The sequence below is a fragment of the Chroicocephalus ridibundus genome, chromosome 2 (assembly GCF_963924245.1).
Source record: "Chroicocephalus ridibundus chromosome 2, bChrRid1.1, whole genome shotgun sequence".
Taxonomy (NCBI): domain Eukaryota; kingdom Metazoa; phylum Chordata; class Aves; order Charadriiformes; family Laridae; genus Chroicocephalus; species Chroicocephalus ridibundus.
Window position 1 is genome coordinate 5,468,787 of NC_086285.1, and position 71,699 is coordinate 5,540,485.

Here is a 71,699-nt window from a genome sequence, read left to right on the forward strand (position 1 = left end):
CATCAGGGTTGGCTCCCAGCAACGGAACTGGGGGAAAGACACTGATCTGTGCGGTGCTTTGGGTCAGACCCTGCACATGTCCTTCATGTCAAGGGCTCCCAGCCCAGCTTTCCCAGCCTCCCTGATGGTCCTGGATGGGCTCGTGTCTCTCCTCATGTTTTCAGCCCCTGGGATGGTGATATTTTGTGGGTACTGGTGCTTGGATGAGTTTCTCCTGTGGGGCAATCCAGGGTGCCGATGCCTTCGGCGGCGGCAGAGAGCAGCTCGCCACCACCTCTCTCCGCCAGCGTTTTCCGAGCGCTTGGCATGGCGCCCGGCTGCCTTTCACTGCTGCCTTTTCATTCGCGTTAATTCACTGCGTTTCCTTTCTTGCTCCTTGCGAGGAACAGAGGGAGAGCTTGTTCCAGCAGACGGGCCCCATCCGCTCCACCCGGCTCTGCTGGAGCAAGGGCTGGAAAAGAGGGATGGAGGCGAAGGGGTATCTCCCACCCCTCCGGGGCCCCTGCGTGCTGCCTGCGTGCTGCTTCCCAGCAAATACGGTAAGCGTTCAGCCTAAAAATGTAAGTCTGATCTCATGACACAGGGTGGCCCTGCATTCCTCACCTCTGACATAACCCGCTGGGAGTGTGCTCCGCAGAAAAACACAAACAAGATGTACTGGCGGGCTGGCGGCGGGGGCCAGGCGGCTGGCAGATGTGCTCCAGAGCCCCCGCCGCAGCCCCCCGGGTACCGCAGCCCCGCTCCAGCACAACCCGTCCCCTCCCAGGGAGGGCAAAAAACCGCAGCCCGTGCTGGGGGGCCGGGGCCGGCCATTGCCTCTTGCAGCCGGCGATGGGGGGGTGCGCGCCCCAGCCTCCCCCCCTTCCCCGGTGGGAAGGTAACTTGCTGAGGTTCAGTATCATCCAGGGAGGCAGCTGAGCTCCCCTGGGATTTTGCTTGGTGAATGGCTGAGGGCGTTTTTAAGGACCTGCGGTGCTTTTGCGGCTGGTTGGTGGTTGTTATTTTTTGCCTTGTTTTTGTTTCTTGCATCTGAGTCTCTCTGGGACAGGCGCTGCTCTGGGTCTGCCGTGGCCGTGGCTGGTGTGGCTGCTCCAGCACTAGCCTCCCATCCCTGTTAGAATCATAGAATGGTTTGGGTTGGAAGGGACCTTAAAGATCATCTCGTTGGGGTTAGCACCCCCCACCTCTCATCACCAGGTCTGCAGTGATGCCATCGGCCCCGTCTGCTCTGGGTGCATCGTGCCCAGGTGCAAGCTGTGCCCCACAGGGCTTGGCACCCACAGCCTTGGGTGACACGGGACGGTGATTCCTGCCTGCACCCAGACGGGGCACTGGGATTACATGATTTGCCAGGGATCACGCGGAGAAGCAGGGCAGGGAAACGCTCCTGGTCCGGCTGCCATGAGGCTGACTTTCCTCCCAGGGAAGGGCCAAACCCTTCTGCAAGTACAGCCTTGTCTGAAGGAGGGGGCAGATCCTGCTCGGGGGGGAGCTGCCCTCCCAGCTCACCCAGCCATGCCGCACCGCTTGTTTAACTTTCTTTTGCAAATGCCCTAAACCTTGACAATGACCTGTTTTCCCTTCTGTTGCACAAAGTTGCTTTCCTAGAAAGAAGCTTTGTAACGCACAGTCCGTCCGGCCTGGCTCTTCTCCCTGTATGTCAAAGCAACATTTAGATGCCCAGCAGGTTTAGTTTAGCTCAAACACGCCCAAAGCCCACACGCGGGTGAGTTGGGAGACTCGGTCGGATGCCACCTGAAACTATCCTGAGACTGCCAGCCCAGGTTGCGGAGGAATCAGATAAGTCAGCTTTCAAATCCACTCCTCAAACTTACTTTTTCTCATTTGTGCTTTTCATCCTTGTGTCCCTGCTGCAGTGTTCAACAAAGCTTGGAGAAAGCTTTTCTTTCCTCCAGACATTTCTCCCCTGTTTCTGTCCTCACCTTTCACTGGCAGTGAAAACATATTTTTCTTTTTAATTTCACATTTTTAAAAAGAGATTTTTTTTTAGAAAATAATTCTTCTCCTTCCTCCATAATACAGGACTGCTGCTCCTCTGGCAGAGGATGGTTTGCAAGAGAAAACAAGAGAAACAATGGTAACAAGAAACAATGGTAACAAGAGAAACAATAGTTCAGATTTGCTTCTTCAGAGTACACATTTGATCCCAGATCCCAGAGGAGGAGAATGCCTTTTCTCATGGAGCCAAGCCTCTTGTCCGCCAGCCCTGTGCCTTGGGGCACTCCATCCTTTCCTTTTTCTCGGGGAGGTGCCCTGGCCGTGCTCAAGCTGTCAGTTGCATAGGGTTGTCTTCTTCTCCTCACACTGGTGATCACATCAGCTCCTTCTATGATTTCTACTCCATCTCTAATCTACAGCCCAGCTTTTTAAGCTTGTTTATTTTAACGTGCCAGGCTGTAACCTGAAGCTAGAGAAATAAATTCAGCCTAACAAGTTCCCCTTGGCCAGCTGAGAGCACAGGTTAGAGATTAATCCAACAGCAGCAGATGGTCTGGGTTGAACGCTTGCTGCTTGCCCACGGCTGCTCCTTCCCGTCCCCTCAGTACCTGCAGCCTGGCTTGGCATCTGACCGTGTCCTCACCTGGGAGAGCTGTTCTATGCAAAAACAAAATGCACAACTTGAAGCCTGATCTACCAGGGACAGGGTCTGGTTGTGAAACAGCTCATGCACCCACCGACACCTACACACGTGCACACATGTGTTTTCCAACAGGGGAAGTCACCAGACTTCAAATCACTGCCAGTGGCTCCTAACGTCCCAGTTATCTTGTCCATCCAGGACAAGGATGCTGGTGAGGACACGGTTTAAACTGGACAGGCTGTTCTCCAGGTCTTATCCCCGGTTCAAATGAGCCTGAGATGATACAGTGAGTGGAGACACTGGGGTAGGTAACAGGTCCCCTAGCTCCTCGGGAAGCCGTATGACTGGTATTTAAAGGACTGAGTGTTCCTTTGAGTGACCTGGTCTTCCCTGGATGTAAGGCTTCAGGAAAGACATGGACCTGTTGAAGCGGGTCCAGAGAAGGGCCACAAAGATTCTCAAAGGGCTGGAGCACCTCTCCTATGAGGACAGGCTTCAAGAGGTGGGGTTGTTCAGCCCGGAGGAGAGAAGGCTCCGGGGAGACCTTATTGCGGCTTTTCAGTACTTAAAGGGAGCTTTCAAGAAAGATGGGGACAGACTTTTTAGCAGGGCCTGTTGCAATAGAACAAGGGGTAATGGTTTTAAACTAGAAGAGGGAAGATTTAGACTAGATTTAAGGAGAAAACTTTTTACCATGAGAGTGGTGAAACACTGGCCCAGGTTGCCCAGAGAGGTAGTAGATGTCCCACCCCTGGAAACATTCAGGGTCAGGTTGGACGGGGCTCTGCGCAACCTGATCTAGTTGAAGATGTCCCTGCTCATGGTGGCGGGGGCTGGGATCATTTCCAACCCCATCTGATGGTACGTTTGCAGTCCTGGAGAGCTGAAGCCTACAAGGTTTGTCCAAATGGGCAGCTGGGTAGAGAGGGGAGGGGAAAAGAGACACAGAGAGGGAGATTTATTATTTACTGGGGACAAGAGAACCCATCCAGGGGTTCAACCTAGAATCACTGAATAGTTTGGATCGGAAGGGACCTTTAAAGGTCATCTAGTCCAACCCCTATGTTAACATCCCTTTGTTAACTATATAAGCCCTGCCTGGAAAACCCAAGGACTAAAGGCCCCTCGACTGGACCTATTCATTGAGCTTTGGTAGCCCTGCAAATAATCTTCCCAGGTTTGCAGGCAAGTTTTGAATGTGGCATTAGGCTGAGGTGACATAAATACAAGTGGCCTTCAAGAGGGTGTTATCCAGTCAGGGTATTTTATTTTTTACCTGCTTCTAAATGCACACTGAATGCAAACAAGTAAGCGGCTGGCCGGTGGGCTGATGTCTGTGCTTGCTTATACAGGGATTATTGGGCACCTGGGATTTTCAGTGGCACGACACTGATAGGAATAATAGACAGTGAGCGTCTTTGGGGATCTTGGCTGTGAGCAGAATCAAGCTTCTGAGCCCCTGGTGATGGACTGCTTCAGTGTCTCCATCACATGCTGAAATAAAACATCTCAGTCAGCTGTACCACAGTGATATTTATTTTTTGTGGTCAATGTGCTGTACACAGTACTTTTGCCCATAGCGATGAACTGCAGTCCATCTGCAGAGACAGAAGCTGAAATTTGGGTGCCATGAACAGACCAGGGCCAGGATGTTGGCAAGTACCTTTACCACCGAGACAGCACTAATATATTTCCAGTTTCATCAGTTTTCTCCATTTTAAAGCTGAAACTCTTGGAGTCAGCAAGTAGGGGAACACCAATGTTAGAATTTAAAAAAAAAAGAAAGAGAAAAAGGCAAAGAAAAAGAAAAACTAAATAAAAAAAGAAAAAAAGGAAAAGGAAAAACGAAAAAAAAGGAAAGGAAAAACGAAAAAAAAGGAAAAAGAAAAAGAAAAAGAAAAAGAAAAAGAAAAAGAAAAAGAAAAAGAAAAAGAAAAAGAAAAAGAAAAAGAAAAAGAAAAAGAAAAAGAAAAAGAAAAAGAAAAAGAAAAAGAAAGAAAAAGAAGAAAGAAAAAGAAAGAAAAAGTCTTCTTTTGAGATCCCAAAAGGCACAGCAACCAGAGGGAAATAAACCACGTCCCAGGGTCGTTATCTTGCTGTAATTCCGTGCACAGCTACAGGATAAATAGCCTATTCCTGGAAGTGCTCTTCCCGTGGTTGCATCTATGATCTTATATTTAAGGTCAGATTACCTGACTTAACAAACTGAGGAGTATCAGCGGGCTCACGGTAACTAACCAATTTCACGCAGGAGTAATGTCATGCCTCCCAACCTTCTGCCTCGCTTTCTGAAATCATCTCCCCTAAACCAGTAATTCTCAAACCCCAGCGCCTGGGCTGTGACCCAACGGTGTAAGGAGCATCTTAAAAGACAGCCCCCAAAATATTGAGGCATAAGCTAAAAACCTATGCTTGGTCTCCTTACCAAGCCTGACATTTCCTTTCACATTCACTTCAAGGGTGCAAGAAAGAAAACACAGCCCTGTCTACAGCTGCTGCTGGACAGAAAAGTCCCTTTACCGCCTCCTCCATCGGGCAGGAAGGACCTTCAGATTGACGCTGGAAAGTCACGTAATTCATTGCTATTTGTTCTCCACAAAACTGCAGCCCGCTGCTTCCCAAGGCTGACGACGCAGCCCCTCTGGGCTCACTCAGGAGATGTCATGGACTTGCTGCCATCCGCAGGTTTCTCTGATGAGGAGAAGCCAGCTGGCAAGCTGCTGGTCCTCGTACAACTTGTGCGTTGGGAAAGCTGTTCAGCTTTACCAGAGAGCAGGAAACCAGCACAGCATCTTGAGCCCAGGATGAAAACAGTGGCACTGCAAAGGTCTATCATTTTTAATTTTTCACTCATTTCCTCTTTCAAAACCTGAAAGTGACAATGATTGGGTTTTTTCCTCCCTGGGTTTTTTCCTCCCTATGTTTTTTCAGAGCAGTAGACATGCAGCAGTGCGTACAGGAGTCAATGAGGTTTGTGCTGTTGGTTGATCCAGGAAAGGACTGATGTGGATAGCAAGGCAGTTTTCAAGATCTGTAAGGAGAATTGCATGGCCAGTATCATTGTATTCAAATAGTAAATCGGTTTCTAAGCCTCCTATAGAGTACTAAAATACTACCCTGGTCACCAGAGGACCTGGGATGTATGTCATGGAAGAGGAGACCTGGAGCTAGCAATCCTGACACCCTCAGCTTGGTTGTGCCAGATGTGACACAGAAGGCTGGAAAACCTCGGGTAATGGCTTGGACCACATTAAAAACACTTCCTATGGAGTCTGATAAAGCCTTAAACATCAGCAGGGCTGGAGGACGGGTGCGAGCGGTATCATCCAGAACAGCGATGGACCCGGCGTGCTCTGCAGCCAGTGGGGAGCTGCAGGACCTTGTCCAAACAATCCTTAGATGGTGCTTTTATTTCTTCCCACTGATGGTGTACAGAACTAGGGGTCTGGCAGCCTTGGAAATGCAAAGTCCTGAAGTAATTGTGGTTTTCATGATAACAGCAGGTATCCAAGTCTGTAACAAGCTCCACAGCTGGCAGTATGGGGAGGGCGCTGGTGGGCAAATTTCTCCCAGCCCTACACAGTGACCCGTTCTCCCTGATGTTTGCAGCTGGAAAACTGCGAAGAGAAAAGCCTCATAGTCCAATATCCGAAGTCATTTGACACAAAATAAGGCAATTAAGGACCGGAAACACTTCCAAACAAAGCGCTACGGAGACATGACGATGTTGTTCCTTTTGTCTGGACCTGAGCCCGGGGCCTGTGACTAGACCCGTCGTATACCCACACCTTCAAAGCCAGAGCCTGGGCTCTGCTCCTGTTCTCCTATCGCAGGGTGAGAGCTTTCCTGGAGCCACCGAAAGGGCCCGAACACTTTCTTCTGTAATCTGTCATGGCTGTCAGGATGCCAAGAGACATGCCAGACCTAGACCCTGGGCCAAAATAGCTGTGTAGACATGCCCAGAAAGGAGAGCTGGCACAAGGTATTGTATAAAGTGAGATATGTGAAGCCGCAGGCAAATAGTTTGGTAATCACATGGGTAGGTTAGGCTTGGCAGAGGGCAGAGCATGTCTGCTCGTAAAGAAAGGAAGAGGAAAAAACTTTTTAGGTTGGAGTCCTTCTTAGTAAGAGGTCAGGAGAGCTTCAAGGGCTTAAACAAAAATAATTGCCCCAGAAGGTTGAAGTGGAGGACTCCGTGATGTCCCAGTCAGGCCATAAACACCTTTTCAGAAGAGGTTTTCCCAGAAAAAAAAGTTCACATTCCCAATAATGAATCCCATTTCACGACAAGGTTCAGGAGTGACAGGAGGAAGAAGCGTACACTTTGCTCAATGTTTGTGCAGGGGGATGCTCCACGTGTCTCTTCACCCCAGGGTTGACCTAGAAAGTTAAACCTCAAAGGATGGGAGAGGACAATTGAGTCCCACAGATGGGGTTAACTATGGCAGAGGGAGTCAGCGAGGCAGACCATGGACACACTGCACAAAAGCATTGCACTTAATTAGCTCAGGCAAGGTGGGGGTATATTCCCGAAGAGGTTGTTATCGTTCCTCGCGGCCATCCAGTCCCCTGCTGAACATTTTTGATCAAAGTCTTTCCAAGCCGATCTATTTTCAGCCCAACCCACTCAATACCTTGATTGCTACACAGCTCTTTTAGCTGCTCTTAGGTAAACACGCTGCCGCTCCTTGGCATTTTGCCTTGCTAAAACCAAAAATACAAGTGGCACAGAAAATAAGAGAAGCTGTTCTCCTTCGCCAGGAAAAATGATGCTATTTCTGAAATAAACTGTTTTTAATACACCTCACCGGCCATGCACGTATATGTGTATGTATAAATATACTTGAACTAGAGGTCCAGCTGTTGGCATCATGTATGCCTTTATGGAGACAGAAACAGAGAGAGAGTTATGTACGTACAAACCCAGAGACACCTTCAGCCTGTGTGTCTGAATGCAGAGTCTTTGTTATGCTGAGATATCAGGGTCTGACTCCCGTTAAGACAGGTTCTCATGTACCGGTCCCAGCTCAAACCAGTGGGGTGTGGTTTGTTCGGTAGAGCTGCCTTTGCTGTGGATGTCCCTAGGGAGGGTGACCACCACGATGCCCATGCTGGGGTGTGCTTTGCACCCCACGGTGGAGCGGGGGGTGCAGAACAGCTACTCTGGGGACCCCTCTGAGCTAAAGAGCCCTAACCTCACTGCTGGTGGCTGTGCACAACACATCAGAGTTGTCCATTCCTGGCTTGCATCCTTGGTTCTCCATGGGTTGAGTTTGCCCCACTGGAGATGAAGCACGGCACAGGAAGCATTACACAGGTCCTCCCTCAGTCAGCATCTGTGGGGCTGAACCCGAGCAGGCTTGAGCAGATCAAAATCAGAGCTCAGTCCACGGCAGACCTTGTTTTTGTGGAATGACAGTGACATTGGCCAGAGCTTGAAGTCACGTTTTCAGTTTTCCCCTTAGTAAGTAAACACAGAGAAGTCAACAACAGATGGAGCATCGCATGGAGTTACGCAGGTCAGCACAGACTTCAGAAAACCCATGCGTCTGAAGAAGAAATAATTTGGAGGGGGGAGCAGCTGGGAGATTATTCTGACATTGAGAAAGACAGCAAAAAATACCGGCGTGAGCTGCCTCCTCTGCAATATGCAGCTGAAGGTTTTGGTTTTGTGGAATAAGGCAAAGATGGGAAGATAACAAAGCAAGCTCCTGGGTAGGAAGGGGATTTTTTTTTTGTTTTTTTCTTTGGCTGGAGACCAGAGAATGCAAGAAAAAAGGTGTTAAACTGATAATGAAGTGGGCAGGAGTAAAGCAGGCAAATGCAAAACAAAACCAGATTTTGTGTGACAAGCGCAGGTTGAAGCGACACGGCAGAGAAGGAGGAGAGCTTTTTCAGTAGTTTATATAGTATGGCGGGGAGTCTGGGGTGACAAACGAGGGATTCAGGCAAGTGGAGTGCTGCAGTAATGGGCTGTTACTTGTGGAGGAAGACAGAAGGGAGGAAAGGGAGCAGAGGACACCCATTAATAAAAAACCCACATTCCATTTAAGATTTATTGATAGCTCAGAGCCAGAGAGTCTTTCATGCCTTCGCATCTCTGAGCTAACATTACCCGAGAGTCGGTAGTGGCAGGGATCCGTTGTGAGCCATTGAATTCAAGTGGAGAAGAGCTCCAGCCTTTAACAGGCAGAAATGAAAAGAGTTTGGTTAATAGAGATTTCAGCCCGAGAAACCTGTGCTGTAATAGCGGAATAGCATTAGTGTTCCTAAGAACACGGCCGGTCATTTCTGAGCACGCAATATCATGCATCGGAAATGAAATCACTCAGTTGAGGACCTCAGCATGGCGGCTGTGGATGAATTCAACACTGGACGAAAAACTAATGGTTGCCTTGGGACCGGTGTTTACTAGCTGGTGACATTCAAAGAGAGGACAGTCCCATCTGGTCATGGGGAGAGCAGTGATGGTGCAAAAGGATAAAGTGATCCCTGTGGACTAGCAGCACATCCCCCAGAGGAGGGTCAGAAAGGACCGGTTTCGTCTTGGAGGTGGAGGGTTGAGTCAGTACGAGAGGAATGCAGAAGTAAGGTTGCTAAGTAAGGTGTTAATGAAACAGGCACTGCGAGGTTCCGTTAAAAACAACGCTGGGAAGTTGGGAATGGTGAGTCACCAAAATAATGAGGGTTGCCTCCGCGAGGAGAGGGTAGAGGATACGGGGCTGCCTAATCTAGAGGAGAAAAATGTGACAATGGCAGAGAGCTGGAAAGCTGAGGTCCAGGTGAATTTGCCTCAGAAAGGAGGCAGGATTTTTTTCAATAGAGGTGGTGACAAATGATTAGGACGCACTTTAAAGGGCAGCATTATATGTTCCTGCACACCCAACCTTGCATACAGCTTGGCAGGACACAAAGGAAGAGGCACCTTGGAGGCACCGTAATTCATTGGGTCCATTTTGGATTTCTGCTGGAAGATGGGGTGAGTGTGTCCTGGCCTCCATCGACTGCTCCATCAGGATTTCAACAGATTTAGCTAGATGAATCCTGTACCTGATATTTTTGCTCCCATGGCAAATTGAGCTTTAAGCCAGAAGAGGAGGTCCCCAGAGGGGCAACTGGTATCTTTAATAGCCTGTGACTGGTCAGAGGTTGGGATTTTCCTGGCTCCAGCCCGTGCATCCCCGCTCACGCTGCGTGAGACATGCTGGAGGTAATGCCAGGCAATGTACCTATCGACAGCTCTTCATGCTGAGCAAATATTTGTCTTATCATGGTTTTAATGTGCCCATCTCGGTGATAGCTAAATGTCAACCACAAAATAAAGCAGCGCTGCCTGGGAGAGACCCCGCTCTCTGCCACGCGTTGCTGGTGCAGCTCAAGGTTTTATCAGTATGTCGGGTGCAAAGTCTGACTGTGAAGCAACATGAAAAAACCCTTGATTTCCAAAGGTGCCGTTTGAGGGGAATTTGGGACATTTTGGCCCATTGAGGCTGCTGTTGCAGCATTGGGTATGATCACTGAGCCCCAGCCCCCAGATTTGCATTGCTTCTCTCTCTTGTTCCCAGTGGCTCTGTCATTTCTGACACCGATTTGTTCTCTGGTGTTTGAAGACAAGTTTCTCGTCCGGTGACGGAGTGTCCCCCCGTCCGGAAGGGGCTGCCACGGGGAGCCGCGGCTCCGCTGTGACATTTGGAGTGACCGGGAGGTCGCTCAGCCAGAAGGAAACAAAGGCAGCGACCGTCCTGCAGCGCACAGCAGCCACAGAGCCACCCCTGCGGAGGGGAAAGCACGGGCAGTACATTTAAGACCTGCATTTTGCTTCATACCACATTCCTTCTACTTTCTATAAAATATGTTTTAAAATCACTGGCAGATTTTTTTTCCCCTTTCTCCTTTTCTTTGTTCTTTTCTTTTCTTTTCTTTTCTTTTCTTTTCTTTTCTTTTCTTTTCTTTTCTTTTCTTTTCTTTTCTTTTCTTTTCTTTTCTTTTCTTTTCTTTTCTTTTCTTTTCTTTTCTTTTCTTTTCTTTTCTTTTCTTTTCTTTTCTTTTCTTTTCTTTTCTTTTCTTTTCTTTTCTTTCCTTTTCTTTCCTTTTCTTTTCTTTCCTTTTCTTTCCTTTTCTTTTCTTTCCTTTTCTTTTCTTTCCTTTTCTTTTCTTTCCTTTTCTTTTCTTTCCTTTTCTTTTCTTTCCTTTTCTTTTCTTTCCTTTTCTTTTTCCTTTTCTTTTTCTTTTCTTTTCTTTTCTTTTCTTTTCTTTTCTTTTCTTTTCTTTTCTTTTCTTTTCTTTTCTTTTCTTTTCTTTTCTTTTCTTTTCTTTTCTTTTCTTTTCTTTTCTTTTCTTTTCTTTTCTTTTCTTTTCTTTTCTTTTCTTTTCTTTTTTCTTTTCTCTCTCTTCTCTTCTCTTCTCTTCTCTTCTCTTCTCTTCTCTTCTCTTCTCTTCTCTTCTCTTCTCTTCTCTTCTCTTCTCTTCTCTTCTCTTCTCTTCTCTTCTCTTCTCTTCTCTTCTCTTCTCTTCTCTTCTCTTCTCTCCCTTTCCTTCTCTCTTCTTTTCTCCTCTCCAGTGCCCTCCTCTCCTCTCTCTCCCAGGTGAAAAATAAGGACTATGAGGGCTGTGCCTCCATGGACCTGGCTATGTGCTGTGGACGGAGGAGCCAGGGCAGCAGCAGGGAGGGCTGACCTTGCAGCACAGGGGGAAGTTGCCAGCTCCGGTTTGATGGCAGCCAGTGTTTGTGTTACAGCAAGGAGAGGGAGAGGCAGTTCTGGGAAAGGGCTGGGGAGAGGTGGGCGGTGAAGGAAAAGAAAATGGCAAAGAGCTTGAGAGGGATGCAGCAGGGCTGAGATCTCTTGTGCACCTGCCTCTCTCTCGACTGGGTGTAAAGTCTCCATTTCTCAGGCAATTGTAACTCTCTGGGGAAAGGAGAGAAAGACAATCCATGGAGATGGTCTGGGACATCTCCAAAATGAAGCCAAATTCTGCTGGAAAAGTCTGTAAAAACCCAGTACTGTAAGGGGGACTGAGACCCTGCTGTAGGATTCTTGGGGCTGTATTAGAAATCTGGAGAAAGACATTCACAGCGGACTGAGTTCATTCCGATCTTCACTTGCCACATCTTCGTCATCCGTAACACCATGCAACCAAGGACCCCGGTGAGCACATTGACTTGTGCTCTTAGAATCAGAGAATAAATCAGATTGGAAGGGTCCTCAGGAGATCCCCTAGCCAAATCTTCTGCAAGAAACCACGAGGCACTCAGTGTTAGGGAGGTTTCCTCCTCTCAGTTGGCAAGAACTGCTGTATGCGTGTTGATTTTATTAACAATTTGTATCTGCTGTTTCAGGCTGTACCTAGTTATACAGCCAGACTCTGCCCCTGACCCTTGCAAGCTGCTGTGCACGTTCTGCACGCTTGGGTGACTTCAAGACAGGATCCATTCTTGCATATGAAGAGAGGAATCACTGCTGCTCAAGCTGAAAGCATAATCTCCTTTTAGCCATGGTTAAAGGAGAATCAAAAGCCAAGAATAAGGGGAAAACAGAGTCATTTACTGAGTGACTATGGCTGTAAGTTAGACATTAAGAGTATGGGCATGAGATCCATGTCCGAGGTGTCTCAGGCTATTAATGACTTACCATGTCCCACACCAGCCTGCTCAATTTGGTGGCTTTCCCAGCCTCACTGCCTCTGCTCCCGTCCCCTTCCATACTGCCCTGAAGCTCCCTCTTGGGGCTGAGGACCATTCACTCTCCCTGGCCCCCTAACTCAAACTCCGTGACTTTCTCCTCCTGCCCTGGGAGACCTTCTCCTCAACTTCTGCTTTGGTTTAAAAATGGTTTAAAAATATTTCCGTATATACACAATGTGTTTGCAACATCATCCTTTGAGTCAGAATGTTGTTTGTTGTTGCAACCTCTGTTCATGTGGTACCTTCCTCTTCCTTTGCCTCTTCTTACGCTTTCTCCCCGTGACACACTTTACCTTGGAAAGGGCTCTTCTTTGCAACTAATCAAAATAAGGAGAGGGAAAAAAGCTTTGGTAGGTTTTACTGTTCTTTTTTTTTTTCTCCAAAGTATTTGGAAAGGTTTGCGGTGGTTGTTGCCTTTTAAAACTGTTATGGCAAATTTCAATACTGAAGCTTTCCATCCTGGTAATGGGGGTTTTGCCAGAAAAAGAGGGGGCAGGGAAGCCTGAAGGAGCAGTGAAATTTTTGTTTTCCACCTTTGCATATTGCATAAAGAAACCCAGACAGCTTTTACCAACATTTTAACTTGCGGAAAGACAATTTGTCGGTGATGCACGGGGTCTGTTTTTACTTTAGATGGAGAATAAAAGCAAAGTCTTCGCCACGGCGGTGTGCTTACCACTTCCACCACAGGCTGCGCCCGCCCGGAGGACAAGGAGCTGCGTGCAGGTCTGCTCCTTAGCAGCGGAGCGCGGTGTTGCCGTAGCACCAACAGTGTTCTGAATTCAGGTCTGTACTCCACGTCTTCCTTTGCTAAGTATAATTCAAACTTCAGGCTGCCAGGCAGGAAGCAGGCACACAACAATAGTGTGCAAAACCAGAGTTCAGGGCTTCCAGCTCCAAACTCTGCAACCCAGGATTCCTGCTTCCTGGGATCGTGTGAGGATGCTCTTCCCGATGCCTGGTCCATCCCTGTGCTGTACATGGAAAGACTTCCATAACTTTCAGCAGACTCTGAAATGCCCAGGACAGGTGTGCTGCAGCTGGCACTGAAACGCTCGCAGGAGCAGCCGGATTATTATGGGCATTGCCTCGAGGGACACAAAGTTCACCATGGCTCCAGCTTTTGGAATCCTAACTGTGCTCTTGCTGGGAGGTTACTTAGGCTGTGGTTTCACAGGCATCTCATGGAATCGCAGAAAACAGGGTGCACAAAGTGATACCAGATGTCTATGAGCTGAACCCCGCCTCTGACTGAGGGTGGTGAAGCACTGGAGTCACCGCAGGAAAAATCTTGGATCTCGATCACCAGAGGTTTCTATGGATAAGGAGCAGAAATGTCCATCAGGAGCGACACAGGCTGAGTCAATCCTACACGAGGACAAAAACCGAGTTCTGCCTCCACAGAGTCCGAAGGGCTGTGCACGAGCTCAGGGTCTGCCTTCCCATGGTGGCCACTGGAGACCCGGGTGGGATTCAGGGACCCATACATAGACATTGGGGTCTGTTGGAGATGACATCAGGGATCCCACTGTGACTCTAACCTGTACCCTTCTGGCCTCGGGGTACAATTATCTCAGCCAAACAGGGTGACTGTGCCAGTCAGCACTTGACTGTTGGAGGCTGTGGAGGAGTTTCCTGACCTGTGGCTCTTGGAGAGATAATCTGGACAAGCCAACATACACCATCAGCAAGCCAGTTACTCCTGTCAGAGGGAGATGGGAGACAGAAGGTGGCATAGGAGGAGCCCAGGAGGAAAGCCCACCCAAGAACCACAGGTGAGGGCACCCATAATACACAGAGGAGGGCAAGCTGGAGAAGCAGCACCCTTGCAGATGTCAGTGCAGCTGTGTGTAATCTCCAACGGCATCGTACAAGCCACGCATGGCCTGACCCAAAGCCCTTTGGAGCAAATAAGGAAGAGCGTTGCTTCCAGGAACAACCTGGATGGGGTGCAATCAGGGAGAAGGGCAAGGAAAGTTGTGCAACCATCTGCCAAACACTTGTCTGGGAGAAAATAAATGCCAAGCAGCGCTTGTTCCCTCCTCTGCTTCCATCCCCTCCTTCAGGGAGATGTGTCCCAAAGGGAAAATCTGATAGTTTTGGATTGGGCCTTCTGAATGGAAACTGGACGTGGCGGCAAGGCGGCCAGCCCTCTGCCTGATGCCCGTGCTGGGGACGCGGCACATGGCTGGGTTCAATTAAAACATTTCACAGCAGTGAGAGCGACGGGGATCAGAGGCGGCAGAAGCAGGCTGACCTATTCGCAGACAAATTAGCCTTATAAATAAAATGAATGTGTGCGGGACAAACAGTGAGCCTGTCAACCGAGCAAGCCATGCTGGAGCGCTGGGAAATATTTTATTGGGAAATAAAGTCTTAAATGCCATTCTCCATGCATGGATGGGGGCTGTGTGGCTTTTCATCAGCGAGCCCCTGCCTGCCCGCCCTCCCCGCTGCCTGCTCCTGCATATTGATTCATGGCTGAACGGGAACCTTCAATTCCCTTTGGTAGCTTTGGAGAGCGTGATTGACACCCCGCAGCACAGGGGCTGACTTCAGCTCCTGCAGTGCCCAGAAACACAGAGAGCAGAACCGAGGGCCGCAGGGACATCACTGAGGAGTCATGTCCTTGCCAGGCCAGGCTGCAAGAGCTCTGGTGCTTCCCGCACCTCCACCACGCCATCTTCCCTCCACTGGCACCATTTTCATGGGCTCGGAGGGGACAAACCCTTCCCAGACACGTTTTTGCCAGCTCCATCCTCTTATCCTTCTCTTCTTGCCCAGCATCGAGGGGGAAAAAAAAAAAAGAGAAAAAAAACTAAAAGAAAGGGCTGAATTCCCATCTTTTTCCCATCAAGTTGATTCATCCTGCAAAGGACTCAGCCCCTGTCATCCTCTCTGAGGACGTGGGGACTGGAGGTGTGCAGCGGGGCCAGCCCCAACCTCCCGAAACCCCAGCACAGACCAGGTGGGTGTAAAAGAAGCTCTGCTGCCGCCTCCAACCCCGGCAGACATTTAATGGCACTTGTACCAGTGCTAATTACATCTTAACATTTTCCCTCTGTGTTTTGGTGTTTATTTTGGAAAAGCTCCTCCCTGGAGTCATTTTCTTCCTCAGCTTTAAAACAACAACAGTAACACCGCCGCGCTTGCTTTTCCCTTGGCTGTTTCCCTCATTATTATAACTCTGCCATTCTGCTCCTGTACAGTCAGCAGAGGAGTTCAATCAGGCTGATGAGTAAAACCGCATAATTTTATGGCTGCATATCAACTGCCTGTTATTGAACTAATCAATCAGCTTCAGTGCAGCTACCAGTACAGCACAGGAGAGGACAAGGCAGAGGAATTGCTATGCTGTTATTTTTCCAAAAGGACGAAAAAAAAAAAACACCAAAATAATTCCCATCTGGCCAACCAAATTCTTCAGCTTGCTTTTCTTTGCTGGAAGAAATGACTCCAGTGAGTTATGGAGTAGGTGACCTGCAGACAGGTAGCTGGCAGGGGAGTTTGCACTCAGCCATTGTCGCGCTCCAAACCCTAGGAAAGTCACCAGGTGCTCTCTTACCACGTCTCGCAGTGACCCCACTACAGACGCCTCCGACCTCCTCCAGCAAAACATTTAGACAAATGTTAAGTTAATCCCCTTGAAGCCAGTAAGGCCATCGCTTATACACGTTTGCTGCACAGCACACAATTTTGGCTTTGGGGTCAGCAGCCAGGTAAGAAGGTAGAGAGCTGATTTCCAGTGACCTTACCCCCGGTAGTCATCTCCCCTGGTGGCCCTGGTGAGACTTATGGGATGGCAGAAGTAAGGAAAAGATGCATGGACCTCCTTTCCAGGGAGGACGTTCACTACTTGGAAATGCAGGACTTCATCATCCTGTCTGGGGCACGGCATATGGGACAAGGTCTGCTTCTGAAAGGCTGCCAAGGGACTAAGGGACAGTCAGTTCTTCATGTCCCTGAAGGGCAGTACAAGTAGTGCAAGGATGAGGGGTAATGGCTTCAAACTGGAAGAGGGCAGATTTAGATTGGATATCAGGAAGAAATTCTTTATCGTGAGGGTGGTGAGACACTGGCCCAGGTTGCCCAGAGAAGCTGTGGCTGCCCCATCCCTGGAGGTGTTCAAGGCCAGGCTGGATGGGGCTTTGAGCAACCTGGTCTGGTGGGAGGTGTCCCTGCCCAGGGCTGGGGGCTGGAACTGGGTGATCTTTAAGGTGCCTTCCAACGCAAACCAGTCTGTGATTATGGTTCTAAGTATGGGGCTACATTGCACCAAGAGAAATTTAGGCTATGCATCAGGCAAAGCTTCCTGCTGGACAGGGGCGAGCAGTCACCAGGACACATTTCCAGGAGGCTGTGGAGGTCTCTCAGAGCAAGTGCTAGATGTTGCTTCATCTATAGCAACATCTCTTAGGGTTGGTCCTGGCGTGGTTTTGCTTGAAGCCACAGATGGACATGATGGCCTTGGAGGTCCCTTGCAGCTCTGAGTCCATGGGAAAGAACAACCCATCTTTCCTTGTCTTCCAAGAGAAGGAGGAGAAGGTGTAACAGGGCTTTGAACCTCAGAGCAAGTCAGTGGGATCTTCTGTGCAGTGGGAGGGACGGAAAGAAGGGAGGAAGGAAGGGAACGAGGAAAGAAGGGAGGGAGGGAGGGAGGAAGGAAGGAAGGTAGGTCAAGGACAGGGAGGAAGGAAGGAAGGAAGGAAGGAAAGAAGGGAGGAAGGAAGGAGGGAAGGAAGGAAGGAAGGAAGGAAGGAAGGAAGGAAGGAAGGAAGGAAGGAAGGAAGGAAGGAAGGAAGGAAGGAAGGTCAAGGACAAGCAGACCACTCGCCACTTTGTCCCTCTCCTGCTGCAGCTGGCACACCTTGCGCTGGCACACCTTGTGCTTCCCTCTCTCAGCCATGGTCCCCCCATCTTTTACAGATAAATTGAAAAAGTGAAGTGGAGCACAACAGAGCAGGCGAGGCTCGCTGTACCACGTCCTCTAAACGCTGCAAGGCTTTAGCCTGGACGTGCTTCCTCGGACCCACGGAGGAAAGGAAGGACGTCCTCAGCCAGGCGGAGCATCCTTCCCCAGTTAACTGTATTCACTTATACAGATTAAATTGCACTGGCTCCTTCTTGGCTTATTATTTATCACTCATTTTACTGTCTCATCCACAGGTGCAGACTGTTCTGCGCCGGGCGCCGTGGAAGCCTACAAATAAATACGGTCGCTGCGCTGGAGCTTGCAGCACCGGCTGACCGGGATTGACTGGGTGTGGATCCAACCCAAAGCTCTTCCCCAGGCGGGGAAGGCAGCCCTGCGAGCCCTGCATCCCGCCGTCCCGGGGCTCGGCAGCGGGGGCTGCGGGCTGACAGCTGACGTCCTCCCCGGGGCCCGTTTCCTCCGGCTGCTGCCAAACCCTTCGCCGAGCGCGTCTCGAAATGAATTTTCTGGAAAACAAATTAAAGGAGGGTTTGCGTCGCGCAGCAGACAGCCCGACCCGCGCTGACGAATCCTGCCTGTGTTTCGGGCTGCGCCGCACGCACCACGTTGCTCAAAGCTGCTGCCGCTGCTGCTGCGCTGGAGTTTGCGGCTCGTCACCTAAATATACTGCAACGGTAAAGTGATCAAAGCAGCTAAATATTATTGTCTGCTCTCTGATGGGCGGTGTGGAGTATGGTCTCCCGGAAACCTCCGGTTACTTCGTTTTTTCCCTGTGTGAAACCACAGACAAACAAAACTGGGGATGGGGGGGCGGAGGGGGGGAAGGCGGGGATGGGGGAAGAAAAGGAGACTTCAGTGGGTGTTAAGGCAGCACAGTCGAGGTCTTGGGATTCAGGAAATTCCAGTCCCTGCAGGCTGCTGGTTGGAGCGCACGGACAACGGTGGCAGGAGGGGAGAGGACAGGCTGCCAGCTGGGGAACGATCCGGGGTCAGGCTGGGACCACAGCGATCTGGGCCCCCTCCCCAGCGCTGCCACATCCTCCTCGTCCAGCCTTGAGCATATCTCTTCAGGTTGTTTTGGTAGGAATCATCGCCCCCCGCCATCACCCCTATCCATCAAGAGCTTCCTTAGGAAACCCAGTTTGTCCCCAACCCCCTCCCTGATGTGGATGCTCCTAAATAAACCAAGCAGGGCTGAGTTCACCATGGGCCGTGTGAGGGCATGGCAGGGGCAGGACCGGCGCTGGGATGGGGATGGGGTCTCCGGTCAAGCAGGGTGCACCATGCGGGCCCAACACCTTTGCTTGTGCAAAGCCTTCAGCCATCAGTTCCCCCCCCCCGTAAATCTTTATTCAGGTGAGCTCATCGGCGCTGCCATGGAAAACAAGCCCTGCTGCAAATGAGTAGTCATGAATAATCATGCTGGCTATTTTGAAAAGCTTTTTATCCTTCACGTAAGAGATCCAGGGAGAAGTGCTGTTTTTAAACAGAAGCTGCTCCTTTGAAATGCTTGGTTCGGTCTCCGATGAAGAGAGGTGGCATCGTGACAGCCGAGTCCCCTGCCGTGCTGCTGCAGGGTCAGCCAGGGAAAGAGGGAGGACGGTGCAGCGGTCACCACACCAGCTCCTGATCATCATCTCATCTGTGGGACGCTGGACTTTCCCTGCCCTGTCTCAGCTCCCCAGCTGCAAGATGGGAACAAGAGCAACATGCACAGACATTACGGTTTTACAGCTGTTAAAAGGTGATGCTCTTCTCTGCTACTGTGGGGAAGAAGCCTGAAACTGAAGGAATACAAATAACTTTTTCACGAATGAAAACCAAAACCCCAACCCCTACTTGTGCATTTAACAAGGCTCTGCTGAGAGGCTGCTTGTTGCCTGATTTCATTCAAGCTGGGTACAACCCACCTATTATTTCATAGAATCATAGAATAGAACCCTAGAATGGGTTGGGTTGGAAGGGACACTAAAGATCATCTAGTTCCAACCCCCCTGCCCTGGGCAGGGGCACCTCCCACCAGACCAGGCTGCTCAAAGCCCTATCCAGCCTGGCCTTGAACACCTCCAGGGATGGGGCATCCACAACCTCCCTGGGCAACCTGGGCCAGTGTCTCACCATCCTCACAGTAAAGAATTTCTTCCTAATATCTAATATAAATCTCTCCTCTTTCAGTTTGAAACCGTTACCCCGTGTCCTATCATTCCACTCCCTGATCAAGAGTCCCTCCCCATCCTTCCCGTAGGCCCCCTTCAGGTACTGAAGGCACTAGAAGGTCTCCATGGAGCCTTCTCTTCTCCAGGCTGAACAACCCCAACTCTCTCAGCCTGTCCTCACAGCAGAGGTGCTCCAGCCCTCTGAGCATCCTCGTGGCCCTCCACTGGACCCGTTCCAACAGGTCCATGTCCTTCTTGTGCTGAGGGCTCCAGAGCTGGACCCAGTACTCCAGGTGGGGTCTCACCAGAGCAGAGCAGAGGGGCAGAATCACCTCACTCGACCTGCTGCTCAACCTTCTATATTTATACAGAGAATTATTTTTTTTTTCCCCTAGTTCCTTCTCTCACTGCCTAATACACCCCAACCAGGAACTAAGGATACAAATGCAAACCCTCCCCTTCTTCTTTCATTTCCTTCTCATGAGCACTCACTCCAGCTCTCCAGCCTGCCTTTGAGTCAAACCCAAGTGAAAACCGAAAAAAGGCCTGTTAGCTGAGAAAAGGTGAAAAATGAAAATGGAGAAAGTGCTTGCCCTTGCTGTAGTTAAGCCTGTAGCAAAATATTTCCTTTGCTACCTATTTATTAGTATTCTGGTACACCAGGGAAAGGGTTATCAAAACAGTTACTGGACCATGGGAAAACTATTTTATTTTTTTTTGCTGAGAATAAGGGATTTTTGGAGAGCCGCCTCCTGTAGCTTTATGCCGCTTTGAGGAATATTTTCATATTCTCATTTGCAATGCAGGACGACTGTCGCGTTGGGCCGCGCGGTGCATGTCTGGTCTACACGGAGCAGAGACGTGCAGGGCATGTTCTCAGTGTGATCCCCTTTCATTACACCTCCCCTTGAACCCAAACATCTGCCATCACGACCAGTGATTTGAACCAAACGAGCCACCTTGAGAAAATAAAAGCAGACCTGACTGATGTTAGCGAAAAGGAGTAAAAGCACGGGTGGTGACATGTAAGCTGAGAGAAAGTGGGAGGAAGAAAAATGCGAAGAGCAAATAGCTGGAGAATGAATGACCCAATGACCACAAAGCAGCAGCCCCTTATTTACGAGTGGCAAAAAACCCCCCAGAGAGCTGGTAAAATTTGCAGATGGTATGAAAATATGAAAATGAGATTGGTGGTTAGTAGCAATGGGTGCAGGCTGGTTGCGCAGGCAGGTGTCGGTGGCTGAAGAGGGAACTTCTGGATAACCTATTTAAGTGTGTCCACAGGAAAAGTCAGATGTTTTGGAGCAAGGGATGTGGGTCACACCTAGGAGATGGGGGGATACATCCTGGAAAGTGGTGACTCAGAACCGAGTCGAGCAGTCCTGGTAGACAATTGCTCGTGTATGAACTCCCAGCATCGCCTTAGCCAAGAAGGTTGGAGTAATCCTTGGCTGCACAGCCAGCAAATATGAAGTGGGAGTGCTGAAGCAATATTATCTCTGTAGGCAGCATTAATGAGACCATTTCTGAAAAGTTATGTCTAGCCCTGATGCTCACATGTCCAGAAAAAGATCTTAAGGAAACAGCAGAGGTTTGGAGAAATCCTGCCAGAGTGATTTCAGGCATTGTAAACCTGCTTTAGAGTGAAAAAAACATATCCAGGAAAAAAATGAAGAAGTGACTTTACTCCAGGTTACCAATACCGGTGCAGGTACAAATGCTGGAAACTACATCAAAACAAGTTGTAATGAGATGGAGTCTGAGCAATTCACATTAAATCCAGGTGAAAGATCTGAAACAGTTTCAATGAGGTCACGTTTCCCCCACCAAGCCCAGACAACCACCCATCATCCAACGTGGCTAAAGGTTGGCAGATTTCTGGTGCCGGCTACTCATGAAGGTGGCTAAGATCATGTCTCTGACGCGGTAATTTGCTGACCCCATGTTTAGAAGAGTAAATAGGACTGGCTTTTGGTGGAAAAGGTTGAGGCTATGCTATCGGTATGATCCAGAGATGTGGATGGACCTACCGCAAATGCTATAGGTCATCGTTCTGGGGAGATGTGGTGGGACTGGGTGAATCACAGCACACAAAGTCACTTTGTGTGTTGAACAGAAGGCTGAGTGAGGGAGACTTTTCTTAGATTACTCAGCCAAAAAGGTAGCAACCAAGGTAATTGGGCAAAAAAGCTCTTTTTTTTTGGCTAACTGTTAAAAAACATGGAGTAAAACAGATGGATCAAAAGCTTGTTGACATTGATGGGGATCTTTCCAAGCGACTTCAGTGGGGTTTTGGCTTAGGTACATATGCTCTTGGATATCAGTAGGCTGATCTCAACAGCAAGTGAAATGGCCCCTGGATGTCACTGCTGTGCTACAGTAGAGCAGCAGAAGAGTCTTATTCTATGGGATGTAAAGAAGATGGAGTTAAGACCCAGAGAGAAGGTCTGGATAACTGGAGGCGTTGGCTCAGGCCTTTGGTCTGCCTCCAGCACAGATTGCAAATGACTGCAAGTTATCATCTGACAGATGCTCCGTCATGGCTCCAGTCCATTCCCTACTGCACAAGTGTATGCATCACAACTCGCGCTGCCGTCAAGCCTGCGTGGTCAAACCGGCCTTGGCTGCTGATTTTTTTGCAGTTTCGCCTCATTCCTTTTTCAAACTCCTCCCTTATCCATGAAAAAAAATAACAAAAACCAACAAACCAAAAACCAAAACATCAAAACAACCCACTATCCACCATAATTTTAACTGATTTCTGTATAAGGTCTGAGCCATACAGTCGCATAGGAGATGTAGGAAACCAATTCATACATGTCTCCTTCAGTTTACAAATTTTAGTGTGAGTGATGCTGCTATTCTTAGCAGGTTGATAACAATGAAACCTAATGATGGCATTTAAACATATTATTTCTATGAACAGCTTGCCTGGGGTTCAATTTGGCAATATTTAAACATCGCATTTTTATCAACAATTTGCCCGAGGTTCAGTTTGATGGAAAACCTTCAGATGCGTTGCTTGCTCCTGGGAAGGGGCAGGACTTGATTATTTGGGGTGGAGGAGAGATAAGAAACGAAATTCCTCCCATTACCCCCCACAATAATTCTCATCAGAAAAATACATGTAGTCAGCACAAGAACTTGTGGGAAGCGCAAACTATCAGGGTGGAATACAATAGTTTGAATTTAATCTCAGAATAAGCAAGACGAGGAAGAGTGGGCCGATTGCATCACTCGTTTTCCTGATGGCTGCACTAAAAACCTTTAATTTAGCTCTGAAATTTCTGCTGAATTCTTGTCCTCTGCACTGAAAGTAAAACAGCCTTGCTTCGAAATTGACTTTGACTTTGCAAACAAGTCTGCAGGAACTTCTACCCAGCTGACCGCTGTCATTTATTTAAGCAGCTCAGCACAGGATTAAGTAGTCCTGGAGCCTGGGACAGCCTTTTATCTTGAAAAGTGACTGTTCCAGGTAAGAAACAGAGAGGAAGCAGTGGGAGATGTGGGATTTCTCTCACCTGACTTCATATATCCACAATACAGACAATTCCAGCACCCCAGGCTCCCTTTGTAGTCAGCAGAAACAGGCACTTTTAGGGCATGATTCATCTGCCCTATTTTCAAAATCTGTGCCGGGTTTGTGATGAATTGCAACCAGGACTCCAGAGCCTGCGCAATTAAAGGCCTCATCCAACTGTCCCCAAATACACTGTACTTGGAGATGTCCTGGGTCCCCCAGTCCTCCAGCTTCTGCTCCCATGTGGCTCCTCCCCTGACCCAGCATCGTCCCCGCTGGGGGGACATCTCTGGTTCCTCAAGTGGTCCGAGAGGGCACGAGATGCCTGCAAGCCTGCATGGCTTCTCACTTTTGCTTTATTAAAGTTGTAACCCCTAAAATCCCCGAGCTTTATCACCTACTACTGGTTATGAATTCTCCAAGGTGATCAAGACTGATAGAAGGGGTTGTTCAGCTGCTTGTCCCCACTGTGTCTTAACCCTCTTTAGGCCAAGTGGAGGCTGTTGCTTAAGCACTTTGGTGCTTCATCCTGTATCAAGACCCCAGGAAAAGTTTAGGAATATGTGGGACACTTTCAGGTTGACACTGAAATTGGATCATTTGGCAGGAGAGGAAGATGCATCCCTTTGTGGGAGAAAAAAATATCTATAACAGGATTATTCGGCTCTAAACGAGCCATGGAGCCAAACTCACCCATGGAAAGTTCTGTGTCAATTAATAATTGCAAATCCACCCCAGTCTACTCTGTAGGGTTTGCCTGACCAGCAGGTACCATCTTTTTTCAGGCTTAAGTACATACTCCCTAACGAAGCTGGAACATGCCCTGGCCCATCTCGATGTGCTTTCAATCAGCTCCTCATGTATATTCCTGGCCTGGTTCTTTGGCTTTCCAGCCACATTGAAACTCAAACAAAAAAGAGAAACTCCACACCACCATGCAGGTCTTCTCCTCCAGCAGTGGGTTCACGGGTGCTTCCAGTGTCCTGTCACACTGGCGCAGGGTCCTTGTACAGCTCAGGTGCTTCTGACAGCCCCGTCATGCATCCTACACACCCTGGGGAGGGTTTGTCCATCCATTTGCTGCTGCCACACTTCACCTTCCCCTGCTCCACCATCTGGGGATGGAGTACGCACGCTGCAGAAGACACAGAGGTAGAGCAGGAGGTTCCTAAATGGCCAGCTTCGTCTGTGACAGAGCTGTAATTAGAGTGTAGTTATATTGCAGTCGCTATGCAAACAGCCGCTCGCTTTGCTTTTCAATATGTAATTATCACTAAATCATCGAGGTGGAGGTTTAACTGCCTAATTCATTTACTTTCTTTGCCCTTTGGTGCTCTCGCTACATCAGCTGTTGGGACCCGACCATCCAGGGGAGGCTGCACGCGCGGTGCAGCTGCGCAAGGAGCGCCCCGGGTCTGGGGATAACCGGGTGTCAAAGGCGATAACCACAGCCAAATGCCATTAAATGCGTTAACTTAAAACTGCTGTGGCTCAAAATTAAAAGTGCCGTTGCTCAAAACCCCAGCCTTTTTTTTTCCCCCTTTGCAAAAGCAATGGGTAATGGAGCTGGTGCACGCCCCGGCCCTCAGCCCTCCGGCTAACAAAGCGGGAAGGCAGCGTTTCATCTTAAGAAAAGGCTAAGCAGCGGTCAAGGATCCACAGCAGTCATCGGACCATCGGACAGACAATGGAAGGTCGGGTTCCCCCAGGGCTGCGTTAGCCGTAGGAAAATGCTTCTTCGGAGGAGACAGGGCCATCCATCACCTGCGCGTAGCTGCGCCCATCTGGGCTCTCCGTGGGGTTTGGACATGCAGCCCCCACGCGCCTCTGCTGTGCAGGTTAATAGCAATGTCCCCTACCCTGAGGGTAAGCCGGAGGAGCTAAATAATTAACTTTTGCAGTGATCTGGGTGGTGGTTAACGACAAAGATGCCCTTAAGCAAGACCTTTTAGCCTGCATCTTGTCTCTCCGGGAAGGCTTCAGGTTTGTCTGCATGTAAACCATTAAGGAGGGCGTCCAAGCATCCGCAGCAGCGTTCCTCGGCTGCACGGGGCGAGAAACCATCACCTCGTGCCCCGTGCCACTCCTCGTCCAGCAGCGCTTTAACGCGGCGTCTACGGCGGGAATTATTTTTGTGACACAGACACATGTTGAGCTGGCACCAAACCACCGATTCGGAGCTGAACGAGCTCCAGAGCCATTAACAACCTCTGGAGTCATGCAGCCTCCCCGCTGGCCGCCGTTTATGATCCCTTAAATTGTCAGCTAACAAGATGGCAGGGACAACGTCGGTTTAATGATGCTCTCATCATTAGCAAGACCCAATTAGCAGGGAAGCCTAATGAGTCCTCAAATGCGAGCTTGCTGATTTAAATACAGATAATTCATGGCACCAGTTGAGCGCTTAAATAAAGATTTTAAAGGCCTTTCTCTGTGCCAATAAGATGACACAAACCTGATCGATCTTCACCGATGACAATGGATTGGACTCTTTGGCGTGTTTGTGAGAAATTTAACACCAATTTGTCTGCAGCAGCAAATCCTTCAATAAGGCCCCAGTTAAGAAACAGCCAAACTTTCACAACCATTTATCAGATTATCTTGCAAGAGGCAGGAAAAAAACACCACAGAGAGAGAGAAAGAGAGAGAGGGAGAAGGACCTAAGCACAGCTGTAAAATTTATTATCTTTTTTGCCCTGGAACAGTATTTCTTCTTCCTCTTATGCATGTGACTAGGTTATTTTACCAACCAATTCCGGCATCTCAGAAGCACTCCGTATCACAAGGCAGTGGGACTCGGAGTCCAGGCTGTCAGCTGAACTCGGGAAGTTAATGGGCCAGGCAGCTTGCGTTGGCGGGATACATTCCCGGAGAAAACATCTTGATAAAAGAAAAAAACATCCAAAGAGTGACAAATGGCCGTCGGAGACCAGAGAGGGAGCAGAAACAAGACAGTGGAAAGAAAATAGCACTGGGAGGAGGAAAAGAAAGGCACATAAAACACATGTATTTATGTACACATACATATATGTCTAATAGAAAGCATGCAATAAAAACAGGCACCCAGGCACGAGGGATGCAGAAGCAGCTGTGGTTTTAGACAGATTTATCACAGAGCAGGGTTGGGCAGTTTGAAACTCGCAGGAGAAAAAAAGAGAGAAGAAGAGGTTGATTTGATGAAATAATTATGAGCGGGAGAATGTGATGGAGAAGGGAAGAGAAGGCTTTACAGCTGGCAGGCAAACGAAAAGGCTGAGCAGATCCTCCTGAAAAGGATGGAGATTTTAGCTCCCTCTTTTTCATCTCTTTACTTTTCTCTCATGGCCTGAGTGCTGCAAGGGGCTTTGCCCCCATGTCTCTCTTCCTCGGGTCAGCAGAAATGTCCCATCAAAGTGCTCCAAACCTTAGGAGGACAGCAGTTGTATCAGACGTGCACGTTGCAGATCCACTGGCTATTTTGGGTAAATTGGAGGAGGTCTTTTGTCTCCGTGCTTAGCCCCATCTGCTTTCCAGCACTGCCCTGGATGCCACACACTCCCTCCATGCTCAAGGTGCCCTGCTGCCACCATGCTGAGGCTGCATGTGTCCTGGGGAGGTTCCCAAGTCCCCCTGGAGAGCACAGTAGGGTGAAAGTGCAGCTCTTGAGCTGTGGGATGAGAGCAGTTGGGATGAAAGGCCTGTTCTTCACAGCAGACGGTCGTCATTCTGCTCACGGAGCCCTGTCGAGGCCACTGGTTTTCCTTCTCACATCTGACCACAGAGGAAAGCCCAGGATGTCCTTCATTGCTCACACCCAGTGAATTATTGATCAAAGACTCAAGATCGAGAGATTCCTAAGTTGTTCATACTCAACCTTGAAAGACTGGATGGCCACAGCAATAGAGGAATAGAGGACAGAGGACATAGAGGATTGCCCCGATTAGCTGCAGTAAACACATCAAGAACAGGTTGAGCACGATTCAGTGCAGACAATGCTTTTGAGAAGCTCCAGAGCATTCAAGTCAGGGGGCTGACAAGTCTGGCATAGGACCTGCAGAAGACTCATTCCTTTCTGGCCCAGTTGGAGGCCAGATGGGACACCCTGGGCCACCTCAAGTGGCACCAGACACCTAGGGGTGGGATGTGACCCCATCTCACATACCAGCATTTATATCATAGACATAAAACTAGATGACAAGTGAACCATGGAAATCCCACTCCACATCTCCTGACTATTAGAGCACTCCACAGAGAGGTTAAAAATGAACTTCCCTTGGCAGTTCTGTTGACCTTGAATGGACAAAAATCAAGGGCCAGGCCTCGGTCCCACTCCGTCTCCTTCTGTAAAAAAGGCTGAGATATTAAATTAGTAATTGTGACTTCTTGTTAGCATCTATGCTTGCGTAACCAGATGTTACATTAGCTGTTACAGAGCCTTTAAGCGGAAAATGGAGAGCTGTGATCCTCACATCCTCATAGGATTCCTATGGCTGGAGATTTGTTGAAACATTTAAGAAAGAAATGTGACCTTCATGAAAGTCAAAGGTAAAATTCCCATTGCCTTTGAGGGGACCACCATTGACCTCCCACCCCACAGCAGCATGAGACTGTAGACAAAATCATGAGAAATGAAAGCGACAGGTTGCAGCATTTTACCTAGAGCTAAGCAAAAAAAAGTTGTCTCTAAAGAGCCTCAGGGATCAGGAAAATTCCATATTTTCTCCTTCCAGAGAAAGTCACACTCACTCAGTTTTCACTGACTTTCTTGGTACCGTCTTGGCAGATCAGCCTTAGGGTTCTCTGGGTTGGATTTGTTCTCTGCAGTAGCACAGGTCTGTAAAAAGTGTTTTCAGAGTTTTGGGGGATCAGCTGAGTTGTTCCCGAAAGCGAAGGTCTCTCATTTTCTTTAGAGACGTGTGTATTCTTGCCCATTTGGAAAGCTTTTAGCTGGTCAGAGGAGCAGTAAATAAGGTTTTGCTGACAACACCAGTCCTGTGAGCAATGATGTATTGTCACCACAAGAGAGTATATTCTTAATGAAATAAGCTGCTATTTTGTAAAGAAACGCTCCTCAGAGTGACCATCTGCAGCTGATCCCAAGCCATAGGTAATGTCTTTGAAAAGGTTGGTTAAATGACAGAGCCGAACAGCATGTTAGTTGCCAATATCTTTACACGTGCTTAATTTTAAAAACACTTGATAGCCTAATTAAAATTGAAGTCTCTGTATGGAGTAGTTGTACAGTCTTGTTGGTCTGAAAGCAGAAAGCTGGCGCTGAAATTTAGTATCCTGGCATGTGATTTATTAGTAGAGGTGCTCAAATATGGAAACTGTGACTTTGATCTTTTCATGAGAAATAGCTTTCCCATCTGTAATCCAGGGGCATTTCTATCAGCTACTTTATAACTATGTAATAGCTGTAAAATATGAAATGAGTCTGAATAACTATTAAGGAGGTGGGATTTTCCTCTAATCAATTAACTTTTGAAAGCCCTCATCCTCCAGCAGCTCTTTTAGCACCAGTCCACAAATGGGATTGCTCATGCAAAAAAAAAAGAACATACAGGGTTCTTTTCCACAAGCCTTGATATCATGACGGATCTTCCTTTTCGATTAATTTGAAAAAAAAAAAATGTACTTTTGTGTATGTGTTTGGCATCACCAAGACTGAGGACATTCCATCATTTCTTTCCTCTCGTGAGCTATGTTTAATAACATCAAGACAAATCTGCTTTTAGGGCAAATCGCTTGATGCAAGTGAAAGCAAAGCCTTTGATCCATGAACCTCCTGCCCCATAAGAATAGCTCCTCAAGCTTGCTTAGTCTACCGAAATGGGAGCCAAGATGGGATACAGCTGCCGTCTGCACATTCATCTCAGGGGTAAACACGAAAGATCAAGCAGAGCAAAATTAAGGGCAAATGAACTGAACGCGAGTCAATGAAACCTCGTAGTTACAAGAAGGTTTCTGACTACCAGAGCAGTAACGTTACGGGGCAGCCTCTTGGGAAAGGAGAAGGGGCCAAAAAAAACCTTTGCTGATTTAACACAGAGCCTGGATGTCTCTGCAAGTCCCTTCCAGCTCCCCAGCCCTTTGTTTTCCCCTCGCTGGCTCGTCCGGAGGTTGGTGAATTAAGTGCAGCGTCACTGTCCCCCACCACCACCTTGAGCCCTCGCAGAAGGAGCCATCTCCCCCGGCTGGCACCTGGGAGCGGGTCCGTTTCTGTGGGCGTCTGAGAACTGAGCAGCTCAGTGCACGGGGAGAAGGAGCGAGGAGGCTTCCCTGCCAAGAGTTTATCTCGCCAGTTGGCCCTGTCTTCTCTCCCGTCCTTACGGCTTCCTGCACCAAGCAACAGCCTCAGCCACTGAATAATGAAAGAGGGAGGAAACCTCAGAGGGATAGAAGAGAGCAGACTGAAGAGATTAAAAAGGACAGCACAAGTCATTGAGAGCCTTAGCATCCCCTGGGGAGGGGGTTTCCTCACGGTGCTGGGGGTTGCAGGGATGGATGGGTGGACAGAGGGATGGGGCAGGGATGGCTGTCACAGTGCAGATGCCCAGGGAAGAACCTATTTGGGTACAACACCCCAAAATGCCATGACAGACCCCCACAGCAACAATACATTTTGCCACTGGCACCCCGCAGTTATACATTTCTCCCTCCGCAGGAGCCTGAGCACTTCTTCCCCCGGGTCCGGCATCGCCCCTCCGTTCGGAGGGTGCTCCTGCGGCTCTCAGAGCCGAAGCCCCTCACGTCAGCAGCATCGCCTCAAAAGCTGAACGTGCCTGTGAAAGCGATCAGAGATGCTCTTTGAAGAGCCCGCAGAATTTTTCATTGCAGATTCCCAGCTGCATTTTCCTGCTAACCTTGCATTCCTGAGGATGCAAAGTGAGACGGGAACGTATGTACGGCGAACGTGTTACCCATCGCACCGGCTACTCCCATAGCCAGGAAAATATTTCCTGCAAGTTTCCTCCCTGAAGAAGGCCAAAAATCAAACCAGTTTTTCCCCCTGAGTTTTCCAAACACTCTCTGGGCTGTTCCTGACTGTGTAGAAAGCTCACATTTCACCCCAAAGCGCACAAAGGGTCTGGCATGGATATATATCGCGATAAAGTTGCCATCATCATCTCTACAGCAGTTACCATTATTTAATTCTTATTTATAGGACTCAACTCAGACAGGAGCTGCTGGCATGAGTGCACACACAGAGCAATTATAAATGGCTGGTGATAACCAAGTTAAAAGTCCCTGGCAGGACTCACCACTCCGATATTTGGGGGAAGAAACCGGCCTCTTTTTCTATGTTCTTGCCGTGCCCAACACAAGGTGCACAGCCATGGATAAGGGTGGTTTTACAGCTTCTGTTGTCATGTTTCTCAAACTACTGGGGGGAGCATAGAAGGTGTGTGTTTGGGCATGGTGAGGGATGGGGCAAAGGGAACCAGCCCCTGGCAGCGTAACAGGAGAAAGCCCTGGAAGACACCTCCCCCACCCCTGGTTGCTCCTAAGCCATGATAATGCGTCCATGCTCTGCCCAAACCAGCAGCCCTCGCAAGTCCACAGTCCTTGAAGGATCTTGGTGATGCCAAGGTGAGGAAGGCAAAGAAAGGCTGGATGTGGTGTCGGGAAGGTTTCCCTGGGAGGGTGCCCCAACCCACCAGCCAGGACTGATCAGCTCCTGCGACCGTCCCCAGAGCGTATTCTTAATGGCAGTGGTGTCAGCACTATTACTGCCTCTCAAAATGCAATCCATTGTTAATTATTGTTCATTAGCAATAATATTATCATGACTATTATTGTATGAACATAGAGAATTAATTATTCACTTTCTTAATTAAATACTTAATGATATTAATGCTTTCAATTGGACCATTGATTCACAAGCCCTTATAGCTAGTATAAAACTCTACCAAGCACTGAGAGTCATCGTCCCCACCAAAGCCTGTCCATTTGCTTCTGGCCTGATCCTGCCTATTGATTGTGCCAGCCCAGGTGTTTATGTAGCCACACCAGGAACAGAATCAGAGAAAATAATTGGGTTAAATTAGACTTATTTTAACCCAAATTAGGACTTGGGTTAGACCTGGGCTTAGGCTCTCCGCAACATCATCTCATCGCTGAGGCCTCTCTCTTGATGTGCAAAGTCATGCAAATGGAAAAAAAAAGGTGAGATTGACAAATGTCTTATGGGACACATGTTTGGGGTGCAGAGCTGGGGCTACCACAGCATCCCCCCAGCCTGCGCACGTACGATGGGGAATGGGCACGCGGACGGGGATACTTCCACAAGTTTATGGTTGACAGAGGAATTCACTCCATCATCAGACTGACCGAGTGGCCTGTAACATGAGCATTTTTGCCTCACAGCTGGGTAAGCCAGGACATGCCGTGGTAATAAATTAGTCGGTAGATCCAAAGCAACCAGCAGTCACCAAGGTGGAGACAAGATCCAAATCCCACTGATTTCCTCTGCTGCTCCTCTGCTAATCCTCTCCCCAGATTTAGGGGCTTGATACTGCTGCTTAGGAATAAACGTGCGGTTGAGATGCCACCAGGGATCTACAACATCCGTGTCAATACGACGCAAGAGCTACAGGACATCTCTAGCATCCTGGAGTTGTGGTGGGAGCTCAGGAGGGATACTCCAGGGCATCGCAGCAATAAGAGACATGTGTGTGTTTGTGTGTACAGACAACTGCGTCCCATGCATGATGTCCAAATCTAGAGCTGAAACCTGGCTTGAACATACTGTGACTAATATGCAAAAGAGACTAGAAGCAGATGGGAATGTATCCGGCCATTTTTCACCGTTTTCTTCCATCTCTCTGCACATTGCACAGGAACTCGGTTCACTCAGGACAAAGTCAATCTGCTGAAGACATCACGACCCATCTCTGTACCTCTTCAGCACTGGATTTACACACTGACAGCACAAATCTGGGGACCGCACCATCTAAGAGTGTTGTCCCCTGGGTCCCTGCCTCCCTGAGCTGTTCAGCGTTGGTTTCTGTACTGACTGATTTCTGTAGCAATTTCTGTTCAGTGTTTTATAAAACGCCATGCCAAGCCGTGGTGGCCGATAGGGCAGATGTGGCTGAAAACTGCTGGCATTTTAAAAAGAGGGGCATGAAAGGGAATGACCGGCTTGCTACCCTGTGCTGATGGATTTAACTCAGGTCGCTGTTGACAACTGACCTCAGCGCGGGGCTCAGGCTCACGCATCTGCGGATGCAGTAAAACGCCGTAATATCTCTGCATCTGCAACTTGTTCTGCCTCGGTCAGATGGCGGCGCTTTTTTATCACGGAGTGAATGCAAAAGGATTACATGGGTTGAAAACAATGCTCAGCTTATTCATGGGAGAAAAATTCCTGAAGAGCTATGAAATGCAGAAGCAGCACTTCTGGAAGTCTAAGAGCCACAAAGTGGGACCAGGGACTATGTTCAAGGCAATACCACTGCATGTTTGCCCTGCTCTCAAATTCTTCTCCAAGCTCTTGATCCCTTGATCTTGATCCCTTTGTGGAGGTTGAACCTGATCTAGATGGACCCTAAGCCCAACATGCGTGGATGTTTTTCACTCTCCACTGACTTCAGTAGGTGTCCTTTTGTGAAGGGTCTCAGCTTGCGCCAAGCCATCAGATTCCTTGGAAGTCAATGTGACTTCGGGGTGCAAGAAGCTGCCTCAAGGCAAGACTGATCTTCTCTTTCATGTGTCTATGCTAACTGGACTGCACAAACCACGGTGTGGTGGAGATTGGGAAATGCACCAAGACAGAAAGTGCCATTGTACGTGGGTTGGTGTCAATTAACTCTAGGAACCCTCTGAATAAATTAAATTATGCTGCAATCTGAAGCTAAACTGATTCTTAATTAAAAGATAAGGGTTTTTTTAATCCTCAGATGATTTAAAGAAAAGAATAAGAAAGTATGGGAATCACAGTCACCCTCCTTATTGGCTGAACAATTTTGCAGTTAAGGCCCCAAGCAACGCAGTGCAATTTCAAAGTTGTCCTTTGCTATAACCCTGTCGCTGTAGCCTTGCTTTGAGCAGGGGGTTGGACAAGGTGACCTCCAGAGATCTCCTCCAACCCAAATCATTACACGAGTTTATGATACAGCTATACTATTCCCCATATTGTGAACCCAGCTTCCGGATGCTGAAGGATCAGGATCTCGTTTGGAGACCTCAGTGATGAACAAGTGCAACAATCGAGTGTGAAGAAGCAGGGTGCAATGTGTCAATAAAAAGCCTTGAATATTTCCTTTTCCATTCTTAAGTTTCATCCTGGAGAACAGTAGGTAACTGTAGTACCTGGAGAGTGACCTCCATGTAGAGAGGACCCCTGGTTCCCGGGACCAGGAGTTTGTGCCGCTGTTTCCAGCTGAGCACGACGACTTGGAAACCTGTGTCTTACCAGCCCCCAATAAATTCTGGGAAATATGGAGAAAAACCTTATTCCCGTCACTACAGACACCAAAAAAAGGTTTCTACATCTCTTGAGTTCCTGATTTGTGTCATTGTTTACCAGGGGGTGCATCCTGCCTGGAGATCATATAGCACAAAGGTATAACTTATGGCTAAATAACACCCTGCAAGTAAATGTAAACCACTATAAAAAGCCAAGAAGGAAAGTCTTATACAGGCATAATCTAGCCCGTGGGAAGCAGTGGGTTTTGAGGCTGGGAGAAATGAAATCTCAGGCCCGATACTTTCTTGCGATGATTTAGTCCCACTAAATCCTCATTCACTTCACCTGAGCACCTCCCCCTTTACGTCAGTTACGCGAGTGAAGAATAAGGCTGAAGAGAGTCATTTTCCCTTGACAGTCCCGACACAGCCTGTCTTTTTGTTGACTCAAACTCAGATCTTTTTTCCCCATTGTTAAAATGATTCTTTTCAGTCAAGGCCTTTTATAGGATGTTGTGCTGCCGTACAATAAAGCTCGTCTTTTAAACATTCCCGCAAACCCTAAAGCTCTGCCATGGTCTGTGGCTGGGTCTGATCCTTTGCTTCTACGCACTGTGTGGAGGAAGCCCTCACGTCCTGGGTGTCAACAGAGCTGCTCCTGATTTACGCTGGTGCAAGCAAGTAAAGAAGCACGCTTTCCCTCTTTGTGGCTCATCATCCTGAGCACCTGCAGGTTTTGTTGCTTCAACGTGAGAATGAAGGCTTCCGCGGGACATTGACTTGGACCCTCGCCTCCGCTAAGGTCCTAAAAAAGGCTGTCTCCATAAATGCGCTGTAACAAACTGCCCCATCGCGTCTCACATGTTCCTCTTTGCTGGAAGTGGCTGCCTCTCCTCCTGCTGTGAACTGTGTTGTATTTCAGGGGACTGAGTTACTCATCTCTGCTTCAGCTGAAAACCTGGGGATAATCATTTTAAGACAACTTCCCTTGTAAACAGCAAACTCTTATGCATTTCATAATGGCTCTCCTATTATATCCTAAAACCATAACCATTTTTCAAATTTTTTTCTTCTCAAGTCTATAATCTGTTGCGATAAACAAAATTCAGTGATTAAAGAGGCTGTATTCTTTCCTTCGCTAAGATTTTTTTTTTAGCATTTTTATTTAAAGGCCTATCTTTCCCCAGCTGTAAGGATTTTATGGGTGTACTCATGGAGAGAAGCAGGATAGATATTCAAAGTTAAAGCTTTATCAGCCCACATGGAAGTTTTTATTTTCAAACTTTTACTCTGGAAATCGAGTGTCATACCATCATCTTGCAGATATGGTTAAAAATTTCCTTTTCTTTTCAGTGTGTCAGAAATTCCAAAAGGAAAATTACAAAGCTGGCTCAAAAAATCATAAGGAACCTATTTTATATATGGCTCTCTTCCTGAGAACGCTGTAGAACGCTTTAGGGTAATTACTTGTTCTTGAAGTTTTGTGGGTTAAAAAAAAGATCGCAGTAGTTTGTTTGCCTTATGGCCAATGTTAAGGTCTTTGCTTATTTGATTTTAACTGGAGTTTGGCCTGAGAAAAGGCTGAAGGATTAAGAATTCAACATCATTTAATCTCTCTTCAAATTATTTTTACAGGAGACTGTGTGGTTTGCGGACACTTTTTTCTTTTGGGTTCGTGGTTTAAGCCTGGGGCTGGAAGCTGGAGCTGGGAGCCCAAGCCCTGATCGTATACCACTGCTTATTTCCTGGGTGGTCTTGGAGAAAACCATCTTGAATTTCTTGTCTTGATGATTGGGTAGTGATGCTCCCCTCCCCTCATGGACCTTCCCACCCTGCGGGGCACTGAGCAGAACAGCTAGCATTGGTACCGGGTGGGAGCAGCCTGGGGGTCTCGGGAGACTCAGTCTCTCATGGCTTGGCCAGGGCTGGAGTCACTATGAAATGCCTCCGATGCATGACATGGGTTAATTGGGATGGTAAAGCTGACAACTCCAGCTCAGGAGGAGTTTATCACCAACCAACAATGGACACCTCCCACTAGACCAAGTTTCTGGCCTTGAATGCTTCGAGGGATGAGGCATCCACAGCTCTCTGGGCAACCTGTTCCAGTGTCTCACCACCTTCTTCACAGTAAAGAATTTCTTCCTAATATTTCTTCTAAATTTACCCTCTTTCAGTTCAAAACCATTAACCCTTGTCCTACCACTGCACTAATCACCTATGTTGGGGATGTTCCCTGTCCATGCTGCCCCCTGAGTCATGCCCAGGTCTATCTGGGGGATGTCAGTGATGCAGACCAGAGCCATACCAGCACCACAACTAACACTGCGGCTGATTGAATGTAGGTCCCAGGAACATTGCCTGGCACCACTTAATTATGAACGTGCCCATCACCTCAGCATCTGCTTGGTGGAGGATGACTGATCTCAGAAGAGGTATTTAAGAGGCCACTTGTGTGATGAGGTCTTCCTGCTGCCTGGAAGAGTCAGGAAAGACTCCAAGGTAGGGACACACTGAGCTTTGTACCAGCCAGAACCTCCCATCCAGGTGGCCTCACTCTAGTGCAATTACAGCAAAACCTGTGTTTTTTTCCTCTCCTGGGAAAGTTCTAATGGACTGTGGAAAAGCTGAATGAGGAGATGGTCCCTGACATGGGGGAGGGGAAGACTTGTAAAAGAACAGGCAGGTAAGACTAAACTTGATCTTAAATGAAGAAATGGGGATAGATTCCTCATTCCCGAACATCAGGGCAGTCTCATGAGAGGGCCAACGGGCCAGTAGCACAACCGCCACGTGCATGGCCTGGCTGACTCAGGAGGAAAGCAGCCACAAAACCCATCCGCCCCATCATGGGGCAGCTGCGTCCTCTCTCCTCTGCTCACAGCCACAACCTGGGACTCGTGCTTATTCATACACCCTCAGAATGAGCAAATCACAAGCGTACACGGATGTACAAAGCCCAGCAAGCTGTCCAAGTGCCGACGTCATCGTTCAGTTTGACACTGGGCAATGCCTGCCCTTTGCTAGTTTTCGTGCTATGGGAATGATGTCCATTGCTGACCAGCTCCCGTTGCTTTTGAGGTGCAAACCCCCCTCTGAACAAAGTACACCCCAAGGGTGACCTTGCAGGCTGTTTGTAGCCATCCCACGTTATGGAGGATGGTGTCCCTGGCAATGACAACACTGTCCGTGGGGAATGCTGGGACCGTGACCGCAGGAGCCAGGGGACCGGGGCAGCCTGGGAGAGCCTTGCAAGCCGATCATGATGCCTTCCCTTCCCCCTCACTTCTCCAAGCATTTTATATCCCTCAAGCCCTTCCTCCTCTAAGATAATTAAGGGCACAGGAGAAATTAAGCTAATTCTGTTGGGGCTGTTGCGTCTCTCTTATCATCAGTTCTTACTCCCCTGCTTACTACACGGGTGTAATTAAAGCAGGTTTGTCTGCTATGAGATGAAACACCTTGTTCTTCAAGACCAGTTTCGGTTGCGGTGGTGCTTGGCCTGAGTTTTCAGTGCCTCTCACTTACGGAAACTCCTCCAAATGGCAGCCAAAATGCTGAGCTGCCCGCAGATGCAGGCAGAGGTGGATCCCCCTCCCCGGCCACCCCCCACGACGTTCCTGCTGTGAAGGGTTGCCAGTCCGTAACGGGTCACTCCGGGTCACTGACCGACCTGCCCTGCAATCCCTACCCAGCTGGCATCAAATAACGGCCTGTGCCATTTTTAAATGCTGCCATCACAGTCACCGCGGCAACCTTAAAACAGATGCCGGTGCCAAGCCATATAGCTGCTACAGCCACGCTGAGCCCCGGGGACAGATTTAGTAGAGGCACAAAGTGAAACAGCACCAAAGGGCATAAGGACAGCACAAGGCCTTTCCTTCCTCCGCAAAAGAGGGATGAGACCCTTGTGAGACCCACCAGCATCTTTGTGCAAGAGCCTGATGTCGTAGGAAAAGGGAAAGGAGGAGGAGGGAAAGCTCTCTGCCTCCTCTGCCCGTAGGCAGCCTGAAAACAAGAGGCAGATCTAGCAGGGAGCAGAGAAATGTGCTGGCCACCGCCAAGCAGTCGATATTGCCAGTGTTCCAGGGAGCCAAAACGTTGGGTCACCGTCTCAAAGACCAGGATGGACCTCGTCCAGGTGAAGGTTTGCTGCAGGTCTTAGAATTGCACTTGCGAACTCAACCAGACCCTGCCATCTGGAAGGGCATCAAGCATTGATGTACACCCCGCAAGTGACAGTAATCCATCCAAGAGCTGTGATTACCTGCTCCACACCTCCTTGCCTTTTAGGACTCTGCTTCCGTGCTGGATTTACGAGGCTCCAAACAGGCAGCGTTTTATCAAACTTGGGCTTGGATCGGTGCCACTCTCCCTTCCATTTCACCCTGCTGTCTCAGGTTCAAGGACACAATTATCCCAGCGTAAAGAGTTACAGAGTGCTAGCTGAGCCATAGTTACTTTTTTGGTGCTAGGTGTTCCTCACAAATGCAAGGTAACATATTCACTTAATTTTTTTACATTACAGCTGCAGATGCCCGTGCTTTATGTCTTTAAGGCCCATATAAGCCCGAGGATGAAGACCAAGGTTAAGGGCCATGTGAAAGGGGATGTCTCAGCATAAGGTGGAGTCACTAGTTCCTGTAGAAATGAAAGTCGCGGTGATGATATTGATACTAAATCCCAAACCTGTACTAAAGCCAGGATCACCCAAGTGCCCGTAAGTCAGCAGTTTGGAAAAAAAAAAAAAAACAAACGTTCTCCTAAGTGGGTTTTTATTACTCAAAAGTTCAGGTTCAGCAGGAGTGTGTGCCTCTCCCAAAGATACTGTGTCAGGTTAGTCCGGGTCTGAATTTGTTCTTCCAGTTGGTTTTTGTGACCAAGGTGCTATAAATATGAGATGAGCAACAATTGCAGGGAATATTGTGGTTGCCTCTGCCAGCACCTTGGGGCTTTACTACAAGGTGGTTATTGATCCCAGCAGATAACAGCCTTACGAACATCCTTTAGAAACCAACAGTATATCCCACAGTTGATTAGGCTGTAAATTAATGGTGGTTATTTTCATAACTTTGGAGTTAGCTCTAGTTTATTCTCCTTTTTTTTTTTTTTAAGGAGAGAAATAATCATGGCTTATTTTCATAAGAATGTTCTTAAGACTTATTGATGGGAATGTATTTCAGGGCTCATTTAAATGAAGCTTGTCCTCAAAGTCTTTGCTGAATCAAAGCTTAGAGCTCTCCCAGCACATTGTGACTTTCTTCTTTTTCTTTTATTTTTTTTTCTTTTTTTTTTTCCATTCACCTTTTAGTTACAAGATCCTCAGGGCAGAGATTGTTTGATACGAGTTTCAGCTTTGAGGCTGGGGGTGTTGTGATGCCAACAGGATACAGCCCAGCGATAAGGCACAGCTCTATGCGATGCGATACGTGCTACGGGTGTTTGAAGCATTTGATCCTGAACCATGCAAAACAAGAAGAACATTGCATTCCTTTACCTTCTATTCACGTATTTCACCACAAGGGCTGTTATGTGGCCATTCGGCAGTGGGCGTGAAAGATTAACATCTCCGATAGCAGAGCCAAACCCCGACTGGAGATAATTATGTAGAAGGTATCTCATCCTCCCTGGGGTCACTCTTCTATCAAGTGCTTTTACTCAACCTGCCAGTTCTGGGGGGGAGACAAACTCGCTTGAACATGCCTCCCGAGTTGCAGAGCTGCTAGTATGGAATGGATCTGGCTGCTCATTTCCTCTTCTACCTGCTATCTTTTGTGCTTTCGACAGTGAGCAGAAATACATGCTTTGTGCTTCTAAAACTGGAGCGAGGATGTTCCCATTGACTCACAACCTGAAAGCACCAGGGCAAAGAGAAGCTCACCCATCAAAGCCTGGTTTGGAAAGTGAAGAGATAGCAAATCCAGTCTCTGCTGTCCCCAGTATTTGTTGGTTGATTAGAGGTGGAGGGAGTAATGATAAAGCCTAATGATCTCTTCTTTGGGCTTGGCCCCTTTAGTCCATAGAGGGAACTAAATCCCTCCAATAAAGGGGTGAGACTCATACCACCTAGTATTTTCACAGCAGTTATCTACAGCTATGCCCCAGGCTCCCTTTAAAGCCAGTGGTGAGAAAATGGCAGTCCCTGAGGGGGGTTCATCTGACCTATATTAAATGTCAGTTTTAGGATGAAATGAACCATGTTCCAGCGGTTCCTGTTGCTCTCCACTGTTATAAGCACAGTCTTGAACATCCCAGAGGCAGAAACGCACCACCCGTGCCTGCTTTGGGTGTTGTGGTCCCCCTCTCAGTGAGATGTAGGCTGTGGGGTCTTCTGGCATGCGAGGTGCAACAGGTCACGGGATTAGGCTGAGCAAAAATAAGGATATTTTCTTTTTGCCTCACTGTCACTGAAGAACAAGGAAGGCAGTTAAGATCTTCCATTCCTCTGAGGATTTTTGGCTTTGTCTTTTAACTGCTTTGTTTATTAATTGATCAAATAGAGCAGCAGAAGAAGTCTTGGGTTGGGTGGCTCTACTATCCCAGCTGGTGAGCTGGGCAGACCCAAAGCAGAAAACGTGTCCTTCTGCAAAGGACCCCCCTAAGACTGCCTAAAGCTGCACGGACCAACTGTTTTTATTGAGACGGTTGGTCATACTTTGCTCTGTTGCCTCTTTTACAAAGAAGAGCAGCCTTTCTCCACAGTCTAGGCTGAAAAACATTGACATTTTCTAGAAGTGGGCAATAAAAAAGACCATGGAAGGAGAAAACCAACCATTTTATTATTTATTTCTTTTTAATAGCAGATGAAATATCATCTGCTATTAAAAATATGATCTGCTATCATATCATGCAGCTTTTGGGGAGCTCACCCAAACCTTGACATGCTCCAGTCACCAGAGGTGAAAATGGAAATGTAGAAACTGTAGTGTGAAATTGTAGGACCCTGTTTGTTCTGCAGCCCGCGCCTGACAAGTGTCTTGGTGTATATCTGAAGTGCCGATTTGGCATAGCATCCTAGAAGAGCGCATTTCAGTTATTGCATTTCATTCATTTTTATGCCTTTCTAATGCAGATGCAGCTGAACTATAGCATTGATTCATGTACACACCTCTTTTCCATATAGATGATGACTGCATCAAAGAAGCCAGCGCTCTGAAATAGCACACAGTGAAATACCACAGCAATTCTCATTTGAAGTCTATAGTGGGAGAGCAATTTCCAAAAACGAAGGACAAAGTTCCTAATCCATAGCAGCTTTTTGACAGCGAGATGTGGGAGAGGAGAAACAGGATGCATCCTGCATGAATCATCACTGTAACCACCCTGGATTTATTAACTGAAATTATGAGGAACACCAAAAATGATTAAAACCTCAAAATGCCTGCTGGAAGGCGTCGCCTCAAGGACTGGCTGTTGTGAGATAGTGCCATAGTCTTCCTGCTGATTTTAAAGAATTGAAGGCTAAAAGGGTAAAGCTTTCAAGAACAAATAATTAATTTAAAAAAATTATGGGATGGCCATCGTCACCACCCATCACAGAGAGGGGTAAAGACATCCCCAAGTCATGGGAATCTTGTCCTTCCCCAAAACAGGATGACTACCAGAACCCTTCTTCCTTGACACTCACCCAGCTCATCTGTATTTGCACAACGGCTGCCTCCTGGTCCTACATTAGAAACCCAAATCTACCTCTCGTTACTATTAACCACCAGTCTCTGTAGATTTGCCCTCACCAAGGTGTTGGACTACATCCTTTGTATGACGTGAAGAATGTCCAGGTTTGGGGACCAGGTTTTGGCAACAGCAGTGACAATATTCCTTGGGGTTCTTCCTCCATGTTTTGCTTTATGACCCCATCCCAGTCTGCCAGGCTGGAGGGAGAGGGGCACAAGCCATCCCATGCTGGAAGTGGCTCTGCTGTGTCCCTCACCAAGCCCAGTCCTGCACGTAGCGATCCACCTAGCTGGTGCCTTTGACCTTCCCCAAAAACAATTCCTGAGATGCCAGTAGCTGGGAACTCTGCAGGCTGGGAGGGTGTGAAGGACCCATGTTTTTGTGGGGGGATTCAGTAGGAAAGAGCCTGACTTTTCTTGTCCTTTAAGGCATATCTCTTCCAGTGTCCTTGCTCCATATTTTACAGGCTTATTCTTACATTGAAATTCAGCTCAGTTGTGCCCTGGCTGTCAGGGGCCCCAAATCAAACTACTCGCACTAGGCTCGCACTACTACTCGCACTACTCTCCTAGGCTGCTGCTTTCCTTTGCTCATTTTCTGTGAATATCTGCTGCAGACCCCTCTTTTCTCCAGTTGTCCGCTCAGGCTCCTCTTTTGCCTGCACTTGGACATCTTTGTCCATGGACCCGAGTGTTCCTCTTGCAGTGGTTCAGCCCCATTGATCCCGCTTTGGGGTCATGTTGTGCAGCCATTGTGTTGCCCTCCAGTCCCCTGGCCCGGGTTTCTGCCCACTCTCAGACCTGTCCAAGTCTTCTGGGAGGGAGAGATTGGAGCTTTATGGTTCTCAATGGAGAAAGCATCACCGCTGTGCTGCAGGGTGAGAAATCCTGGGGAGTGAGAGCCCTGAGCATCTCTTCAGTGCAGGAAACTGCCCTGGAACAAGCTGGAGGAAAAGCTTCACGCGGCATCACACCAAGGACTCACCGGGAAAGGCAAGGTGTAAGTGCAGTATATACCCCTCACCTCTTTGTGCTCACTTAGGCTAAGTCCTTTCCCACACCATTTTTTGCCAGCTCTCCTCGATGACGGAGAAGAGAGAAGCGGAGATGAGAATGTGCCTCCCAGAGGGGTCCGTTTCTTCTTGGGCAGCCACCGGTTATCTGGAGATAACAATATGTTTCCTCCGCATTTTAGAGAGGCCGAGAGAGGCTCAGACGGGGAAGCTCAAAACTAAATTACCAGCCAGGTCATTTCCACTTCAAGCTGTCAGAGCTCAAGCAGAGGGAGGCGAAGGACTGTTTGTTGTTTTTTCCTTCCCAGCTCAACAGGCACACTGACACGGCAGGAGCCTGGAAAACACGTCAGATGCAGGTCTCTCTATCCCTGTGAAATAACACTCATTTAAAGATAAAGACCTTCTCTATATGTGGTGGTTTCTGCACAAACCAGCCAGGGGTTGCAAAATCTGGAAGTCATGAGCATGAATTTATCAGGGGAAGAAAACAGGGTGAGGAGGTCCTAGAATCAAAGACTGGGAAGGATATTGAGGGACCAGGTAGTCTCTCCACCCTCTACGTGGTTCAGTTCTGGGCTCTGCTCCATTGCAGGCTCTCCCCATGTTCCAGGGTGTTCATCTGGGGAGGCTGGATACCCACTCCTGGCTATTTTTAAAGATGAATGTTAATATGTTTAATTGCCAGTACTCTAGGAACAGAGCCAGGCCTAAAAAGTATCTACTAAGAAACTGCCAAGAAACACTGTTAAACAGGATCTAGGAAAAAAGCCAGACACAAAAATTTATGATCTTTATCTCTGCAATAATAATTTCACAGTGGTCAACTGAGGAGCAGAGCAAAGGTCATCGGTTTCGTATCAGATGGAGTTTGTGAAATCCTTTATTTCCTTTAGCGTGAGCTTGCCCTGCAGGTCTCGGGCAGAAGACCCTAGAAATGAATGCAAAATACTGGCACTCCAGACTGACCCACGTGCCCCCATTCTTCGCTCAGGACCCGAGAAATCAGAAACCTCCCTAGCACTGGTTGAAGCCCAACCCAGATCCTCATCCAAAGAAGAAGTATGCTTCACCTCATTTGTTAAACGAGTTATCCATAGGAATGGTCCGGTGAACTTCTGTGTTTCCAAACCCACTTTGATTAACATCAACAGTCACGACAGGCCATCTAAGAATTTTGTGTTTGCACAAATGCAAGAGCCAATCTCGTCTTAGGTTTCCTTCCTTCCAGCAGGACAGGGGACGAGGAAGGGACCCATGAAGGCCTCTGAAAATAAATTAAAGGAGAAGAGGCTCTTTTTTATTATTATTTCCTGATTCTATAGTAGAAACAATTCTAGGCAAAATATACACAGTTTGCTTCTTGACACTGCTGCCAAGATTCCCAACTTTACAGCGTGGATCAGATTTCAGAATATTTCCAAACCAGCCCCCACAAAATTAATTGACTTATCCAAGAATCTTGGCTTTGGATGTCATTTGTTTTTAAGGTAAAGTTCTGGTCCCAGTGACTGCAGAGGAAAACCTTGAAAACATGATCTCTGCGAGCCTTAATGACTCAGAGGGTGGGATTCAGTTGCCTACGCGCAGGAGCCTGGTGCCATCTGAGATGCCCTTGTGTATCTGAGACATCCCACGGTGCTGGAAAAGCGACGTGGAGCCGAGGGAAGACGAGCACTCTCCAGAAGCGAGAGCTGGAGTCAGGGGCTGGGTACCCTGTAGAATCTAACTTGGCTCGGGGAAACTATGTTTAGACAGCTGAATCAAGCCCTAACGCACACATATAAAATATATATAATCAAATCAATCAGTCACTCAATCAATCACAGGAGATATTTCCAAATCTTCAGATTTCATGTCAGTTCTGGAGGCAATTTGAGCAGCATTTCAACGCTCAGGACCGTGTTAGAAACACACTATTCGCTTCACTGACACTTCCAAGCATACTGAAGCATTCATCTGGCCCAGGCTCTCTGCTCCCCACCCTTTCTGCTAACGTCCTCTTCTCCATCCTCTGTCCCTTCCACAGCTCTACCGCAGCCGCGGGAGACGTAGTTCCCTGCCTGATCTCCGGGCTGCAAGAGAAACAGCAGAGGTGGGTTGTTTTTTTTTCCAAAGTAGAAGTATGCAAAATGCAGGAGGCGAAGACTTTCCACCGGGCGAAGGGGAAAGAGCTGTGACATGGTTTATGGAGCCCTGAGGGGCAATAGAAGGGGCTGGCACATGAACCATCAGCAGCTCTGGGGCAGCATTACCTCAGAAAGTCAGCGCCTTCACGGAAAAGCAGGATATTTTTAGTTTACCCAGTGTATTTAAATCTTCTTGGAGTACATTAAAATTATAGTAATTATCCCACCTTCTCATGTGGGATTCTGGGAGGTGATGGATTGGTGGATCGTGTGCTGGTGGAGTCATCTTCGGCGAGGTCTTTCTGCAAAACACAATTATTTTGTTTCCGCAATTTACGGCTGCAGCATTCCTGGCCCATTAATACTTGACAGTTGAATACTGGGATGTGCTCACATCACACCCTTCTCTCGCAGCACCCCAGAGCTGAGACAACCGCTGTGACACCAGCTCCTTCAAAACAGAAATGCATTTACACACTCCTGGAGTTGTGAGCTTACACATGCAGGCGAGGCTGATGTTTTCTTCACGGCAACGTTTAACCTCTGAATCATTTCTGCTTTCCCCTGCATGGATGCAGGGGAACACCATGTCTCCCAGCCCCTGCTCTCGTCTCGCGGCCCCACCAGCCCGAGCATGAGAAGGGGATTTATTTCACTGCAGCAGCACCATTGAAAAAGGGCTGTTAAAAAATGCAACTTTTTACATACAAAAAAAGGCACATTCTTTGTCAGATCAGAAGCTTCATGTTTCTGATTGCAAAAAAAAAAAAAAAAAGTGGGGGGCTGAGCAGAATAATCTTTTTTCTTGATGAAGAAGCCATTTCCCTTATAAATGAAGTCATCATCAAATTCTGGGTTATCTCTGTTTTTAACCTTACTTTTGAAAGACAGTGCTTCTGATCTCAAGATAAGGTCTCTTTCCCTCTCTTTGTTTCCTGTCATCAAAATAAGAATTTTATCAACATCTGACAAAAATGGTTTCTGGTTCTTGTTCATGCATCAAAAGCCGAGACAAGTCCCCAGAATCCCTCCTGGTGGAGTGACACATATGTCTGCCAAGCCTCAAACTGTCCCCCAGCCCAGAGAGGCCTTGGAGGTCGCCCCAGCCCAGTGTCATCTTGGAGGTTCCAAGGAGCCATGACGACAGGCTCTTTGAAGCCCTGCGGGGTGTGAGTCCTCCACAGTGAGCCTGGGCAAACCACATGCTTGCAAGGAGAAATTAAGAGAAAATGGAGTACTGTGTGCAGCTCTGGAGTCCTCAGCACAAGAAGGACATGGACCTGTTGGAGCAGGTCCAGAGGAGGGCCACAAAGATGATCAGAGGGCTGGAGAACCTCTGCTGTGAGGACAGGCTGAGAGAGTTGGGGTTGTTCAGCCTGGAGAAGAGAAGGCTCCAGGGAGACCTTAGAGCCCCTTCCGATACCTGAAGGGGCTACAGGAGAGATGGGGAGGGACCCTTTATCAGGGAGAGTAGCGATAGGACAAGGGGTAATGATTTCAAGCTGAAAGAGGGAGATTTAGATTGGATATTAGGAAGAAATTCTTTGCTGTGAGGGTAGTGAGACACTGGAACAAGCTGCCCAGAGAAGCTGTGGATGCACCATCCCTGGAGGTGTTCAAATCCAGGCTGGATGGGGCTTTGAGCAGCCTGGTCTGGTGGGAGGTGTCCCTGCCCATGGCAGGGGGTTGGAGCTAGATGATCTTTAATGTTCCTTCCAACCCGAACCATTCTGTGATTCTATGGTAAATCCTTTGGTGGGAGCAAACAATTCCCATCCTGGCTGCCTGCACTCGGAGCATCATAGGAAACCTCTGGGACGGGATGCGGGCTATTGCCTTGTCCCAAGACAGGACCCATGTGCAGACAGGCTGCAAACCTCCGTCCCCTTCTCTCCCCCACCTCAGATGGAGAAATCCCCATCACCCTCCTTTGCACGTGGGAAGCCACCTTGCCAGCATCTGGCCATTCCCCTGCCTCACACCCATGTTCTCTGGCCCCTTCCCAGCTCTTCCAGCAGCATGTTCCTGATTATTTACTCTCTTTAAATGCTGCAGAAAAACGCTGCTTTTCCTGAATACTAAGTAAGGAAGAAAAAAAAAAAAAAAGGCAAAAAAAAGCACATCTCCTTGCTGGACTGTGTTTGTTCTCTGGTTTGAAGTTTGCTGTTACTGCTGAAAGCTTTTGTGACCCTTGGAGGTACTTGATCCAAATAACCTCTGATGTTTGGGACACTGATACACTCCCACACCGAGTTTGTTCTTGCATGGATCTTATATATCTATCCATCCATCTATTCATACGTATAAATATCTTCCTCTTTCTCTCTCTCATTCCAGTGCTATCTGATCAGTTCTTGGCTTTCCTTACACTTCTTTTATCGAATTAATATCTTTCCCCCGAGGACGTTTTCTCCCTCTCCCGGATTTTCTCTTTTTACACCCTGTCATTTCCCTCTCCATCTTGCCTTCTCCAGACCCGCTCCCCTTCTGTCCGTGCTGCCAATTTACAGTTGTGTTATGTATTCAGCATAACATATATATTTAAATGGGATGATTTCCACTAACGTAAACAGTCTGGCCCATTAATTTCAATAGTGGAGCTGACAGCTCGGGCCTGGAGTCTCATTGCCTGGTGACACATGAGTACAGCTGCTTGAACTTGACGGGTAACTGTTTCCAGCGCCTAGCTGCACATCTGCAGGAGGAAGGAAATACTTTCTGTAAGGCTGGAAAAAATAAAGCCGCCTAAATTTCCCTCCCCCCCACCCCCAGATGATGATATTCATCATTCAAACGTCTCGGTTGAGTGGGTGTTTAATTCAGAGTTTGGAGGGGGACGTTTATGGTGTGTTACTAGCTTTGCTGTTGATCCTTTGTTCCAACCGCTGTGGCGTTGCCTTTACCGAGGGCTTCTCCTAAGCCCCCAGAGCAATGCCATACATCCAGCAACACTGTGTACCCTTGTATCTTCAGAACTGGTTGCTTAATTAAAACTGAGAATGATGTCTCTCCTCAATGAGGTGGCTATATTGATAAATTGTAGCAGAGGGGAACAAGCATCAGGATTTCATTGAGGTGGGTCTAGCATGACCTTGAACAGACCATGGGCCAAGTATGGGCCAAGTCCTGACCTGAGACACCAGCTTTGTTGATGGGACCCAGAAGACAAAGTTACCCAAGCTTCAGGAATTGCCTCAAACTTTTCAGGGTTTCACTTCTAGTTGCTCCTGGAAAATGTGTGATTAACACCATAAACTCCTCCAGCTTTGCTTCCTCAAAGTAAGTCTAAGTTCTAAGTTCTAAGACTCAAGTCTCACTCCAAGAAAGACATTGAGGTGCTGGAGCGAGTCCAGAGAAGGGCAATGAAGCTGGCGAGGGGTCTGGAGCACAAGTCTTATGAGGAGTAGCTGAGGGAGCTTGGAGCATTCAGCCTGGAGAAAAGAAGGCTGAGGGAAAACCTTCTCACTCTGTACAACTACCTGAAAGGAGGGGGTAGAGAGGTGGGGGTTGGTTTCTTCTCCCAAATAACAGGTGATAGGACAAGAGGAAATGGCCTCTTTTTCAGGATGGAAATTACGTTAACGATGGATATTAGGAAAAAATTCTTCACAGAGAGGGTTATTAAGCATTGGAACAGGCTGCCCAGGGAAGTGGTTGAGTCACCATCCCTGGAGGTATTTAAAAGACAGATAGATGTAGTGCTGAGGGCCATGATTTAACGGTGTTTTTGGCAGTGTTAGATTAATGGTTAGACTCAATGATCTGAAAGGTCCCTTCCAACATAGACGATTCTATGATTCTTGCCCACCACATCATTAGCTACCCAGAAAGACCAAGGTACCTGTAGGAAACGTTTTGAGCTGCAGTCTGTTGGTGAGCTGTACTCCCAACATGTCTCCCTGCGTATGATCTTCACTTGGCAGCTGGACAGAAGGAGGAAATGAGCCGCGAGTGCCGCCCGAGGGACTCAGCTGTGGGGGATAATTGCTAGCTCAAATCTGAGTGAGTGTGGAAGGAAAGGAAGTGTTGTGGAAGTAGGGCTGTTACTTTCAGTGGGACAGCAAGAGAGACCAAGACTGCTGGGCTACATGCTACTCTCCCCCTGAGTATAAACCACAGTTTTCAATCTCTAACGTTGTTATTTTCTCTCTGAGCAATACTTACATAATTCTTGACACAGCATTTGCCTGGAAATGGAGAAAATGGAGAATGAACACAGGACTAAACATGTCAAAAAGTGTCAGAAAGTGTCCTCCTGCCTCCATGACAATCTCCCAGCAGCCCCGTCCTTTGAAGGTCAGAATACATTCTTTGGAAACTTTTTCATTATCTTGCAACGCGCTGAACAGTGTGGTCCTCTTCTGTGTATTAACTCCTAGCAACTTAAGGTGAGATACTGAGAGCTTTGGGCTGCTTTTGGAAGGTAATCAGCTCATTTTACCTGGAGAAAAAGGAAGTAGCTCCCACTGAAGTCTAAGGCATGGGGCTGGACTTCAGGTGATGCCTAGAGCACTAGTGAGAAAATCTATAGGGAAAAGTCACACAGTCTGCTGTGCTGCCAAGATCTCCCTGCAAATGTCTTGGAAAGCACAATTTTTACACAGTTCCTGCTAAAGGAGAGCAGACTCTCTCACAGACCTTATTTCTGAACACAGGCTGAAGAAGTGTAAAGATATGAGCAACTGTTGAAGTTGGCCCTGCTTTGAGCAGGGGGGTGGATTGGATTATCTCCAGAGGTCCCTTCCAACCATTTTTTTTCTATAATTCTGTGGTTCTGTGATACCATTTGCTGTATCTAGGGGGAAGCTGAATTCTGGAGCTGCTAAAATGCAGTAGGCTACAGACGTTTGACCTTTAGGTCAGAGATCTTGTGAGATACCTCATTATTCCACCATTCTGCCAGGCTCTGGTCCCCTGTCCTCAAAGGGCCTGATGATGATCCGTACAAAATAGGTTTGGCAGTGTACCATGTACCATAGACACCATTGGCTTTTTTTCATAAAAAGAGGCAAATCTCGTCTGGATTCAAAAAACAAGACCTGCTTTCTGAAGTCCGATGAAAAGGCAACAGCACGCAGCATCGTTCTGTAACTGATTAACTAAACTCAAATAGCCATTCAACTGACCCAGAGTACATATTTGCATTCAATAATACGGTCATTTATTGCACCTTGTGACCTACTGAAACATGAACAAGGTTTTTCCCTTCCCTGTATTTCACTGAGCTCCCTTTCAACACAATAGTTGTCTCCAGGCCCAGAAGTGTGTCCCGATGAGCCTGGATTTTCCAGAGGAAATTCCTACCGATTTTGTGGGTTTCATTTTGTATCTTTTCTCGAGCAGCAAATTTCCTAGTCCAGGTGGTAAGCCAGAGGTGGGAGAGAAGGGGCTTTGCTTTCCCTAATATGCTTAATAAAAGCTTATGTTTGGATGTGCAGACACCCTGGGGAGCTGACTGGCTATTTTACGTGAATATCAAGGCTAAGTTAGTCTCTGCATTAACAGCTTTAAGGATATATTTCCTTCTTGATTTGGTTCCGAGCAGGAAATTAGATGGTTCTTGTATGTGATCATGTCTCGTGATTGGTTTGGGGTTAAACTATGCAACACCAGATTGTAATGGTGAGGAACTGAACCCACACTGAGACCTCTGTTGGCTGTAGTGGGATCCCAGGCAGGCTAATCTGGATGGAGATGACAGCATTTAGCTGACTGAATCCTAGCTCTAGTCCCAGGAGGAGGAGACCAAGTGATCTAACAAAAGCCATGCTTTCAGATTGCGTATCCATTCCCACCAGCTTTTAAAGCGTCTTTAAAGATCGTGGTTTTCCTGGTTGGCTTCTTGCACAAATTGAGCACCACTTGGGTGTGCTGAAATTTGATGCCCTTAAATTTGCAGTCCCCGGGGGTCCACTTCGGTGATTCTGAAGCCATCAGATAACAAGCAGAAGCCTGTCCTCTCCTCTGAGCCTCTTGGTCTCATCCCAGAAGTTCAAATGTACTGCCAGTCCACCTCCCTGCTGCAGTATTTCTCCCAGAAGACAGAGGACGATGCTTATCTGAAAAACTGTCTAGAATAGTTCAGACAAGATCAGATGACACACGCTGTGGAAATGAGCCATCTTCTCTATAAAGGGAGCCTTCCACAATCAGTCCTTTAGGAGACATCCATGCTGTGGACATCTAAAGGCTGGTGAGCTGAACCCTAGTCCAAGAAATACAGAGAGATTACTAGGATTTAGGAGACGAGAACGGTCACATTCTTTCCCATCCTCGCTTTCAACTAATTTGTTGCTTGTTTGCTTTTGCAGAGCAATAAAATAAATGTATAGCTGCTCCCTTGCTTGTCTCTGACTTTGAATAGGGCTCTGAAGGACACAGCAGGAAAGGATTTGGGCTGCCTTAAAGCATGGTCCACATGGTAAATTATTTATTTGCCTGTTTATATCCTGTAATAAAAAATACACAAACAAAACCTTCCTCCTTCCCCTCTTAAAACTCTCAATTTATGTATGTAGCTAGTTCATATAATCCCCAGCTCCGTTTGTTTAGATCATACACGGTGTCTGAACAATTTGCAAGCACTTTGAGAGCTTCAGTGGCACAGGCAAGTACTGGTGACTGGTGCCCCTGTTATTGCGGAGAAGGGACTGAGACACATTCAGACTCGGCCACTTGCCAAGGTCACAGCCAAAGCAGGATTTCACGTTCAGAGGAGCAAACCTGGGAAGCTCTTCTGAGGATTTGAACTTCAGAGGACCAAAGTCCAGGGGCCGTATCTTGTCTTCCATGTTTCTTCTTCCCCCGTCTCATACACCCTTCTTTTTTTTCAGACAAACTGTTCCTTGGGTCAGAAGAAATTTCTTCATACGAACTTGCAGCCAGCGCAGGATAATGGGCTCTTTCTCTTGAATAATGGTCACCTTTACCAGTCCCTTCCAAACCCTAATGCTGAGGGGAAGAAAAGGTACACATAAGTTTCCTGCAGCTGGGCCCTGATTGTGAACTGAGACACCCCAGGATGCAACCAGTGAGCGTCAGATTTTACAGTGATGTGTAGGGTGAGATCATAGAAGCATAGAATCATAGAATGTTTAGAGTTGGAAGGGACCTTAAAAATCATCTAGTTCCAACCCCCCTGCCCTGGGCAGGGACACCTCCCACTAGACCAGGTTGCTCAAAGCCCCGTCCAGCCTGGCTTTGAACTCTCCCAGAGATGGAGTATCCACAACTTTCCTGGGCAACCTGTTCTAGTGCCTCACCACCCTCAGAGATAAACATACTTTTTAAAAAAATGAAAACTGAAAGTGCCTGGTAATTGCCTGACTCCAGAAAAATCCTGAAGAACAGCAGCGAACCTCATGGCTCTACTGATGAGAACTGGGAGGCGTGTTTTCCTTGGTCTTTGGTCAATGGTACCTAAAATGCCACATCCACTAGACACAGGCAACTCTTGATGAAATCTGAAGGAGAATTGACCCGAAGATTGAATATGCCAACCTTTACCTATTCTGTTTAACTGTATTTTCTTCCTGAGTAAAAAGAACTTTCTGAAGATTTGCAGCAATGCATTTCTTCTGCTTCCCATTTTATTTTCATATAAAGACTGTTCTATGTTGACTTTTGTCACTATAGATACAAGAAAATGAATACTGCCCTGATATATCCATACTGCTGCTTCACAGCATTTCCAAGCAAGTCTCTGGAGAAATTGGGAAGGATTTATTATGCTTGTTTCAAAACCTTACTGAATATGGGAAGTACTCTTAGCTTCCAGTAAGACCAGAAAGCAAATAGTTTAGGCCAAATTTACACATGACCCTCCAGTGCAGTTTTTGATAAATGAGTGAGCCCCACGGAGCTAAATGCTCGGAAGACCTCAAAAGGATGAGTTCTGGTTGACCAGGAACTGAGGACTCCAATCTTCCACCAAGACCACCCCTGGAGCAAGCAACTTATTTCAATGAAAGCCTATGAATTTCAATCTCAACTTTAGAAGTCACCACAATGAACAACTAGGCTTAAAGTTACCCAAGAGCTTCAATCAGTACCTGTCTCCTTCACATTGCAAAAGCGAGCAACTGATCTTTCCAGTTATTTGAGCTGGTCGTGTCCTTGCTCTCCATTGATGTCCAGCGCCAGACACTGAGTCCTTTAAAATTATGTTAACATTAAAAGGCACGGTAGTGCTAGTGTCTGCTGTTAAAACTTTGCCAAGCTACAAAAACAAGCACAACAACTAATTCAGGTCTGACATGATTGTCTGAAATTTTCTCTAAGGCCACCACAGCCCTGCCAGATGTTGCTGCTTCTGTGGTTTCTTCCTTGACTGCCATTTGTTCCACATCTCATCCCAGCAGGGAGATGTTAGTGGACAGACCAACAGGAAAATGCGAATAACCAGTGTGGCTACACCCAGGAGCAGAGAGCACACCTTTGCCACGGGACCGTGCAGCTACTGCAGAACACCATCATGGGGCTGAGAGGAACAATGAAGAGCAGGGCAGTGCTTTCTTTCAGAGGAGTTTGGTGGCTTCGCCTAAGTCCCCACTGTGGCAGTGACCTGGGCTGGAATTCAGACCGTGGACACAGAGCGTCAAAGGGGAACAATTTCGTTGCCTAAATATAGATGGTTTGTGCCATTTGAGATGTCCCAGAGTATCCAAGTCATCCACATGTACCTGGCAGACACCAGACCTGGATGACACTAGGTTTACAAGTGACCTGTGCCTATCTGGACCTGTAGCATGAGGCCAAATGTGACATCTTATGACATCAAAATCACCATCATCTTTTGCTAGGCAACGGAACCACACTTTAATGGCTGGTCACTTGCATCACACCTAACCACTGCAAGCTATAAACTTCATCTCCATTGACTGTCATAGCTGCTGAGACAACTTGTGCTCGTGAAGCAACCCACAAGCAAAGACCTCAATTCAAGTGTTTGATTTGGTCACTGCATTGCAGTCATGGGGCTCCATGTGTAGCTATTTCTCAATCTGCAGAGGGCATGACTGTCCCCAGGGAAGTGTGGGGCTTGTCATTAACATTATTCATGAGAACCTCTACCAAGAAAAGTCAAGTCCTCTCATCCAAAGTATACCTTGCCAGTCTCCAGTTACAAGAAACATTTTCACGTGCTTGTGCTAGGAAGCATCTCATTTGGTTTATCTCCCTTGTAGATGTCTACCTGTAAGCTTGTCGGTTTAAGTGGATTTTTTTAACAATTCAGATCTATCTAAACAGTCTGGGCAATGGTGACTGGCACACAATTCATCCTGGGGCTGGGATCTAAAACACAGCAGATGAATCATGTCTTAAAAGTGCCTGTTTCAGTCCACTGACTGAAAGAGGAACTGCGGCAGTGAGTTCAGAGACAGATATTTGCGCCGGAGTCATCTAAAGCAAGGAGAGCTGGTTGCCATCTCTGGTTTCTGAGCCATCCCTACCCTCAAGCGTATGAATGATAAGGCAGGGCTGCAAGCACAGCTCAGGAAGGATCTTCTCCACGTTCATGCTGATGGGCACTGGAGCCCACAAGACTACTGTGGGTGGGGGCGAGCCCATCTGAACAGCTTGCTGCCACCTGGAAGCCAGGCTGAGAATAAGAACCAGATGGTAAGAAGTGAGACCTTGATTAATAATAATATGAATGCCTACGCTGTACAAAAGGCGTCTCATCAGCAGATCTCAGTGTGCCTCATGTGGCCATCAGTGTCTGAGAAGTTAACTGTGATCACTTCACAGCCAAACAAGTCTCTGGAGTCCCAAGCCCAAATTGGCACCATGTGTGTCTCCCGAGTAGCCCAGACTCCAACCAGCCTTCAAATGCATAATTTTGGAGTCAGGTCTGGAAGTTGTCTGGATGCAAATTGAAAATCAGGTCTGGGATCAGACCAGGACATGACTGTTCCCATAGGTATAGCCTGGAGCACGAGACACGCCAGGGACTGCTTCATGCTGGGTTTCTCTCCCATGCCAAACTCCTGGCCTTTGCCCTGCCTACAGTGGCAGGACCTGTCCTGCCATTCCTCCTCCTGTTTTCCACCCTCCATTCACGGCAATGCTGCCTGCAATATTCATCGCGTCACTGGGGACTCAGGTTGGAGGGACAATGTCTTTTCTTGGAAATCAGGCTTTCCTTGGGTTGGTCAGCCACTTCTGAACTTCTTCCCCTTCCCACAGTGAGAGACATAAAATTTTAGCACATTGAATGACAAGACTTATCTAAAACCAACATGACCTGGGGACCTCCACTGGTTCCAAAGCAGATCAAGACCAGCCTGCCTTGCCACACGTGTGTTTCCGCTATAGCCCAGCATTTCCCACACATAGAATCATAGAATCATAGAATGTGTTGGGTTGGAAGGGACCTCTAAAGGCCATCTAGTCCAACCCCCCTGCGGTAAGCAGGGACATCTTTAACTAGGTCAGGTTGCTCAGAGCACCATCAAGCCTGGCCTTGAATGTCTCCAGGGATGGGGCCTCCACCACCTCTCTGGGCAACCTGTTCCAGTGTCTCACCACCCTCAGTGTAAAGAACTTCTTCTTAATGCCTAATCTAAACCTACCCTGCTCTAGTTTAAAACCATCGCCCCTCATCTTATCGCTACATGCCCTTGCAAACAGCCCCTCCCCAGCTTTCCTGTAGGCCCCCTTCAGGTAATGGAAGGCCATTATAAGGTCTCCCTGGAGCCTTCTCCAGGCTGAACAACCACAGGTCTCTCAGCCTGTCCTCATAGGAAAGGTGCTCCAGCCCTCTGACCATTTCCGCAGTCTGCCATGGCCAAGCGCCCATGAGCAGGTCCTGCTCCACCCACAGCGTGCAGCCCTGGAAGGCACCCAGCAGCTCAGCCACCCAGCCGAGCGAGCTGTCCCAGCCCACCGAAAACCTGGCACAGGGGATGCAATACGGCAAAATACTTCTCCTCGTCTGCTCCCTCCTGCTTATTGATTGGAATATTAATAAAAGAAAAACCTTGTTCAAAGCTCCCTCAGCTTCCGAGATTACTTGGGTACAGTCCAACGCTCCAGTCCCAGCCACACTAATAATGAGGGGATGGGGGGGATCAAAAGCATTTCAAAATGGCCTTGCTAATCAATCATCAACAATTGGGTAAATTAAGCCCTGCAGTCTTTCCTTTTGCAAGCAAGGGATCTGCCGGACGTGTCTTTAATGAGCAGATTCCTATCCCTTTAATATTCCTTAATACCTTTCTAGAGGAAATGAACCACAGGGCGACTTTGTTGGTGGAATGAGAGGAATGCAGCTAACTGCTGGCCTCTGCTTTCTTACACATAGGACTGAGAAACCCCGGCTGGACAAGGGATGCTGAGTTTCATGGCAGGGTAATTTCCTTCCAAAGATCCTGATAACACTCATGATAACTCCTTTGGCCAGGGCCATTGCCAAAAGCAGGCATTTGCTTTGACGAGCTAAGCCCTGGCCTTATTCTTCTCCTCCGGCGATCATCTCCATCTGTGGTGATGGCTCATTTTCTAAAGTCCATCGGGAAGGCGAGCATGCTGCTCCCAAGGGAATGGCACCAGAAGCAGATTCCTGTTAATTATTAACATGCAAGAGGCAATGCAAATATCACAAGAAGGCAAAGAAGCTTGGTTCATCCTGGGACTTTACTGGGACTGCTGATGTTTGTTACCTTTTTCCACAGTGTGAGGCATGGCTTGTTTTTCTTCATCCCTCTGGGAGGCCTTTAATGAATCCCTTTGGGACTTGGGAGATGCCCTCTGCGTGTCTTCCTCTCTTCCTGTGGCGCATTGTACTTATGGTCTTTTATTGAAGGTCTTAGGTGTGTTTGAAGGTCATAACGTGTTAGCAGAAGGTCTTAGGAAGACTTTTGCAGCCCGTAGTAAGTCTTGGCTATGGGATAACGGGTTCTGCAGACCTTCTGTGGTCTGCCAATGGTCACACCATTGTCTCCCACCAGAGAAATCAGGACACCAGCACTTCTTGGCAGGTTTCAGAATATGAGGAACTTCTAAGCATGGAAATTGCGCCAGTCTACAAATGGTACCCATCTACAAAGGGACAGGACTTTTGAGGCAGCTCTGCTAAATTCAGGTGGCTGCAGAGGGGAATAATTTGGATGCATTAGGCACTCACTAGAAGATCTGCAGATTATGTGATGGAAAACTATGTTGTTTCTACATATTAGGATTACGCTGTTCGAAACAGAGAGAGAATCAGCTCCAGCGATACGTTATGGAGATGCGATCCAGCCGGATGGTGCACACAGTGCAGGCAGAGGATTTCAGGGAGATTTAATTTCTCCAAAGGGAGCACAGCTTGACAGTGTTTTACCTCTGAAGTGCGATGGCACAGCAATTAGCACATCCAGCATTTAGCACCCTGCTTTCCCCTCGGGAGCGGGGGCGGGAAGGAGGAGCAAATCCGAGTTGAAATGAAGAGTCCGGGCGCTGCTAGGATCAGAACCGCCCGGGGACCCACTCCGCTCGCCTTTCTTGAAGCCTCCCCGGCACACGTTCCTCCTGCATAGGCACCTAAAATAAAAGGGAATTTATGAGATTTTGTCCACAGGCAGCAAAAGCCTCTATCGATTACTGCAAAGCTCTTAAATGAGAGTAATTCACAACCCTCTTCAGTTTCGAAGGCAAGCTCTAATTTAATATCATTATGTCTTCATGCCCCCACACATTCCACTGTCTCATTCACTGAGCTTTTATTGGGCTCAATTTATGGCTAGATATGCTGCCTTTTATCTGACCTATTTTTAGCTATTCTTGCTTTTTACATATTTTTTTCCCTGCCATCACAACTGGCAATTAAAGTAAAAAGGTTTTTTTTTAAAAAAAAAAAACCTACAAAGTTCCACCCAGCTTTAACCTTTATTTCTTCTCTTTTATGTGCTGGTGGACGCATGTGTTATTGCCACAGCATTTTGAGGACAGGAGTTTATGATAAAACCACTTACCCCAGATTTTATTTCTTTCCTTTTTTCTTCATTTCAACAAAGTCCAAAGCATATGACTTTGCCCCAAAATCTCCATCAATGACCCTGCCTGGGTTGCACAGCTGCTGACTCCCAGTTTGCTCCAGTTTCCCTCTGTTACTGAGGTCCAGAAACTTTTTGGGCCTTTTTCTACAGGAATTCAAGTGTGCTCAGTCCTCAGCAGCTTCAAAGGAGGCTGTTGATGGGCACCATTCAGGCTTGGACCCCAAAGTTTTCAAAGTTCTTGGGTGCGGAGAGAAAAACAGGGACAGCTTTTACCTGGGGGGTATTTATATTATTTTTTTTTTAAATAAAGAATTTTTGTTTTCTAATAATATAAATAAAAATAATTTGTTTTGATAATTTAATTTTATAGTAATAGAATACATACCGTACATAATTTTATTTATAAATGAAACCTTATTATTCAAATTTCAGAAATTATAATATTTCACACTTTTGAATTATTTATCTGAAACAACTGGAGAAATTAAAGAAAGGTTGCAGACCTGGAAGGCTGAAGATATCCTTGTGCCCCTGAACCTTTGGTCACTTTTTCCAGTAATAACAGTTGATCTGCCTTTAAAAAAAAAGACATCAAACCACTCTAGGCAGCTATTTTTCATGCTGTTTGGGGTAGAAGTAAGGCCACATAATGGTGTAAATCAGTCCCACTGACTTCAAAGCTATTATTTCCTAAACTTTTTTCCACTAAATGATTGGGTCGGTGAAATCTCTCCCAGGGGAAGAGTTTGGCCCTTTGCTCCCAGGCTCTGGGGCTCAGGCGCTGCATCTCCATGACCTCACCTCTGCTCTCCAGGAACAAGTGAGGTTTTTCTTGGGCTAGGATGTCCAGCCGGCAGCTGGGTGGCTGGAAAAATGGTACTGTGTCTAGTTCTGGGCTCGCCGGTTCAAGAAGGACAGGGAACTGCTGGAGAGGGTGCAGCAAAGGGCTGCCAAGATGATGAGGGGACTGGAACACCTCTCTTATGAAGAAAGGCTGAGGGATTTGGGTCTCTTCAGTCTGGAAAAAAGACGACTGGGGGGGGGGGCTCATCAACACTTATAAATACTGAAAGGGTGGGTGTCAGGAGGATGGGGCCAGGCTCTTTTCAGTGGTGCCCGGGGACAGGACAAGAGGTAACGGGCATAAACTTGAACGTAGGAAGTTCCATCTCAACATGAGGAGGAACTTCTTTACTTTGAGGGTGGCAGAGCCCTGGCACAGGCTGCCCAGAGAGGTGGTGGAGTCTCCGTCTCTGGAGACATTCAAAACCCACCTGGACGTGTTCCTGTGCCACCTGCTCTGGGTGACCCTGCTCTGGCAGGGGGTTGGACTGGGTGATCTCCAGAGGTCCCTTCCAACCCCTGCCATTCTGTGATTCTGTGTAAATGGAGAGGAGTGTGGTGGCATTGCTGTGGCATTGGGGTAGACAGGCGCTACTGCTGCCATGGAGACCCCATGAGGGTCACCCAAGGATGGACACGCAGAGAAGAGCAGTTTGGCAGCAGCTAAGGGTACCATCTAACCATTACAGTGAGAGACTTGCAGGCTCTGGCTGGAGACGGGTGCTGTCTGGGAACACATTTACCATGGGACAGGGAGGTTTTGCTGGGATCCAAGTCATCTGCAAGGACTTGGCAATTTTAGCGGAACTCATCCATGAGAAAGTTTCCAGTGTCTCGCCTTGATGCAGCTCTGGGCACTCAGAAACCTTTCGTTTGGTTCCGGAATTTTAGACCGATTCCTCACTGCTCCTTTCCTCAGCTTTTCTCTTCTCTCCCCGCCTCTGAAAACAGAGGCAAAACCCCAAATCCTCGAATGTCTCACTTCAGCCCTCCCACATTAACTCGCAAAAAGTTCTGCTATTCTGATGTTTTTCTGCTATTTTTAAGACAAATGTCATTATGTTGATATTTCCTCCACACAACAATTCCAGTTTCTGGACATATTTTTAGGCATATTTTGTTCACAAGTATTAGACCACTGTCTTTTTCTTCTTTTTTTTTCCCCTCTGCATTTCTGGTGAAGATAGAATTACCTTGTTCTATTTATAACTGCGTACATAGCATGGTGTAACACTTTAAATATTATTTGTAATTGACTTTGATATAGATTCACAGATGAATAGAAGAGCGTTAATTAGATATACTGAGAATATATAACTTCCAAAGTGTCAAAAACCTGTCCCCAAAGTTTCGGTGAGCCATGGCTTGAGCCATGGCTTGAGCCTGACAGAGGTGGCTGCCCTGTGCCATGGCTCAATCCCCCCTGGATGTCCCAGGTGTCCGTCGGGGATTCCTCGTTCATCCCGGCCCTTCAGAGGGAGGCTACGGATGCGTCGTCGGTGTTTTGTATTAGAGCTGCACAGATTCGCCAGCCGCATTCCCGCACGGAACGATCACGACAGTGCCGCTAACGAGAACCACCGATCACGAGGCAGATTTCCCCTCTCCTCAGCCAACAGGAAAAATCATAAGACTGGATTTGGAAAAAAAAAAACAAAAAACAACCAAACCACAGGGCTTTAAGAGCCGTGCGTGTCAGTTGTTTTCACAGATGAGTTTTGTTCAAGCAGCTTTCTCCAGTCACGAGGGAGAGAAAATTTGGCTTGGATTTTTTTTTTTTTTAATTTAAGAAGGAAAAAAGTTCGTAAACTGCTGAATAATCACTGGGCTCCTGGAGCTGGGGCTTTTGAGTGGACACTATGAGAGGGCACGGGTAGAAGGCATGTAGGACGTCCCGTGTGACTGAGCAACACTGCAGGTCTCTAACCACTCTACACATGGAAGATAATAACGAGAACAATTCTAATATAAACACTCTAATCCCACAACGATAAAATATGAAGGGGAAAATATGTGGCAATAATTTACTCTCGCGCCTGCCTGCTCATTGTGTTTGCTTGGTTGCGAGACAGGCTACACAGGCTATTGTATCAGCCCGCTCAACCCCCGGGCTAAATCTTGCCGAGCTGGAACACGCAGCAAAAACGCCATAAATAAGTAATAAGCTTTTTTAACAAAACACAACCTCAAACCATCTGATACCGTCAGATCGGAACAACCAAACGCTGTATTTAAATAAAAAGGAGGGGGGGAAAAGGAAAAAAAAAAAAAAAAAAAAAAAAAAGAGAAGCGTAAAGGGGAGTTGCTTTGGAGATCTCCTTATCAGGGAGATGCTCCCCAGCAGCGGCGGCAATCGCTGCAATCTGCGCTCTGCTCATAACTGTACAAAAGGGGGTGAAAAAGGGGTGTGCACCTCGGAAAGGATCTTTTAGGTTATAGGGTGCTTCCCTGCTAGGTTATACGGACTTTTTTAGTATATACGGTGCTTGCCTCCTAGATTATACAGGCATTTTTAGGACATATGCTGCTTCCCTGCCAGGTTATACAGGCTCGTTTAGTATATTTGGTGCTTGCCCACAGGTTTTCTTAGTACATATGGCGCTTTCCTGCTAGGTTATACAGGCTTTTTTAGGATACATGGTGCTTGCCCACTAGGTTATATGGGCTTTTTAAGGATATATATTCAAGACCAGGCTGGATGGGGCTTTGAGCAGCCTGGTCTAGTGGGAGGTGTCCCTGCCCATGGCAGGGGGGTTGGAACTAGATGATCTTTAATTTCCCTTCCAACCCGAACCATTCTGTGATTCTGTGATTCTATGATATACAGTGCTTGCCCGCTAGGTTATATGGAGGTGTGGGGGCGAGGGGAGCCGTTGCGCTCCAGCATCACCCAGAGATGTCGGTACCCAAAAGAGGAAAACTACAGTGGTGCGTGGGACACCAGGTCCGGCCATTCCCACCGACTCTGAAAGCACATTTTTGGGTGCTGTGCAGGCTGGTGTCAGGTCCTGGGGTGGTAAAAAAGGAGCGGTTTGGGTTCATGCCGCACACAAGAGACAGGCTCGCTTCCGCGCACTGCCAAGCCGGGAGGGTTGAGAGCAGCGTTTTTCCTGGGAATCAGACCAGGTCGGACGAGATCAGGGGCAGGAGGAAGGTTATAGTGTGCTCATCAGTGTGAGGACTGCGCTCGTGCTCTGCAGGGAGAGGAGTTCTCCCCCCTGGCACCCTGTGCCAGCCTCGCTCCGTGGGGTTCACCGCAGCCCGTAAATTAACAGGATATTTTATCACTTTTTAATTAACAATGCACTTGTATACAACGTACTTGGATACCTATGAAAGAGCATAAATAATGAATGCAAACAGCAGCAATTCATCAGTGCAGCAGGATTTAGCTGGATCAATATTGATCCCTCTTCATAAGTACATATTCTTACAGGCAAAAGATAACGTATTTCTTACTCACGGAGTGGTTAATTACTGCTCAAAATAAATCGATACTAACTGGCCGAGCAATATAGCCCATTAGTTGTGTTTAAAATAAATTAGTCAACGTGATGTTTTCAGAGCTGATTTTGGGGGTTATTTACATTTCTAGGTGTTAGTAATTTGCGTCACAGAAATCTTTGGCACTGATAACAAGCGCTTCATTAACTAATTAATTTTGTAAAGCAGCTCAGTGACTGGCATAGTTCATTGAAAGTTCAGATTTAAACTGACCAGAAATGCAATTCTTTTTAAAATTTGAAGTGAATCAATCGATTGATAAGGAAAAAAAAACTTGCTGAAGAAAGCATTTGTTTCAGCTGGGAACTAAGGGGTTTTTTTTCAACTTTGAGACATTTTGAACACTTGTAAAAAATAAAATTGAGGCAACATTAAAAACAAGAAACTATTTGTAAGTGAATTATTTAATCTTGATTTTATAACCCTGACATGAAAACCTCAGACTTTATTGAACATAATTCCTAGAGGCGCTTTTTTTTTAATTATTTTTGGGCAATTTAACAAAAGCTGACGCAAATCTGCATGGCATTTCTGGAGAGCTAAATTCCTTTTTTTTTTTTTTTCTAAAAAAGGTTTGGCTAAGAAAACCAGCACTGCGATTTAGATCTGTTTGAATAAGAGGAGAACCTGGTGTTCCTTCCTCATAAAGTCTCCCCGTGCTTTGTGCGGAGGATATTATTAGGACATTGCTGTCCTACAGGAAAAATACCAAACCGAGCTCAGGGCCTTGCTGAGACCCTTTGCAAAGGAAGACTTTCTTCAAAGCACCTGTAAAGCTCAGAAAAAGGATTGAATTGAGGGGGAGGAGAGGCCGAGACCCATCTCGCTGCAGAGCAGCGGCCGAGCCACGTGCTCCTGACACAGACGAGGTGCACCTCGTCTAACCTCAGATACCTGCAAGCTACCAAAGACCCGTTCACCCCAGACTCCCTTTATGATCACTGAAGAAAAACAGACACTTTCAGGATGAGTTTTTTCTGCCCTAAATTGGGTGATAGATTTAGGAGGAGAAGAAACTCACCGTGGGTTCATTGATGGTGGAGGTAGCACAGGGTGACCCGTTTTGGTGGAGACACCAGCACTTGTCTGGGTGGCTCCTGCTCGTAACACTAGCATCTTTGATGCCCCATCCCTGGAGGTGTTCAAGGCCAGGCTGGATGGGGCTTTGAGCAGCCTGGTCTAGTGGGAGGTGTCCCTGCCCATGGCAGGGGATTGGAACTGGATGATCTTTAAGGTCCCTTCCAACCCAAACCATTCTGTGATTCTACTATTCTATGATCTTTGGCCCTGTCCAAGTTTGGTCCTTGGATTAGAAACGCCTGTGCTCAGCTTTACTGGTGTGACTACTCGCACTGAGCTCAGCGGAGATCGCATCTGGGAATAACTCATCCAGCTTGAGCTCTCCATGGGAGTGAGAAGCGGTGCTCACCACCTTCAGTCCCACCACTTCTGCAGGTCAGGCGGTGCAGGCGAGCAGCGCTCTGCTTAATCTTGTCGAATTTCCTAGAAATTTATGCTGCTGCAGTGTAAGAGCCCATTTCTGCTGTCCCTTGAGGCACGAGGAACGAGTCCATTGAGAAACCACAAGCCAGGCCCTGCGCTTCCACAAATATTTGGTTATATCATCCCAGGGGACACGCAGAGCCCTTGGGTGCGAGGAAAAGTATGGTTGTTCAGCATCTCCTGACAGCACCAGGGAAGAGTTTGGGTATGGAAGAGGAAGCCCATAGCCAAAGTGCAGGTGCTGTTATGGTGTCCGGTCTGCTCTTTTCCAAGTTTGAGTCCAGGAGCCGCAGATGGAGCTGCTGTTTGCAGCCCATCCCTTCTGCTCGCTCACGCCTTTTGTCTGGGAATGCCTTCAACAAGCTCGTAACCTCTGGATGAGTTACAGTCTATCAGCTAGAAAAACATCCAGACGTGATTTAAAGGCTTCGCGCACAGGTCGTAAGGAAGCACTTTCACCGGTTAATCATTCGACCTGTTAAAAATAGGGCCTTATTTCTGCTTCCAGTTTTTCTGGCGCTGGGTCTCACCTGCTGGTCACTGCCCCAGCAAGGTTGCAGAGCTACCTGTTCTCAAAAATCTGTTTCTTACACAGATACTGGCAGATGTTAAATATTAAGATATTAAATGCCTTTTAATTTTCTGTTGGATAAGCCAAGTGGACCAAACAACTTAATTCTTCACTTCTATTATGGAGCAGATGGCTGCTCACAAACAGCCTCAGAGGCTTGGTTTTAGTCCTCTCCCATGGGCCTGAGGCACATTTAGCACTCTTACAGCCTGCCAAATGGCTGGAACTCTTGGGTCTTCTATGCCAACAAAAGTCTTGAACCCCAAGTAAGACGAAGGACATATGCCTTTGTTTTCACAGCCAACCAGAAACTTCAGATTTTTCATTTGTAAGATTAGCAAAAGAAGCAGAAGATCCCAGGTTAGAAGGCATTTTCCAGCTTGTCCATCTTAACTGGAAGATCCCAAGTACAGCAACTTTTGAGACCTGCTATGATTTAAGTTCTTCTTCAGGTTTCACTATGCAACCTCAGGAACAGACCATCCAGAAACAACTTATGAAACAATCTGTTGATCCAGCACTGCCGTGGTGATGTGTCCTAGGAACCCCCAAAACGTGAGACAGCTTTTTCCATGGGCGCGTGAAAGGGAAATGCAAGATGAGTGGTTTGCAACCGCAAATGAGGCTCATGATGTGATGTGAAAGCAAGAACTAACTTGTAAAAGCAGGCATGGAGTCGAACAGTTTGAAAACCCTGGCTTACCCTAACTCACCATGGAGGCAGCCGCTTTTCTGTGCTGCACCACACCGAAATCTGTAGCAGATGGCCGAGAAGGCACTGTCTGGCTGCCCTTGGTTGGAGCAACCTCCCAACGTGCTTTCCTCTGTAATTCCCTGAACGGCTGCACGATCAGCGCTGCCCTAGCAGGTGGTGGACTGGTAAACAGAGCACTTGGACATTGCCTAGTGATGTGCCAACGCATGCTCCAGAGTCCTGCTTTTTGTACAAATATCTTGTTTTGCTCAAGTTTCTGAAGAGAAGAGAAATACTTCAGCTTCTGTTTGCAACAGTGGCTGAAGGGACACTCAGACCCTTCAGCCCACGGTTGCTTCTCTGGGTTTTGTGCCCCTGCACAGTTCCTGGTAGTGTCTAGACAAGAAATTGCAGTGCTCTTGTAAATTCATTCTTGAAGTGTGCGAGATAATGAGTGTCTTTGTGAACATGAATCCCAGACATTCCTCAAACATCCTCCAGGACACAAAGGTTGTGCTGCTTGGGCAAGGTTGAGCCATCAGAGAAAATGCAAGTGCCCGTGTCTCTGTGTGCACTGCACTAGCTGGAAACTACATCGACTTGTCCTTCAAGGGCACCTGGGGTTGACATTGGAGCCCTGGGGAAGAGAATCTCCCCTCTGCACTGCAGGAGGGAAAGCAAGGGCCAAGAAAAGGGATAGGATCAAAGCAGTGGTGAGGGTGCCCCTGAGCATCCTCTCCTGCAGAGACGGTCCTAAGGGGCTGGCCCCACACGCTGGAGCAAAACAGCCTGGTTGCACGTGAGAAGCAGCATCTCTGACCTGGCCAAAAAGGACCGAATGAATGAATAAGAGACCAGCCCAATCTGCGTAGTCCTGGGACAGGCTCACATCCAAAGCTCCTCTCTTCCCACACTGGGGTGCGGACTGAGATACAGGGTTCTGGTTTGAGCTGCTCTCAAGCGGAGACGTCAGGCATGCTGGCTAAAGGCTTTCATTTTTTTACTGCAGTGCCGCCGCCTGCCAAATCGGCTGAGCTGGGAAAACAATCCATAATTGACTACAGAGGCATGAGGTTATAATGATTTACCCTTTTTCTGAAGCATGCACATAACCTCTGCCAATTAGCCAAAAGTTAGAAAGATTTTTAATGACAATACGTCCGGAGGGAGGAGGCGCTTGGGTGGGGGGGGAGTTGTGACTGCAAATTACCGTAGCCCGAGTTGCAAGTCATAGGAGCTTGGGATCTAATGATGCAAAGAGGAGAAGGCACAGTGAACGGCTTTGCTCACAGACGAGCACGAAGTACACAGCTTCCCAGTTGGAAATGGGAGGCAGCCTGGCACAGACTGGAGCTGGTAAGTGGGGTTTTGCTGCTGGGTTGTAGGCACGGCACTGGCCCCCTCTTTCCTTATCGTCACACAGCACCTACACCAGGACACTGTCGTTCACGGCAAGCGGAGACAGAGATGGGCATATCTCCTCTCCCATGGGAAAGTATGGGGCTGGTGGCCCAGCTTCACAGCAAGCACCGCGATGGGACAAGACCAGCTGGCCCCAGGGAGCAGCTTCATCACGGCAGCAGCCAAATGGAGCTTCTTCTGTAGGGGACAAGTGCGTAAATTCTCCACCTGGTGTGCACAAGCCAAAGAGGTGAAGTGGCCAGGAGTATTCCCATGTTGAACATACAGTCCCGAGGGAATGACTTGCAAGTGTGAACCCACACGCTGTTTCCCGGGACCCAGGGAGGACACGAAGGTCCTGCTCCTCCTCCCATCCCTCCTGCTTCCCTCTCCCTCCCGGCTTCTCTGTCCCACCTCTTCGCTTGTGGTTGCCGAACCCCATCATGAGCAGCTTTAGAGACAAAACTAACTTGGCCAGGAAAAAACACAGGAATAGTTTTCTTCCGATGTCGTGATTTGAACTGGCTGAGCCAAGCCTCGAAGAGCAGTCGTGACACAAAGGAAGGATCTGGGCTGCCCGGTGTGAACAGCAGCAGACAATCAGATGCCCACAAAACCTCACGCAGATTTACTATTGGCACGGTTTCGGGGCAGGGGGGAAAGGAGCCAGGTGTATGCCAGAGAGCACATGGGTTCAGCTTATGGGAGTCTGGCCTATACTTCTTCCTCGGATGCTATTCCTAAAGAAGGCTGCAAAAAAGCAGTTGGGGACCTTTGTTATAAAGATCTGAACAGATCCCTGAGCCACTTCGTGCAGTAAGTGCGGGACATAACCCGTCTACCCAATGCCTCTCAGATCCCACGATGCTGAACAGCCGTTTAAATCAATGGTCTTAGCTGGGTATTGATTTGGCCCAGTGGGTGTAAATCTGACCTTGACCCTCTTTAATTGCAGTACACTAGCCACAACTTCGTCAGACCCAGAGCAAAGACTCAGAGGGCGGACTTTGGGAGCCTGCATTTGACTTTGGAGAGCCTGCTGCATTCTCCACTTTCCGGATCCAGCTGTACTGAAAACATAAATCACGGTTTTGCATTTTAGGTATTCAGAGGCTGCGTCTCTATATATGTAACAGATAAAATATATAACAAATATTGCAACATGTTCAGACTGGGGTGCATAAAAAAGGGCGTGATTCCAGCTTCTGGCCCTTCCTGACCACAGCATTAGAAGAACCGCAGAAGAAGGAGAGATTAAATACAAGTGTGCAAAGTTGTGAGAGGAGCGTTGTGCGTTTGCTGAACGCACCCCGCTCCCCGCTTGGCCGTGGCAGTCACTGCTGCCGCTGGCAGAGCCGACGCAGTCTTACAGAACGGATGACACACTGTGCGGACAAGGAAGGGGACAACATCTGATGTTCTGCTCGTCAAGTCTGTCCAAGCTTAAAAAGCAAAGAAACTCAGCTCAAGAGAGGGAGCCCCCCTCTTCCCTTTCGGCTCTCTTGGCTCTGCATGTTCTTTACTCCACCTCTCGTGTTTACTATCATGTTGGGCACAAACATATTTGTTGCTAGGAGGAGTCCCAGGCAAGATTAGCTATCTAGAGAGCCAGAGCAGAGCAGGCTCGATAAAGAGATCACTTCGACTAGAAATCGGGGGCTGACGGGAGTGAGGACCCAGCACCGGATCCACATGGAGGAGTCAGGCTCTGAGGAGCAACCCCAAAACTGCAATGCTGGTGAAGCCCATGTCCCCGCAGTTCCCATGCAACCCACGGCGAGACTTGGTCCCCTGGTGCTAAGCCTTAAGGAGGCCAGGTAGGCAATGAGGAACCTTCCAAGTTTGCCACGAGGCAGTGGCCACACAACAGCCTTGGGGAACTTTCCAAAGGCCGCATCTAGAGAGCACACAGCACAGAAACATCTAAGTCTGCGTTGAACCACCTTGCTCCATGGATGGCATCTACAGCAGAGGAGTAAACCGCCTTGCCGCAGCTGGTAGCCCTTGGGTCTCCGCGCATTCAGCTAATGTCTCTCGGTTGGTGCTGCCCTTCGGGCTTCCCCAGGGAGCTTTGCACGGTGTGATGCCGTCAGTCCCGCCATGTGTCAGGCACATCTGGCTGCTCAGGCAGCCTGCCAGGGAACTAGGACTGCGCAGCTCTAGCTTTCTTATGAGCACAGGGGGGTTTGAATGCCGTGTTTCACACAGGCCTGGATGTGGCCCCTCTGACCACTGGGTAAACGCTCTAGGGGTGCTGCTCGGTGTGATGACGGCCAGATCCTATCCCTGCTGATGTGGGAAGGATTTAGGACTCAGCTGGACAGAAATTATTCCCTTGACAGTAGGTTCGGGGAGAAAGCACGCTGAAGGGAAAGTAGGTAGCATGCTGTCGCTTCATTATCTCGTGAAAGGAAATCTATATCATACCCCAGAGGGGGCTAAAGCCCTTCTGGAACACATTTGCACAAGTCTGCATGGGCTTCTGGCTGCATACGGAGCAATCTGGGCTCATGGGGAGTGTATCTCTGCTCTGCCACGGCAGCTTGGTCTTGGCTTTTACGGGTTCCCAGCCAAACGATGTAAGATGGTCCTCGCCTGGTACCACACTCCTCAGCTGCAAAAGCCTCCTCTGGATTTCAAAGGCCACAGAAATTCCAGTCTCTGTTCCAACCGTGTTTGTTTTCTTTGGGTCCCTCTCCCTAACTAATTAGCTGTTGTGTTTATTGGAAATAGGAGACACATTCCTGAGGAACGTGGAAGCTGCTGTGTTTAATGGAGCCCTTCGAGGAGGTTGGAGTGGGAGCACTTCTTGAACAAACAAGTCTCACACTGCACCGTAATCTTCAAACCGAAATGAACCGCCGGCTCCCCAATAGCGGTGAGGACTGTGACATGTGTAATTTGCATAAGACCTTCACTAAATAATCGTTAGGAGGCCAATGAATATAAAAGAGGCTTGGCTCTTACGGGGTTTGATCTCAGAAGCGCTCACAGGAAAAAATTGTTAAGCATCTACATGAGCAAAACTCTTTGTCTTCTTCAGTTCAATTGCTACTTTCATTTGTCTTTAATAATATGGTATTTGCTCGCTCTTAGACAGCCGTTCGCAAGGCTGTTCAGATCCAAGGCTAATTTGCTCAGACACTTGGCTCTCCCAAAGTGATCACTAAAACTCCTGGTACACAGAGTACTTTTCTTGAATGTTAAAGCATTTAAAGCTTTTTTTTTTTTTTTTTTTTCCCCTTGTCCATGCCTTGAGTCAGTATTTACATCTAGTCAGACAGAGGGTAAAAACAAGCTAATCTTTTGGCTGGGGGAATGTTTTACACCTCGTTAGGCAGGTGGTAACGGCACACGGGTAGAGCAGGGATGGGCTATTTCCAGTAGGTCATTTTCTTGTTCCGGTCAGCCCGTAATTTAGGCCAGCCCTGCCCCACGGAGGTATGTGCAACCACGCCACTGGCTCTTGCCTATTTCTGGGGGCTGCTTCTGAGTTTGCATCATGCAAAGCTTGGAGCTATTTTCGGCACGGTTTTGGCCACAGAGCAAAGGCAAGAGCTTTCCATGCACGGCCTCTTACGGGGTCACCGGCTTGGAAGTCTCACCAGAGAAGGATGCCCAGGTGTGGCAAGGGTCTGCCTGACCTGAGATCACCCACGGTATGACCAGGGCTCGCCTGATATTCGCTGTGTCTCAGCACACAAAAGAGAAATCCAGGCAGTGTCACGTCCCCACCACGTTTGACTCCCTGGGCACTAGTGCTTCAGGCACCAGGGGATGGTCCACAGCTGCAGATTACAACTTGGTTTTTTTTTGCCAGAGGACATGAGGCTGCTTCTGAGTGGTAAATCTGTGGTTAGGGTTGTGGCTACCTAACAGCAGGTCTTTTTCTTCCTGCCTCACTGTGAATGATGAGAAAGCCTCAAGCCAGAAGGGATCGTTGCATTTTCTCCTTCAAGCTCCAGGATATGTCAGACCACATCTGTTTGAGGTCCAGCACCCGGGAACTGACGGCAGCATCAGAAAATGGGTCCTGGATCCCAGGAGATGGAGCGCAGTCCCCTCCCCGCAGCAGTTTATTACCTTCACAGTTAGGGGGGAAACACAAATCCTTTTTCCTGGCTGGAGTTTGCCTGGCTTTGCCCTCCAGCACCAGTTCTTGTTATGCCTTGCTCTGATTGATAGATTGAAGACCCCTTTAGTACCCAGGATTAACTTTTTTTGTCAAAGAAAGGTACTTATGTGTTATAATGTCCTCTCCATTTTCTTTCCAATAAGCTAAACAGCACAAGCTCTGTAAGTCTCTTGCAAGCCATTTCTTCCAGCCCTCGTATAATTTTTGTGGCTGTTTTTGGCACCTTCCTCAATTTTTCAACTTCCTTCTGAAAACGTGGGCATCAGAACAGTACTCCGTGTTCCAGCATCGGGCTCGTCAGCGCAGACGCTGTCTAATCAGCAGGACCATTTCCAGTGTCAGTGTCTCGGAGGAGGGAGAGGGGGAGGGATCCCTGGCAGCAAGATGCGCTTTGTCGAGGGCCCTCTGCTTCGGGATTTCACACTCTTTTTCCCAGCTACAGAAACCAGCCTCTGTCAGAGCACATCTGGTTTAGAATCACAGAATGGTTCGGGATGGAAGGGACCTTAAAGATCGTGCAAGAAGACCTCAGCTTGTACCCTCCAGGACTCCTCTTTGGGCTGCCCTGGGCTTCAGCTGGATTTATGTTTGCTTCTGCACCGTGCAAATATGCACACAGAAGGCTTGACGGCCACATATCACAAGCCTTAAAAACCAACGGTCTGGCCTAATCCAGCTCTGCTCTCCCTCCTGGCTCTGTAAGAGGTAAGCCTGAACAATCGTGAGCCTCAGGACGCCGGCCTGAGGCACATCTCTGCCCGTCTGCTGGGGGCTGCACGGCTTTCAACCCAACAAGGCGTTATGTATAGCCATCCCCATGTCCTCAGCAGATCTTTCCTTCGAGGATGGTGTCACCGTTGCTTTACTGCCCCTGCAACCACGCCAGGGCTAAGCTCTTACACCAGTTTGCAAGCCATCCGGGTGCAATCCGGGCAGCACGGGAATAGACGAGTGTTTGGTTGTTGGCATCCCCCTATCCAGCCGGGAGGCAGGCAGTGCTAAGGTGCTGTTGCGAGCCATCTGCAGCGACAGCCTCTCCATTTCTTACTGCTCAAGCAGGGCTTCTCGCCGTAGAGGGACAAAATCACAAGATCCTGTGCTTTGCTTTTGACCCTGCTGCACTTCTCCAGCTTCTCCCAAACTCTCGCGTTTGCACCCAGGAGCAAATCCCTCCACCAGAAGTCCTGATAAAATAGATGTCATCGATAAAGGCTCTTCTTCTTACGCCCTGGACCTCGGACTTCCAGGCTCCCACCCAGAAAAGCGGTCTCTCCACAGTGCTACATATTTAATCAGTGCATGAAAAGACAACCCATCCAGAAAGACAGCGAGGGAAGACCTCCCAACACCGTGCTGGTGGTTGCATGCACAGGCAAGGCTGCAATGGCTTTGCAAAGCAACAGATTACACCAGCAAAGCAAGTGAAGTAATGTCTTATTAGAAGAGCCAGGCTTTTCCAGTGCTTTCCTCAAACGGAAAACACTTTCATATTTAGTTTCATGAACACCACCCTATTCATTAGCAAAGTCATGGATCACCTTCTACTGCCCACCATCAGCCAGCCACTTTTCCATAAAAACTTTTTTTTTTTTTCACAGTGGTCTTATTCTTTCAATGTAGAAATAAGGCCTAAAATAGCATGTTTCAGAATAAATTCTCTTCCCGGTTACGTGAGTCTAAGCTTTAGGTTTCTCCCCCTTGACACCTCTGCTATTCAGTCTGTGTTTCCAAAGGCGCAACCAAACCGCGGGGGGACTCTCAGCCCCAGGCCTGCATGAAACGAAAGCTGTCGCTGAGACCTGTCAAGAGAGTCACACACTTCAGCGATTGCTAATCATGGAACAAGTGAATGAATACTTCAGATCCAGCCAGCTACTAGCATGGTCACCAAAGGAAACATTGAAGAAATAGACCAAAAATGGAAAAATGTTTGGGAATTAATCCAGATTTTAGTGCGGGTTTGATATA

The 71,699-nt window shown here is 47.9% G+C and overlaps 1 long non-coding RNA gene across 1 annotated transcript; it reads left to right on the forward strand.

Moving 5' to 3' along the window:
* The first annotated feature begins 323 nt into the window (after positions 1-323).
* On the forward strand, positions 324-29,852 carry LOC134510556 (uncharacterized). The gene is made up of 4 exons (XR_010069658.1): positions 324-539; positions 12,918-13,070; positions 17,451-17,891; positions 29,540-29,852. It is a non-coding gene; the product is annotated as an uncharacterized LOC134510556 (long non-coding RNA).
* Positions 29,853-71,699: the final 41,847 nt, after the last annotated feature.